The sequence below is a fragment of the Callithrix jacchus genome, chromosome 9 (genome assembly GCF_049354715.1).
Source record: "Callithrix jacchus isolate 240 chromosome 9, calJac240_pri, whole genome shotgun sequence".
Classification (NCBI taxonomy): domain Eukaryota; kingdom Metazoa; phylum Chordata; class Mammalia; order Primates; family Cebidae; genus Callithrix; species Callithrix jacchus.
Window position 1 is genome coordinate 133,153,045 of NC_133510.1, and position 72,089 is coordinate 133,225,133.

At 48.4% G+C, this 72,089-nt stretch overlaps 1 long non-coding RNA gene across 1 annotated transcript; it reads right to left on the bottom strand.

Annotated features, from left to right (window-relative positions):
* Positions 1 to 29,884: 29,884 nt before the first annotated feature.
* LOC118144393 (uncharacterized) lies at positions 29,885 to 33,915 on the bottom strand. Its single transcript, XR_004729193.3, has 3 exons — positions 33,763 to 33,915; positions 32,358 to 32,498; positions 29,885 to 30,306 (listed from the first exon to the last, which is right to left on the bottom strand). It is a non-coding gene; the product is annotated as an uncharacterized LOC118144393 (long non-coding RNA).
* Between the last annotated feature and the right edge of the window lie 38,174 nt (positions 33,916 to 72,089).

A 72,089-nucleotide genomic window follows, 5' to 3' on the forward strand; every position in this document is an offset into this window, starting at 1 on the left:
AGGGAACAGGGATACAGAAGGTGGGGGCAGAGATGGGGGAAATAATCTTCTAGACGAAGGAAGCAGCAAATGCAAGGGTCCTGAGATACAACAGATGTGTTAGTGTGCAGACTGGAGAGTGAAAGAGGCAAAATCCAGAGGTGGAGAGAAGCCAGATCTGTGTGGGGAGATACAGGGGATCGTAAGGAGTCAGATCATTCGGTTAAGTAAGATGGACTGCCCCTCAATGACGGCAGAAAGAGACATGATTTATGTTTCAAGGTTAAAATACCACTCTGTCTCTGTGTGAAAACTGGATTGTGTGGAACACTCATAGAATCGGGCAGCTGGTCAATTTGCCCAGGTGAGAGATGGGCACTTAGGGGAGAGTGGTTGTCAGTGAAGACGGAAAGAATTAGGTAGGTCAGCTTAGATTTTTGAGACCAAGCCTATGAGACTTGTAATAGTTTGGTTGTTGGTGTCAGGGAAGGGAAGGATCACAGAAAACTTCTGAGTAACACCTTAACAATGAAGAGGCTTATGTGCCACTTACCACATAGGAGAACCATGGGTGAGGGCCAGGTGATAGCATAAATCATGCCTCATCTCCCACCCAAACTCAGGTGCCGAGGCCATAATCCCCAACATGACCGCATTTGGAGACAGGTTCTGTAAGGAAGTAGTTGAGGTTAAGTGAGGTCATAGGGTTGGGGCCCTAACCTGGTAGGACAGGTACCTTGCGAAGAGAAAGAGATCCCCAGGATGGGCATGCACAATGGAAAGACGGTGTGAGGATGCCAGCCACAGACGCGCCTGGGAGAAACGAAACCTGCTGACACCTTGACCTTGGACGACCAGCCTCCGGGACTGTGAGAAAATAAAGTTACGGTGTTTACACCACCCGGTCTGTGGTATTTTGTTATGGCAGCTCTAGAAGACCCATACATTGAGTCTTGGGGGAAAAATATCTGTTTTTAATATATTTCATATAAAATATTTTCAAACAATCAAATATTGATGAGAGCCTCACTATATCTGAGATGCTGAAAGTCCTGGACTGTAAACAATAGGTGCTCAACGAATGATTGTCAAGTGAACATATGAATGAGCCGTTACTAAAAGCTACCAGAGGGACAGGACATTTTCTTGCTGGTGAGTATGACCTTATAACCAGCCAGGAGAGAAGCAAGTGAAGCAGAGACCATCCAAGTGTGTCTTTCTCTTGAGTCTGTCTGTAATGGACAAGCCTCAGTGAGAGCCAGATTTAACAACAGAAACCAGAGGGTGCTCTAGGATCCCACACTGTTAGCACCCCAGCACAGGCAGGAGTGCAGTTGGCTTGAGGGGCAGGCATGGTGACACTCAACTCGCTTTTATTCGTTCATGGTGCTATGACTGGTCAGTCAGTGCAGGGGTCTGTCTCTTCCTAAACTTCAAGCAGTTCTTGTGACTCAGACTGAAGACTGAAAGATACAATAATCCCCTAGGAAAACCTGTTGTGTCCATTCTTCAGTGGTTAACCAGAGAAACTGCTTGGGCTGACCGCAGGAAGCAGAGAACACAGAACAGTGGTCCCCAACCTTTTTGGCACCAAGGGACCAGTTTCATAGAAGACAGTTTTTGCACGGACCAGACAACAGGGGTAGTTTCAGGATAATTCAAGCACATTATACTGATTGTGCACTTTATTTCTATTGCTCTTACATTGTAACACAGAATAAAATAATTCTACAACTCACCATCATGTAGAATCAGTGGGATTCTGAGCTTGTTTGCCTGCAACTAGACAGTCCCATCTCGGGGTGACGGAGACAGGGACAGATCATTAGAGGCATTAGATTCTCACAAGGAGCCAGCAACCTCGATCTCTCACCTGCGTAGTTCACGATGAGGTTCATGCTCCTATAAGAAGTTAATGCTGTCTCTGATCTGATAGGAGGCACAGCTCGGGCAGTAATGCCAGTTCCTAACAGACCAAAACCAGTTCATGTGCTGGGGGTTGGGAACCCCTGGTGTAGAAGGTGATAACGTAGCGGAATAGTTAAAAAGCTTAAGAACACAGTTTCAAAGAGCAAGAGCTAGGGAAATGACTGGCCATCTTCTTAGGATGTGACGACTGGAATGAGTCCGTTTTCCATTCTTGCATCACTCTGCTAAAGACTCAAAGTTCGGAAAGAGCTGATAAGACTAGAATGAATTATAGACTCACTTTTGGTGAGGGAGGGCGAGGATCTCTGACCAACTGTCCCCCACACAGGACTACATGCAATAAGTAAAAGCTCATTCTTCAAAAAATAAACTGAAGTGTTACTCCCACGAGAAATCAAGTGGACGCAGGCGGGCAAAATAGCTTGTTCACGCCACCCCGGAGACGGGCAAGTGGGATGCATCCGTCATTATGTGAGCAGGTCAGTTGGCCACACAACGGCAGCTCAGTTATGAGTGAGAGACAAACACGCTCGATAGCTTTACGGGCTAGAAGGACAGTGATTGAACATGAGTCAGTGGCTTGCATAGTGTTGATGGAAGCTGTAGGAAAAGGCAGGGAGGAAAAGGGAACGGCAGAGGGACAGGGTTGTCTTACACCCTGGGCAGGAGAGGACTGCAGTGGAGCTCTTCAGGAACCCGGTTTATTGCTGATGCTGTTGCTGTTTTTCTACCCAACTATCACATGAAATAGCTGCTTTATCCCATATGTAAACTATCCATGAGTTAAAAATGGAGATAGGAATGGAATTGGGAATGAGGCTGCAGATTAAGATACAAATGAATGGGGAGGAACATACAGACATGGAGAATATGCAGTAATATAGATCAGCCAGCTCCTCCCTTCCCAGCCTCCATCTCCCCTTCCAGGAACAGGACTCACATAGCCCCAGAGGGGCAGCCTGGTTCACTGTTGAACCCCCAAACCTAGAAAAGCAGCCAGAGCTGAACAAGAATTTCTTAAATTTCCTTGATGAATACCAAGATTAACAAATCGCAAAGCACATGAATCATGAATTCGTAAATTATTCCTCTTTGGCTGTTTCTATAAATCATGAACTCCTCTTGCAGAAGGCTTTCACCTCCGGGCCTGCGGAACAAAGATTCTTACTGCTACTCTTCCTGCAGATCTACTGACAGCTCTATTAGGGCTTGATTCAGAAAACAATTACATACTGGTTTCCACTCCCCCAAAATCCAAAGGAGTCGGTTTGGCAAGCGCCACAGCCCTGCTGGGCTGGACACTCACTGTTCCCTCTCCCCTCTTGAGTTAATCCCTCAGTTGGCAAAACGCAGTGCTTCATTGTTGCAGTTATTTATTTCACAAGGCCTGGAGAAGACAGGCAACGCCGAGCTGATTTTGTCTCCAGCCAATTCTGAACGAGGCTGCATAGCTGGCCTCTGTGCCCAGACAGCCTGGTTCTGCTTCTTGGCCTCTGCTGCTACTGTGCTCCATCATGGGCACAAAGGTTGGGTCCAGCCATCAGCTGAGGGTGAAGGGGCCTATTCGTCTTCTCAGGTGAGCTGAAATTGAGGTCAGGCCTGGACACAAGGTGGCTAATTAGAAGCCCAGCTGCTGAGAAAACTAACTGCTGAAGTACTCGGTGGTTCTGAGTGTGGGCAGCTCCCCAGGGTATGTAAGGGTCCTTGCTGACCACGAACAGCTCGGTTCCGCCCCAGTCAATAGCCCGACCCACTGAGCAATGTTTTTTGCAAAGGAAGATTTTTCTTCTCACTGTGGTCATTTTGCTCAGTGGAGTGGTTCTGCTTTTGTAGTGCAAAACGGGTCTCCGCTGCCAAATCCGGTCCTGTAAACTCCTTCCAGCTCAGCCAATTTAAGAAATTAAGTGGCGGAAATCAAAATAGGAGGAAGGGAGAGAAACGTGTTGCGAAGAGGAAAAAAAAACACAAGCATCACGTTTTTTCCCTTTCTTTGAATATCCTGAAAACTGCAAAAAAAGTGTTTTTATGGGTGTGTGTGAAGTCGGTGAGACAGTCAGTAATTTGAATCTAAACAGCACATCGCTTTCAAGCCCACAATAGCTGAAATCTGAGGAGCCACTGCATATGTATGTTTTAAAAAGCTGCAAGTATTTGGAAAAATAAGTGTCTTTGTACCATATGCCACCCCTGAAGAAGAAAGAAGCTTCAAGGGCAGATGCAAAAGCCACAAGAACGTCCTGCCGAAGAGGGCAGTGGCAGGAAATGTACCTGAAGCTCAACTGCTCTAGGAACCAAGAAAAGGGAGCTGGCCCATGAATTCTGCTCGGCCAGAGCCAGCGGATGCAGACATTTCCCCTCCTGCCGGCACCCTCTGCTCTGTGGGAGATGGTAGGCAGCCGGGGTCTTCAAAGGAAGATCAGCAATTGGCCCTCAGCTCAGTATCAACTAGAAGCCAGGATGGCTCATTTGTTTGGCTCATTCTCTGAGACCCTCTAATATTCAACAAAGGAAGCCTGGGACATTTTCAAATGAAGTCCCAGAAGAGGGAATAAAGTATCTAAATCATCAAAGATTTCCAAGGAATTCCGCTTAAGAGTTTGGGGGTGGCCGGGCAAGGTCTAAAACGACTTTAAACCTTGAATGGGGAGAATCGGGAAAAAGAAAAGACCGAAAGGAAACAATCTAGTCTCACTTAAAAAGTGTTTTTTTTTGCCTTTGTGTGTGTGTCTTTTTTCTTAATCTGCATTCCCACTTTTGTTGAAGCACCATTCACAATAGCCGAAATCTGGATTCAACCTGTTTCTTTCCTTTTAAATGACTTAACACGCGATTCCATAAAATAATAATTATGAAACTGCACTGATGGCTTTATAACATGAAAGATGTTATGTTGGTGACAATGATAACACAGGATTCATCTGTCTCTCCAGTTTTGGGGCCATGAAGTTCATCCTGTGACCTAAATTCCCTGATGGATCTGAGCAAAGCTGTTGATTTTCCAGTTTGTTCACCCATTTTCCCTGTTATAAGGACAACAGTGATGACTTTCAAGCTCTTTACCTGTCAGACCAAAAAACAGAAGCCTTTGTGTTTTTAAAGAAACCATGTTCTTAGGCTGGGCGTGGTGACTCAAGCCTATAATCCCAGCACTTTGGGAGGCCGAGGCGGGTGGATCACGAGGTCAAGAGATCGAGACCATCCTGGTCAACATGGTGAAACCCCATCTCAACTAAAAATACAAGAAGTTAGCTGGGCATGGTGGCGCGTGCCTGTAATCCCAGCTACTCAGGAGGCTGAGGCAGGAGAATTGCCTGAACCCAGGAGGCGGAGGTTGAGGTGAGCCGAGATCGTGCCATTGCACTCCAGCCTGGGTAACAAGAGCAAAACTCCATCTCAAAAAAAAAACAATGTTGTGAAGAGAAGAAAGAGACAATGTCTGAGGCGGAACCTCAATTGGCATTTATATCCTCTGCAGGAGGAAGGCTGGCGTCTTAAACCCAACTTGCAACAGTGTGGGGACCTTTTCGGTAAACCCGCTAATGAAAAGAGAAACGAAGCTCACTTGCACTTGGTAGCAACCCAGATATCAGCTTAGTGGCCACCTGGCTTCTAGGTGCTGGAACCGGCCGGCATTTCCCTTCTCTCCCTGTAACTTAAAGACTGAATTCATAAATGAATAACTAAGTCCATAAAAGTGCACCTCAGCTGAACGGTACTGCCGCCTTTGCAGAGGGTCTTCTTAGTTAGGTTAATCTCATTCTGATTTCATTAACCCCATTCTCTCCCCAGTGCTCTCTACGTTTTGTCAGAGGCAGGACACAGAAAACAAACATCTTTTCTCTGTGAATTCTGCTGCATTTCTGTTTATTTTGAAAGACTTCATGAAATAATTACTTCACTTCTACCACCAAGGCCCAAACCTTCATTGTCTCTCCAGAACACCAATCACATAGCGATTTTTTTTTTTTTTTTTTGAGACGGAGTTTCGCTCTTGTTACCCAGGCTGGAGTGCAATGGCACGAACTCGGCTCACCGCACCCTCCGCCTCCTGGGTTCAGGCAATTCTCCTGCCTCAGCCTCCCGAGTAGCTGGGATTACAGGCACGCACCACCGTGCCAGCTAATTTTTTATATTTTTAGTAGAGACGGGGTTTCAGCATGTTGACCACATAGCGATTTAAAAACCATAATAATGCTCATCACTTTAGTTCCTCAGACTACTACAATGTCACTCATCTGGATAAAAGCAAAACCAAGTACATGCTCAATATCCCTAATCCCCAAACCCAAAACACTTCTGACCCCAAGCATTTTGGATGAAAGATACTCAACCTGTACTCTGCAAATTTCTCTCCACGTATGTGATCACAGTGAAATTGTGTTTTTTTTCTCCCCCTTAAAAGCCTACAGCATGTGCAAGTTAACCACAAATCCAGAGAACCCCATGAAATCAATGAGCTGAAATGCTGTCAGACAAATGGCACACAAACATTAACTACATACTCAATTATGGAGAACACAGAACGGCAGACTCCTCTCGAGGTTCTTAGCGACTGTGGCGTTACCGTCTTTAATTATGCCTCTGCTGTCTATTCCAGAACACTAACTCTTTAGAAGAGTGATGCACAGAAATTCTTTATTAATCACCAGCGGGAGATGCACTCGCCCAGATAGTTGTGTTTTGCTAATGTGTTTACTTCCAAAGCCTCGAAACCTATTAAGAAATCTGCCCACAGGAAAACTCACCGACTGCTAACACCAAATCGACTTTAATGATGGTAGAAAGTTTTGTGGTTACCAACTACCCAGGGCATAGCCTTCTAAGAAATGGTTGGGGGAGGGAAGAGAAGGCTGAATCCATGAATGTATTTAGACTGCCTGTTGGATATTTGCATGAATAAATTTTTCTGCAGTTGAGTTGCAGTTGAGAAGATTTGCAGTTGCACAGGTGGACAGAGTCACACCAGGATGCCATAGACACTATTCACACTGAAGACTCTCATCATCAGTTCAGTGGAAGCAGGTGAAGGTGGAAAGGAATCGGTGATAGCTTACCTATTCAGAACTTATAAGAGCTTTTTATAGAGATAGTGTGGATGAAAGAAGGGAGAAATAAAATGGAAGATAGGTGGACTTCATGGGAAGATGACTTTAATTCTGTCAGAGGAACAAGAAAAATGGTCCTCTCTGAAAAGGTAAGAAACTAATGGAAAATACAGGACATGACCATTTGATAATCAAAGCCCCAAGGCACCCTTGGCTCTCAGGCCCAAGTCTCAGTTTACTTAAGGCCGCCATGCTGTGGGGAAGCCCCAGGTAGGTGTTTCTGCCAGTAGTTTAGTTCTTCAAGTGTTTGCAGCTTAGGCAACAGACTGATAGTGAAGGGGCCTTCAGGTGACTCGATAATTTCATTTCCTAGTCAGAAGTCTTCCCAGCTGAGGCCATGACATTATGGCACCCCCAAGGTGCCCTGTCCAAATTTCTGACCCATACATCCCATGACCATAATAAAAAATAATTGCTGTGCTGAGTTTTGCAGTAAACTGATATGCAGAAATTGCATCTGGAAAACAGGGGTTTCAAGTCTTGATCTGAGGGAAGGAGCTGAGATTGTTCTGAAGAACTTTGCAGTGTGTCTTCAGTTCCCAGGCCGGTCATTTGTAAATTTAAATGACAAATTAAAAATGGAGAAGACAGGGAATTCGTTCAAAACAACTTTTAGCCCTCTAAAAGATTCTTTGGGGATATTCAGGGAAATTTAAATACAGACTAGATAATAGCAGATATGAAATTTCTGTTGTTCTGGTAAAGAGTGATAATAATATCATGTATTACAATCATATATGGAAAATATTACTGTTTTAGGAGATATTTCTGAATGATCAAGAGATAAGGCACCCTGTGTCTTAGTGATGACTGTCACTTTCAAGGGTCTCCATATCAGCAAAAAATTAGAGAGGAAGAGAGGAAGTAAACATGGCAAAAATGTAGCACTTATTGAATCTAGGTGGAGGATATTTGAATGGTCAGGTAGCACTATTTCTCTATTTCATAGGTATGAAAATGTGGAAGAACAAAGTGGGAGGGGAGAAGAATTGGTACATTGATCTCTCAGAATTGTGAGAAGTAGAAGAATGAAAAAGACTGAAGAATAGAAGATGGAAAACTCATAGAATTCCTGTCAGTCCTGGTCCAATACACTGATCAGTTTATCTAGAACCAAGATGACAGGCAATTAGCTATATTGATAACACCTGGAATTCAGCAAAATAAGCAATTTGTTCAATAATAGTGATTAAAACAGAGCCAGGTCTTTATCTCTAATGATTACATGACAGCAAACCTGAATGCCTACAGGGGCTAGGAAAATCCATGAATGTAGAAACTCAGAAGGTCTTAGATGATAATGAATGAAAACCATAAGGGCTTCCTGGACCCAGCTCAGCCCACTGTCACCATCCAGGGACACGAGCCAAGTGTTCTCTGATCTTCCAATGTTTTTCAAAGCCAAAAAATTGGGATTATTATGTAAGACCTTATAGTTTCTAAATGCTGACAGTGAATTTAAAAATGTGAAAATACAGTACAAGCCAATTAAAATACAACTCCACATCCCATTCAGCCCAGAAGCTTTAGTTTGAGACTTAAGCTACATTACATCGTGGCTGATTGATCGATTACACGTTTTTCCCCCTCACGGTATTTTTTGATACAGCTAAAATGCAAACTTTCAAGGCTGAAGTGGTGATTGCATTGGTGTGACACCCTGCTGTCCTCTGGTGATGACACCTATCACTCTGCAGTTACAATCTGCAGAATATAAAGTGTCTCCGCTATAGATTCAGGTCTCTCTTTCCCTCCATAACGTCTAGGATGCTGCCCTCCTTCCCTGAGAGTTTACTTACATCCTGGCACCAGCCAGGGGACGCTTCCCCCACAGTGTAACTTCAGTCGTTAGGAGACAGCTGGATGCCATTGCTGTGGAGTGGTCATTGAGCGATGGATTGGAGGAAGGAGAGCAAGGCTGATGGTTATGTGGGTGCCTAGTACAGAACAGGCTTCCTGGAGAGGCTGTGTCGAGCCCTGCCTGTGTTTCTCAAAGCCGTCTCTCCCTTGTCACGTCTCTTTGCTCTTTTCTCCTTGATGCCATTCTCTTTTGGGGAAATACTTTCTAGTCTTGATAGAAGGAACTCAGGATGTCATTTATTGTGTTTATTTCATACCTCAATTCCTCTTAGAGCCCAGCTTCTAAGGTTCAAACTTTTTTTATGCCACTACATTTCTTCTTTGAATTAATGCCAGTTGCATAGACGCCCCCCCCATCAACCAGATGAAAAATAATGCCAAGTATAAAATAGAAAATAGCACAAAAAACAGATCAATATACTAAATATGACAATATTTCATACAACATAAACAGAATAGATGAAAACAGGAAATCAGAAAAAGACAAATCAAAAGTAGGAAAATAAATTCAGGGAAAAGATTAGTCTGTTAAAAAAACTCACTTCAGTTACTTTGGAGAGGGCCATCGATTTAACTCAGAGCTTCTCAGAGTCTATATTCACCATGAGAGCCCCCCTGTACAAACATCAGACTTCATGCCAAATGCAGATACCCCTTCCGAATAAAAGTCAGGTTCCAAACAGGTTGTCTGAGGAAAACGTCTGGGAGATGGAACTATGTCACAGTTACAGCTGGCTCCCTTTGTGGCTGTTGTTCTTGTGCTGCTGTTAATCTCTGATTGGAGAGAAATGGTCAAACCAATGATCATTGTTCTCCAATTAGCACAGCAAGAGAGTCTCTTTTCTCTAGACTCTGCTAGAACAATGGTCATAGCAGAGTCCAGAGATAAGAGACGGCTCAGTCTCCAGCACCATTTGGCAGCAGGGGAGAACGGAGGAAGAGCAGCTCAACAGTCAGGGCTATGAAGCCGTTACATACCCTATACTTCGAATCTATGCATCCCTCAAAATTTCATATGCTGCAACTTAAACCCCAAGATGATGGTATCAAGAGGCTGGGCCTTTGGGGATGATTAGGTCATGAGGGTGGAGCCTTTATAAATGAAATTTATGCCCTTATAACAGGGCTGCAGGAAACTGGCGAGGCCCCGTTGCCCTTCTGCTCTTCTTCCATCGTGTAAGGATGCAGCAACCAGGCAGCATCTTGGAAGCAGAGAGCAGCCCTCACCAGACATCAATACTGCTGCCTTGATCTTGGACTTCCCAGCCTCCAGAATCATCAGAAATAAATTTCCATTGCTTATGAATTACTCAATCTGTGGTATTTAGTTGTAGCAACATGAACAGACTAAGACCGGGTATGTGTCCCTGTTGGGATGCCTCAGTTCGATGATCTAACCAGTTCAAACCTGGGCTTGTCAAGCTACACGGTGACTGACATACTATGGCTTTGCTAATGAGAGAATGTGCTGATCAGTAAATATGGTTTGTGGGATATTAGCAGATCTGATGTAACTATAGGAGTGGCACAGCTTGTTTAGAGGTGGAAATAGAAAAATTTCTGTGAAATCAGCTCTTTTCTCAAGGTGCTAGAATCAAGGAAATTTACACATATATTCACAAGCCACACAGATGGTTCCCATGTGCATTTTTAAGATCTAGAGTTGTCCTGATAGTTACAATATCTCTTTGGAAGCTGCAGATTTAGGGTAGAAAGGAATATTTTCCTGTGGCTCTTGGATGTGAAGCTTATGGTTCCATTTCCCATTGAGCATTTATAAATGAACCTTACGGGAATTATTATTTTAAAAAACAGATGCTAAGTTCCATTAAGATAAATACATAGGTATTGTTGCTTCTCTCCCATGTGCTGTATCTTTTTGCTTTGTTTTGTTTTCTGAAGCTGTTACTTAAAGATTCACTAGGACCTCACAAACTTGTCAATAATAAGCCTTTTCATTTGCTTTTACAAGCAGCATGCAACACTACCAAGATCATAAATAAGCTGCCTCCTGTCCCTGGAAGTCTCCCAGATCCTCTTCCACTTTTCCTTCTTTCCCTGCTGACCTTTTCTTTCTGGACCATGGCTGTAACCTCAAGCTCTCAGCCCTGACTCAGATGTTTGGTTGGGAACAACAGTTTGGACCCCCCCTCTATGGCCTGCCCCCAACCATGAATGCCTGCTCCTATACGTCTCCAAAGCATGTCACCTAAGGACACTAACACCAGGTGGCCCATGGGCTATCGCTGAGGTGCCCTTGAGTGCCTTAAGTGATGCAACTAAAAACATATTATTTAAATGACACAAAACAAGGAGAGGTAAGAAATCAACTTCATTCTCCAATATCCTAAACACGTGTGCACACACACACACACATGCATGATTTCTCTAGTGCAAAGTTTTTTATCAGCAGGTAGAGGTGGTAAGCCTCTTCATTCAAATACACATAAAGTCAAGATGCTGAGGGTCCACCCCACCTCAGGTTTGGGGGAGGCCAAAAAAATGCCATGTTGGCTGAGGAGAGGGCATGGGCAGCCATGCTGGGTGAGGAGAGGGCATGGGCGGCCATGCTGGGTGAGGAGAGGGCACGGGCAGCAGTGCTGGGTGAGGAGAGGGCATGGGCAGCCATGCTGGGTGAGGAGAGGGCATGGGCAGCCATGCTGGGTGAGGAGAGGGCATGGGCGGCCATGCTGGGTGAGGAGAGGGCACAGGCGGCAGTGCTGGGTGAGGAGAGGGCATGGGTGGCCATGCTGGGTGAGGAGAGGGCATGAGCAGCCATGTTGGGTGAGGAGAGGGCATGGGCAGCCATGTTGGGTGAGGAGAGGGCATGAGCAGCCATGTTGGGTGAGGAGAGGGCATGGGCGGCTGTGCTGAGGAGAGGGCATGAGCAGCCATGTTGGGTGAGGAGAGGGCATGGGCGGCCATGCTGGGTGAAGGGAGAGTATGGACAGCCATGCTGAGTGAGGGGAGGCTATGGACAACTTGTTAGGTGAGAAGAGGGTATGGGCTGCCGTGTTGAGTGAAGGGAGGGGATGGGCAGCCATGTTGGATGAGGAGATAATTTTGGTTACCGTTTACAACATCCTAAGCACACTGGGCTCATCATTCCACCGCATTGTCTGCCCACTTCCCCTTCTCCCACTGAAGGAATAGCTGCTGATATAATCATCTGTGTGTAAGCACAATCCTTTTGCTTTAATCATCATTGTGATTAAAACATATTAGGAGAAGCCTTATAGTAACCTAGGAAAGGACATCCAGGTAATGCTAGAAAGCTTCACAGACATCATCAAGCTGCTGAGAGAATGGAAAGTTCCAAATGCTTCCTTCCTCAAGGGCTTAATAAACCAATAAATGGCTGGCCCTGGCCTCGTCTTTCCAGCCTATTTGTCGCACAGATGATGGAGAAGTTTCGATACTTGCAGTGACAGGTGGCAACTCACAAGCTAATGGGGGCTGGCTGATTGGAGGGCAGAGACTGTGCGGTGTATCATGTCCTGTGACACTCAGTGGCTACAGGCTGCCGCAAACAGAGAACACCAGCCAGTCAAGTTTCTTCTGAGGCAGGAGTCAGCAAACCTTTCCTGTAAAGAGCCAGAAAGTCAATGATTAGGTTTCACGGCCATATGGACTCTCTCACATGGATTCAATCTGGCTGTTGTGGCAGCAGAGCAGTCATAGACGTTAGGCAAACAAATGGGCATGGCTGAGTGCCAATAAAGCTTTATTCACACAAACAGGCAACAGATCAAATCTGGTCTGTTCATGGTTTCCTGAGTCCTGTTCTGGATCACCATTAACTTCAAGATATTTAGGGAGACAGAAATATATACGCTATTTCCAGGTAACGTTCACCTGAGGTGTATTGTAAAAAGAGTAGAAGCATAGCTGGTAGATGTTTCTGATGGAGGATATTTTGATTTTTACCCCTGTTTATCCTGAGACCCTCATGTTTTCAGAGAGTGAAAATAAGTCATCTATCACCTTAGGCAGGGTGAAGTATTACAACAGAAATAAATAAGAGACACATGGCTAGCTTTTGTTTTCTTCTTCAAGAGCTTATTTTTTTCTGAGCATTGTGAACGACAGAAGTGATTCTTGCTCTGTCCTCAGGTTCAGCATCTGTGGCGGAAGCTGCTGAGAGAAAGAAAGAGAGCTCCTCATCCTCCTCTAGCAGTTTGGCCAGACCACTAAGATGCCAGAGAAAAAGCTTCCAGGAGACTTGTGCTTCTCGGAGGAAGATGAGTTCAAGCACTTTCCTCTGAAGACTGGGCTGGTGAGGATAGGAAGAAGATGCCCATGACTGGGAGCCTAATGAGCATGATGATTGCATAAAATGTGTGTATTTTTATCAGTTAGAGCTGAATCAGAGAAACACATCACAAGACTGGAACCCCATGGCGTCCAGCAGAAGCACCGAAACAATACAGACTCCAGCTCTCTGTCAGTGCTAAGACAAAGAACCCAGGATGGGACAATTAAGCGAATCTGTTGCCCACCCACTCTGCTGGGATTTATTACCTTATAACACGAAACTAAAATTTGGTCCAGAAACTAATTATAGAAATAATACACATGTATTTCTGGCATGTACATATATGCATATGTGTGTATATATATGTATATACATGCATACATATCTACATTCTTACTTTTTGAGTTTCAAACTAAGAGCTAGTTGCTGAAGAAAAGGCTTGTAGACCACATTGAAGAGTTCATCTCACCTCTCTTCCCAAACTATATGCAGGTTCTATAAACTGAAGGGAAAAAGAAAATAATGAGGTAAATGATAAGTCAACCTCTCACCTGTGAGTCATAGCCAGTGATTGGGAAGAGAAGCCATTACCTGTATCACACATCTGGTTATTTTTGTGGTCAGGAAGCACAACTGCAGATCTATGGGGCTTTGTATCAGTCAGCTAAAGCTAGGTTATGCTGCACTAACAAATAGCACCAAACCATGATTAACAGATATGAGTTTCTCTTTCATAGGACATACCCCTCAAGAGTCAGCAACAAACCTTTCTCAGTGTTCTTCACTCTGGGGCTCAGACCAAAAAAGCAGCCTTTTGAAGGGAGCAGGATAGAGCCACAACATGGTTCTCAATACCTTCTTGGATGTGGTACACTGATCTGCTCAGGTTTCATTGGCCAAAGAAATTCACATGTCCATGCTTGTCATCACTCGGGCAGGGATGGATCTTCCCAAAGGGAAGGCAGAAAATATTTAGAAAAAAATAATTATATAATTCTCTTTTTTATACCAATTTGTGGCCACAAAACTCCCATTTCAAATTGATTCCTGCTCTGAATGTCTCCAAGGACTAAATCTAAATCATTGATTTTCTTCTGACAAAGCCAAATGATGTTCTTAGAATCCCAGACTAGAAGACTTGCGTCTACATCCTGGTTAGAGAGTACGAAGCTCAGGCTCTCAAAACCTTGGTTGTCCACCCCTTTGTGCACCAGGTACAAGCTGCCCTCCAAGCACAAATGCCTCTGTCCTCCCAACCAGGACTTCAACCAGACTGGCCACATAAATTAATCTCACTTTGACAAACTGCAAATCCTCAGAGGAGGGCAGCCTAGAAAGTAGCAGTGCAGCTTTTCTCATATGATTTGCTTATTTTATAAAATTAGCCATGTGGCTATGTGTGTCACGCCATAAGATGACAATTCATGAGAGAGAAATTGTCATTTTTCATAATTCAGAGGCTAGAATGATTGCACTGTTCCTCCAAAAGATGAATATTCCCAGCCATTACAAAAGCATAATGGCACTTGACAGATGCACTGGAAACACCATGGAACCCAGGCACCATTTGTCACTGCTGGCATTTAGATTGTCAGTCTGTGTGTTCTGTCGGACTTTAACATTTTGCTTCTGATTAGAAACAAAATGAAAAGTGCTGTGTTAAAAGAAGTACAGGTAACCATAGAGATGTGTAAGTTTCCTACTTTTTCAAAAACCTACAATGAAAACCAACATGTGCATGTCAGAAAAGCTCTTCCTATATGTGGGATGGCCCCAGTTCGAAGTCTGAATCCTGAGGCCATTGAAAGCACAGTTCTTGGTGAGTACCCAGCCCTTCAACCGGGGTTAGATCAGACATGCTTTAGACAGTGACCACCAATGAGCCCAGAAAACTGCCTTCATAGGGAGGAAATTTCTTCTAGGATCCAGGGCTGGAAAGAGCCCTATTATATCCATGCAGATATTCAGAAAATGGGTTTGAAGGATGGTGGCAAAGAGGATAAGTAAGTAGTATGGTATCACAAAAAGGGACTTGGACTAAGATTATGAAGGACGGGGCTCTAGAACTATTTGTGCTATTTACTATTTCTCTGACCCTAAGAATTCACCAATCCTCCACTTCTTCATCTTGGAAGCAGAAAACATAAAAGTGCTTGCAAATTTGTAATTTACAAAATTTGTAACCATTTTCTGAGTATCTGCATGGACATAGTAGGGGCTCTTTCCAACCCTGGATCCTGAAAGCAAATTCTTGCCTGCAAAGGGGGTTTTCTGGGCTCATTGGTGGTCACAGTCTAAAATGTATCTGATCTAACCCCAAGCAAGGCTGGACACTCACCAAGAACTGTGATTTCAATGGCTTCAGGATTCAAACTTTGACCTATGGGTGGATCTATAGGATCAGAATTATCTTCATTGTCCTGAGGATCTGAGGAATGTATATGGAGGGACAAGAGTAGGTGTCTGAAGCATTTGGTGATGGTCAGTGCAGCCACCAGCAAAAGGCTGGGAGGTGAGGTTCATCATTATCTCCCTCATCATCATCACTGTCATCATCATTATCATCACCATTATCATCATCATCATCATCATCTGTCATCATCACCATTACCATCTTCATCACCATGACCATCATCACCACCATCACCATCGCAATCTTTATCAACATGACCATCCCATCATCATCTCCATCATCATCACCACCATCACCACCATCACCATCATCATCTCCATCATCATCACCACCATCACCATCATCTTCACCATCATCATCACAATCTTTATCAACATGACCATCACCATCATCATCTCCATCATCATCACCACCATCACCATCATCATCACCATCATCATCACAATCTTTATCAACATGACCATCACCATCATCATCTCCATCATCACCCCCATCACCATCATCACCATCACCATCTTCACCATGACCATCATCACTATCATCACCATCTTTATCAATATGACCATCACCATCATCTCCATCATCATCACCACCATCATCACCATCACCACCATCACCATCACCATCTTCACCATGACCATCATCACCATCACATCATCATCACTATCATCACCATCTTTATCAATATGACCATCACCATCAACTCCATCATCATCACCACCATCACCATCATCACCATCTTTATCACCATCACCTTCTTTACCATGACCATCATCACCACCATCACCATCATCATCACCATCATGATCACCATCTTTATCTCCATCATCATCACCCCCATCACCATCATCACCATCACCATCTTCACCATGACCATCATCACCATCACATCATCATCACTATCATCACCATCTTTATCAATATGACCATCTCCATCATCACCATCATCACCATCACCATCATGATCACCATCATGATCACCATCTTGATCAACATGACCATCACCATCATCATCTCCATCATCATCACCACCATCACCATCATCATCACCATCATGATCACCATCATCATGTCCACCATCATCACCAGCATCACCATTATCACTGTCTTCATCACCATGACCGTAATCATCACCATCATTATCCTCAACATAATCATAACCATCACTATCTTTACCATCATCATCATCACTGAAGCAGAGAAGGGGGAAAACACTGAAGCTTCATTTTCCCCATAAATATCATTCCCTTCATAAATAAGTTTAAGCCCTCGCCATCCACAAACAAGTACCAGAAGACCAATCCCAGCTCACAAACATATTTTATTTGCTCCGCAGAATGTGGCCACCTTGTTGTTGTTGTTTTAAAATCACTGCAACAGTTTTAAAATGGGAGATTTCATGTAAATGTCCTAATTTTTCTTGAAAATTGGCATATCGAACCACCCTGGGCTTGTCCACTTGGCAACCCTTGGCTGCAACTGAGAAATCCTTGCCTCCTTCAGAGAACATCATCTTTGGAATTCACCAGTTATCACCGCACGCTACTGACTGAGGACGAACAGCCAAAATAATCTGCATTTCCCGATCCGTTCTTGTCAGTGTGTGGATGTTCTACCACTACATTGTAAAATATTTGATTTAAATTCTAATTTGACACTTTCTCCTTAAACAGTGTCACCAGCATAAATAAAAATAACATTTAAGATATTTATGTTTTCAACTCGACCAGCCCAAGTACTTAGTATAATTTTCATTGAATGGCATTCAGGATTCAAGGTTCCTGTTGTCTTCCCTGACACACAAAGGCACAAATCTTTATTCCTAGAAGCTAAATCAGCAATGATACTAAAGGAATATATTATTCAATAAGAAAGGTGTCTCCACATGGCAAATAAAACCACGAGAAAGGGTTATTCTATATTCTCAAGATAGAAATGGCCTTTCTGGGTTGGGCAGATGCATTTGATGACATAAGCAATATCAAAAGGCAAAGGAAAAAATTGGAGAAATTTTCCAGTTCAAAAATACAGAAACAAGTGTAAGCATTCCATATATAAAGATTCCCTACAAATCAATATGACCAAAAGTTCAGAAACCCAATGACACTGTCTCACAGGGATGATTGGAGCAGAGAACATGTATGCCCTTCAGGCAGGTATCTGTATTACATACACACAGGGAGACTTCACGCTGCCTTCCTTCGGATTCACAGGTCTCTATGTAGGCTAATGTGTGCTGGAGAAAATCAAGTTATTGTTCCTGTGAGGATGTGTGTGCTGCCCCATGTGACCCCTGATCTCACAGATGGAAACATTTCATCCTGGGACCGCTGAGAAATCCAGGTGCCAGAGCTGGAGTCTGGAATTAAAAGCTTTAACCAAACTGTTGATTATCCGTAATGCACACCAGCTGACTTAAGTTATCTCTTGGCTGAAAGTATTGGCGGGTTTTAGATGCTATAAATGCAGACTGGGTCTGCACTCACTGGGCAGAGATTAAGCAGAAAGCTAGAGCTGGGGAAGATGGCAGGCGGCTCTCAAAGACAAAGCCAGTACTTGATGAAGGTGACAGGAAGCTGATGTGGGCCTCAGGACACACATGCCCGCCTGACTGTCTTCCACAGTAATTCATGCTTCTAATGCACAAATGCAAGCCAGTCTCCCTGGAAGGCATCAGGCTTTCCCTCACCTTGCTACCTTTTACATACGACAGCTTCTTTACCCAGAACACAGCTCCCTCCCTTCTCTCACAGCCTGAATCCAACTCATCCAGCATTCAGGGGGCAGAGACTGCTGGCTATTTCCCAGACATACTGGTCCTTTCTTCTGTTAGCAGAAGAAGCCTAAAGTGTAGCTGGGAACATGGCTGTTCTGCTCAAGAATATTTATTTCCACCCCCTTTGCAATTATGAAAAATGGCCCTATGCAAAGTCCAGTGATATTCAAGAGCAAGCCTATGGGCAAACTGCTGGGTCTTGTCATGAGAGAGAGGGCTGTGGCGTGCCACCAGAATCTCCTCTTCTGGGCTGAAGTATTTGTCTTCCTGGCTGCTTGAAGACAGTGAACAGCAGATTCCCTCCCTGGAAATTACTTTTCTTTTTCTTTTTTTTGTTTTTTTTTGAGACGGAGTTTCGCTCTTGTTACCCAGGCTGGAGTGCAATGGCGCGATCTCGGCTCACCGCAACCTCCGCCTCCTGGGTTCAGGCAATTCTCCTGCCTCAGCCTCCTGGGTAGCTGGGATTACAGCACTTGCCACCATGCCCAGCTAATTTTTTGCATCTTCAGTAGAGATGGGGTTTCACCATGTTGACCAGGATGGTCTCGATCTCTTGACCTCGTGATCCACCCGCCTCAGCCTCCCAAAGTGCTGGGACTACAGGCTTGAGCCACCGCGCCCGGCCGGAAATCACTTTTCACTTAGGCAAGCAGTCTCACTCCACAGCCACAGACCCAGCCCACATCCAACAGCTGGCCAGTGTACAAAGACCTGGCCTACTTGTCCAACCTGGGACATCCCTGGATCAGCTTAGGTCTTCCTGCACCTGTATCTTAGTTCGTTTTCATTTCTGTGAATCCTCGCTTCCTTCACTGTCTTGCAGGCGCTGTTCCCATGAATACCCCCAGTGAATGTCCTATGCTGGAATCCCTAACCTGGTGTCTGTTTCCAGGAAACCCCATCCAAGAAGGGAGCTGCAAGCTGTGACAGGTGAGGTGAGCCGCCGTTACTGTGCAGAGGAGGGTGATGTGCAGAGGTAGCAGAGGAGGGAAGGATCCTGCCTCCCCATCACCATAATGCCGCCTGCCAACTGCAGGCCAGGTGCCAAGTACTACCGTGAGAGAAATAAGTGACTCAGGTTTAGTTTCTCCACTTGGGGATCTCTGCTTGCAGCAGAACTCACTGATAAAACCAACCTCAAAAATAACCTCCCAGCCCCCGCCCATGTGCACATACAGACCAAAGCAGTCTTCGCAGGAATTTACATAACACTTGGGCACACTCTTTGCCATACTGGGTCGGGAATGATGGTGTCTTGTTTGCTTTCCTAAGCAAAAGGTCAACTCATTTTGGCCAGAACTGTGTTTTGTCCAGCTCCTGTAACCCTAGCTTCTGCTAGTCCACAATGAATACTCCATAACTGTTTATGAATGAACGTATGACTTTCTCTCATTCAGCGTCCTCTATTGCCTAAGAATCCCCATCCAAACTGCTGTACCTAAACAGAGGTGTAAATTGATCAGCAAATTGACTCCTTGCCACACTGAAGAATAATCAATAAAGTCAATAGCTCAACATTTGCTAAGGGTACTTCATGCGAACCTGCCTCAGTTTCTTCCAATAGAAATTCTGTGAGATGGGCGTGTGTATTATCCCCACGGATGGATAGGAAACAGGCTCAGAGAGAAGGTAACTAAGACGAACTAACAAGTTGAGAGGCAGGACTGGAACTCATGTCTGCCTGATTGCAGAGCCCACGAGTGCACTACTGTGTAAGATCTGACAAGCTCATTCACCACCTTCTGCGATCGTGCCATCTGCAATGCCTCCCAAGACACAACAAAGAAACCCACACAAGGAAGTTACCGTGGTGACATTTCAAACGTGAGGACCAGTGTTTAAACAGAGAACATCTCTCTAATCTCACCAGCCCAGACCTGCCCTTACGCAGAGAGGAGAACTTCACAAATCATAGTCCTTCAACACACTCACCATCCAATCCCCGTAGTGTACTTAACACTAGCCACCACAACAGATGAGCCCCAAATCTCAGTGACTTAACACAATAAATGTTTATGTTGTGCTCACATCAGAATCAAATGCAAGCCAGGAGTTCACAAGGGCAGATGTTCTCCAGGTTGTGACTCAAGGATCCAAGCTGTTCCCTGCGGAACACAGAGCTCCTACGTTTTCAGTAGCAATGCGAGAAATAATTGGGAAAAACGTGTAAAATGTTTAAAGCACGACAATCAATCGCCCTGCAATGACCAGCATCGATTTCTGTTACTGCAGAGAGGACACGTTAGTGTTGCTCTCAGAATCATGCGCACTGCCGTATTCTCTAAGCGAACTTCTACACTTGTAAAATAGTTCAGTCCATAGACAGCCAACACAGAGGCACACCGAGTAGTTTGGTTTTGCCTATTAAGTGTTCAATATCAAGTTTGATAACAGATATAACATTGAATTCATAGTGAGGTTTTGTTTTGTTTTGAGACGGAGTCTTGCTCTGTGGCCCAGGCTGGAGTGCAGTGGTGTGATCTCGGCTCACTGCAACCTCTACCTCCTGGGTTCAAGTGATTCTCCTGCCTCAGCGTCCCGAGTAGCTGGGATTACAGGCACTCGCCACCACGCCCAGCTGATTTTTGAATTTTTAGTAGAGACGGGGTTTCACCAGATTGTCCAGGCTGGTCCCCAACTCCTGAACTCAGGTGATCCACCTGCCCCAGCAGCATCTCAGAGTACTGGAATTATAGGCATGAGCCACTGCGCCCGGCCTAGTTGTTCACTTTTTTTTTTTTTTTTTTTTTTGAGACGGAATTTCGCTCTTGTTACCCAGGCTGGAGTGCAATGGTGCGATCTCGGCTCACCGCAACCTCCGCCTCCTGGGTTCAGGCAATTCTCCTGCCTCAGCCTCCTGAGTAGCTGGGATTACAGGCATGCGCCACCGTGCCCAGCTAATTTTTTGTATCTTTAGTAGAGACGGGGTTTCAACATGTTGACCTGAATGGTCTCGATCTCGTGACCTCGTGATCCACCCACCTCGGCCTTCCAAAGTGCTGGGATTACAGTTGTTCACTTTTTAAATGCCTTTCTATTCTAATAATTAAGTCAACAAGGAAGTGTCCTTTGGGAACTTGGGAAAAGTAAGGGCCAGACCTGGAATAGATCACATCATTTCTGCCCACATCTCATTGAACAGGATGTGACCTCACCCAGGCCAGGTCTAGAGATCACCCAGGACTAGAGATGGGAGTTGCTGTCTCCACAATGAAACTCAGAGAAATATAGGTCAAAGCACTTGTAGAAGGTCTCTGCTTCTTTACTTGTAAAGTGGAGGGAGAGAATGGCTTCATCAAAGATTCTTATTTGGGAAAATGCATCAAAATGACCTAGAGAGTTTTTTTGAAACCCAATTTCCAGGATGCTGCTGTAAAAGTCCTGACTTAAAATAATCAGGAATGGGCCAGGCACGGTGGCTCACGCCTGTAATCCCAGCACTTTGGGAGGCCGAGGCGGGTGGATCACGAGGTCAACAGATCGAGACCATCCTGGTCAACATGGTGAAACCCCATCTCTACTAAAAATACAAAAAATTAGCTGGGCATGGTGGCGCGTGCCTGTAATCCCAGCTACTCAGGAGGCTGAGGCAGGAGAATTGCCTGAACCCAGGAGGCGGAGGTTGCGGTGAGCCGAGATCGCGCCATTGCACTCCAACCTGGAGTGCAAAAAAAACTCCGTCTCAAAATAATAATAATAATAATCAGGAATGGAGTTTTGCGTTTCTGATTTCAACACCCCTCCCTTCCCCTTCTCAGGCATGACTGGGGTTGAGAACAATTAAACTAGGTGAGTTCTAAACCTTCTTCCATTTTTTATCTTCTTCAATTCTGGGGTGCCCTTTCTGATCGATAGGTAGAAAAACACAGAGAGGACACACACCTAGAGATATTAAAGAGCCACTTCTTTGTCACCAGGTTCCCAGAGGCTGAGGTGGGTCTCAGGACTCTCTATTTCCATCTAGCAGAACCTCACTGAGATTTTTTCATGTGCTTTCTCTACTGATCATTCTCTGGACCTCGTCTTGTTTCTATATTTTCCCAATTCACCAAAACTCTATGCAGTGTCTTGGTGCAAGCATGCTACCTGGAAAACCCCTCCTATCCCTCACCCACAGTGTTTCAGAGGACCTCAAATCAATGTGCATCCCTCTATGCTTTCCAACGGCTCCACAGTCATCAATATGCATCCATCCTCTACATACAAAGTACTGAAATGTCAATAACACTTTGTTCTAGAAAACACAGGAGTGCCTTCACATTACGTCAAGGTTCATACAACTTCACTTGAATTGATAGATGACTGGCATAAAATGGGTAACAGCAGTGGGGCTGAATCAGAAGAAAATGGTCATTTTTTTAAATATTGACCTGAAATGTGCTTCCTTATCTTAGAGAAGTTAGCCTGTTCTCTTTGACATTTTCTTTCATTAAATTAAACCACAGGAAATAGGTTGTCCCAGGACCGGGAAAGTCAAGACCTCCAAGCTTCTTCAGCACCCTGGATGCAGCACGCCCATTTCGTCACCTGCCTCTGCCCACGGCATATGACAGCAAGGCAGGGGCTTCTCTCTTTTATGTGTCTGTTTCCTGTCAATCCCTATCCCCCCCACCCCCACACCTATCTTTCTCCCTACTCCCCAGAGGCCATGATTCTACTGTGTTGGGTGTGTACTTCAGCTGTTTTTAATTTCATGATAGTGCTTTGCCTTAGGACCCATTCTCAATTTTTTTTTTTTTTTTTTGAGACAGAGTCTCACTCTGCTGGCCGGGCTGAAGTACAATGCTGTGATCTTAGCTCACTGCAACCTCTGCCTCCTGGGCTCAAGCAATTCTCCTGCCTCGGCCTCCTAAAATGTGCTACGATGCCTGGCTAATTTTTGTATTTTTAGTAGAGACAGGGTTTTGCCATTTGGTCAGGCTGGTCTTGAACTTCTGACCTCAGGTAATCTGCCTGCCTCAGCCTCCCAAAGTGCTGTGATTACAGGCGTGAGCCACTGCTCCCAGCCCATCTTCATGTTTATTTACCCCTACTGATATCTTAATCTCATGGCATTTATCAGTTCCCTCTGATGAGGCATGTGCTTTAGCCCACCAGCAGGTCTCCGGCCTCCCTGGCCACATTGTTATTGTCTACTGATGCTGCTGTCTTCCCTCCACCACTTCCTGCAAGTGACAGGAATCGATTGTCCCTCAGTTCTGGAGGCTGGAAGTCCAAGGCCACGAGGTCAGCCGGCCTGGTTCTTTCTGAGGCTCTGGGAGCGTGTGCTCCAGGCTCTCCAGGCTCCTGCCAGCCGGAGGCATTTCTTGGCTTGTGCATCATGTTCTCCGCATGTCTTCACATCATCTTACCTTTCTGCGTGTCTGTTTGTGTTCAAACATCCCTTTTTCCGAAGACACCAGTCACATTTGATTAAGGCACATCCTAACCTCCTCATCTTAACTTGATTACCTCTGCAAAGTCCCTATTTCCTATTAAGGTCGTATTCACAGATACTGGGGCTTAAAAAGTCTGCATCTTTTTGGGGGGACACAATTTAACCCATTACAGATGGGTAAGAGGCTTAATCATATAGAAATATAGATGGGAAGAAGTCAGTAGAACAGAGGTTAAAGACAGGTGAGAGATGGCCCATAGTGACTGGTTTCTGAAAAGTCTGGATTGGATGGGACCCTGAACATGGGCACGGGCTCTGTCTGCCAGGGAGGAAGGACATACACCCCTGGGGAAATGGGGGCTTGGCATGCAGAGCATTCAGATTTGCCGAGCTTGCGGTGGGCAGCACACGCCGTGCTGCTGACGCCACACCCACGCTGCAGCTTCGCTTCCCTGCGATGGAGAAAGGAAAGCTATCCTCTGAGATTCTCACGGGAGAATTGCATCAACATGACCCTGGGAGCTTTTTCAAAATTCAGGCTCCAGGATGCCACCCTGAACGTATGTAATTAGAATCACCAGGGATGGGGTCAAAGAGTGTCATAGGTTTGTCTGGAGTGAACAGAAATGTAGAAAAAAAATTTTTAGGAGGGCTCCCTCCTCACCCTCATAATGATAAGGAGAAATTGTCTGGGTTCCACTCAGCTCTTGCATGTGGGAGACATGAAGCCCACCTCCCGTGAGCTCCCTTTCCAAACTGTGATGGTGCTGGTTCTCCAGAATGGGCGAGGGACCAGAACAGACTGCTGGCGTTTCCCATCCATAAAAACTGGGGTTTCATCAATGACAGACTGGATAAAGACAACCTGGTACATATACGCCATGGAATATCACGTAGCCATAAAATGGAAAGAGATCATGTCCTTTGCAGGGACACGGATGGACCTGGAAGCCATTATCCTCAGCAAGGTAACTCAGGAACAGAAATCCAAACACTGCATGTTCTCACTTAAAAGTGGGAACTGAATGATGAGAACATATGGACACATTGGGGGGAGGTGGGTGGCAGGGGGAGAGAGCATCAGGAAGAACAGCTAACGGATGCTAGACTTCATTCCAAGGTGTGATGGACTGATCTGTGCAGCAAACCACCATGGCACACGGTCACCTATGCAACAGACCTGTGCACCCTGCACAGGTACCCCAGAACGCAAAATAGAAGTTGAAGAAAAAAAATACCTGGGAAGTATCTCTCAACTGGGTCAGCAACTGCTCTAGAGGTAGAGTCATCTTTTCACAGCCGACGCCCTCAGAGGCACCCTTCTCTTAGGGGGCTCCCCCTGGAAGAGCACAGACCATTTGATCAGGACCTGTGTCCATGTGTTTATGAACTTCAGAAATCACGTGGGAGGCACGTCACAGACCCAGGAATGACCTGTCTCAAAGTCAACTTTGGCTTAACTTGCCACTGAGATTACTGTCTGCCTCTTCCAGAGGACTCAGAAATGCTCAAGACCAGTGTAGAGAGACCAGAAGTCACAGAGCCCCACTCTTGCGCTCATCACCCCTGAAGAAGACAATTCTTCAGCATGATCTGGAAATGTAGACATGCTAAGGGGAGCGATGCATGTCGGCAAGAAGAGGCTGATCTACGTGGGATGACTTTGGCTGCAAGCAACAGCCCAGATGACCACGGTTGGGGGATAAAAAGAAAATGTATGGTCTTATATCTTAAGAAGCCCCCTACGAGTGCAGGCTCCATGCTTGGTTCACTCACAGCCCGGCAGCATCGTCGAGGACTCCTGTTCTTTCCATTGTCCCACCCACCATCCTGACGCCCCCTTTAGGGGTGTCCCCCATGGTCACAGCAGAGTGGCTGCAGTTCCAGGTTACGCCCAGAAATAACACCAGCAGCGGCAGAAGACGACGCAGCTATGTGTCGTTGTCCCTTTTGCGAGAGAGGCTGCCTCTCCCACACGCATCCCCTCATGTCTCATTGCTTGAGATATGAACCTGGTCGAATATCCTTCCTGACAGGACCAAGATTGGCTTAGCCGAGTGACTGGCACACAGGACACTACAGCCACCTTCCATCATGGAAATTTTCTTTGAATGAAGATTTTTTCGTCTTTTAGCAGAGTTGGCCCAAAGCACTTGAATATTAAATATGACTAAATGTTAAAATCCTTATTATTTACTACATTTCTTTCTTTTTTTTTTTTTTTTTTTGAGATGGAGTTTCGCTCTTGTTACCCAGGCTGGAGTGCAATGGCGCGATCTCGGCTCACCGCAACCTCCGCCTCCTGGGTTCAGGCAATTCTCCTGCCTCAGCCACCCGAGTAGCTGGGATTACAGGCACGCACCACCGTGCCCAGCTAATTTTTTTGTATTGTTAGTAGAGACAGGGTTTCACCATGTTGACCAGGATGGTCTCGATCTCTTGACCTCGTGATCCACCCGCCTCAGCCTCCCAAAGTGCTGGGATTACAGGCGTGAGCCACCGCGCCCGGCCTATTTACTACATTTCTTAGAGAGTTCAAGAATTACACTGATTTTTTTGAAAATTGTGTGCATACAAATAAGGTTGAAAGAGAGACATCAGCGAATCCATCTACGTCTATCGTTATAAACTAAAAGGATACGTTATGCAGAGAAGTTTTGGTCTCTTATCTGGACTCCAAGACCGTAAACAGTTACGGTGAGGTCATGCTTTGAGGTGGCAGGTGTCACCATCGTATTCTTCCAGACGTAAGAGACTGTGGTGACAGACGACACCGACGCAGATGTCAACTCAGCTTCTCAGCCTCCCTTTACCCCTCCAGGTGCATTCTTTACCCCCTCTGTTTACTGCAGGTCCCAGGAAGCTGCGTTCGGTGGAAGTTTAGCCAGTGGATGTACCTGGCATGAGGCTGATAGATCAGAGGAAAGAGAGTTGGATATTTCCCTCCCGCCCTTCTGCCGGCCACATTCTCTCAGATCACCATCTCCTGCAGTTCACGGTCACTAGGCTCCAGAAATAGGCTCCCTCCCAGCCCCTTCAGCCTGGGGGATGGTCACTCCCTCCTACTCTGTGGGTACCTGCTTGTCCTTCTGGGATTCGTTAACTCCACTTGCGTTTCTGGACACAGTCCCTTCATGCAACTCACACCAATGAACTGAGAGCGGGGTCTGTTTCCCTGCAGGCCCCAGATGACACATACAGTATTCTCCCTTGGGAGGCGTGAGGCTGGGAGATTCCTCTTAGCTCCGTGTACTGCCTCATTTTCCTGCTGGGCTTCGGTATTTTCTGTTCAATGGAAGCATAGTAATGAACCTGGGCAGAGATTCGTGGAAAAGAAGAGAATGCTGCTTGGAAAACCAGTGCCCAGCAACGCAAGGCTTGGAGGGTGGCAGCCAGTGAAAATCACCTTTCAGCTGGAACCAGAATCCTCAGGATGCAATGACAGGCCTTGCTTTACTCGGCTGCGAGAATCTGGTTCCTCCCGAGTCCCCAGCATCACGCTGGTTTACAGGAACAATCAGAAGAAGTTCCACAGTTTCCCCTACAGTCCCACAAAGATTTCCCCCAGGTCCCTGCTTTGCCGCTGCTCTGAGTTTTATTATCATGCTTCAACACTGATAGGGATCGACGAGCAGTGCCCAAATCCCGTCCTTGGAAAACTGTTTTACACGAATATGTGGAATGATAACATGTCAACGCGTATCTTCACGTCAATGCTTGGAGAAAGCTCCACGCTTACCACCAACTCCCCCACAACACCCACATGCATATTTTGTCCCTCTATGCCTGGGTCATTCTGCATAGTATAAAGGAGACAGTTCTGGAAAGATATCTCAAAATGAAGGAGAAAAATTAGGACTTACATGGACTGGAAATAGCAGCCCTGCATGCTACAGCAGTGTGGATGGGGGAAAATGGGAGACTGAGGACACGGGGAAACCTGACCTGTAAACCCCACTCCCGCTCCTGTTTAAAAAATCAAGCGACACAGGCTGCAGGATGATCACATGAATGCTGTGTGATAACGTGTGTGCAGAGCCAGGCATGCAGCAGGTGCTCAATAATGGAAGCTGAATTATAAACGTCTGTCTGTAACTGAAGCATTATCAGAATTATTTTAGTTATAATGGCTAAAAATAGCTCAAACTTATTTAGGAGTCAATTATTTAAAACTCAAGGGATAGATGGATTTCAGGAGCTGCTTGATCCAGGCACACCCACAGTGTCTCAGGACTCAGTGCTCCTGTCCCCACATGAGATTCACCCCCAGATGCCACATGGTGGCCAGATGGGAGTCAACAGCTCCAAACCAGATGCCATTCAGGTCAGGTCTGGGGGAAGTGTGGGGGAGTGAAAAGTAGAAGGCTGTTTCTTTTACAATTGGGGAAAAAAACAACAGAATCAACTTAGCTTCATTCAATACCAGAGGTTCTAATTGATTCCATACTTATCCCTGAACCAATATCCTTATGGGCATGTGATACTCTGAGTGATCAGAACTGAGTCACGTGACCACTCCTGAACCAATAACCTTAAGGGAACATGAAGCTCTGATTGAGCAGGCTGGAGTCACATGACCACTCCTGAACCAATACCCTCAGGGGAATGACATCCTCTGATTGATCAGGCCTCAGTCATATGACCACTCCTGAACCAATATCTTCAGGGGAACGTGATCCTCTGATTGAGTAGGCCCCAGTCACATGACAGCTCCTGAACCAATACCCTCAGGGGAATGACATCCTCTGATTGGTCAGGCCGCAGTCACATGACCACTCCTGAACCAATACCTTCAGGGGAATGATATCCTCTGGATTGATCAGGCCTGAATCATGTGACCACTTCTGGAAGAGGAGCTGGGTACAGCTTCACCTGACGCACATGAGCTGAGTGAGAGAAGAAGGGGTGACCTTTGCCAAGGCAAATCGATCCCTCCTACCTAGAGAAGAGCAAACAGATGTCAGAAAACCAGACGACTGTTTTCCACTATAATCCACCATTCACCAAACAGTCCACTGTTACCCAACAGCACTTTCTGACAAGTGGAGGGTTTATCTTCATCTCCTTAACAATCCCCTTTGCCTAAGAACAGCAATCCCTTCCTTCTAGAAACCGGCCTTCCCCTCCCTGTCCTTGAATCTGACTTATGTGTAAACTATACTGTTTTTATTTTTGGGGTTTTTTTTTTTTTTTTTGAGACAGAGTTTCACTCTTGTTGCCCAGTATGGAGTGCAATGGTATGATCTCGGCTCACCACAACCTCTGCCTCCCAGGTTCAAGTGATTCTCCTGCCTCAGCCTCCTGAGTAGCTGGGATTATAGGCATGCACCACCATGCCTAATTTTGTATTTTTAGTAAAGACAGGGTTTCTGTGTGTTGGTTGGGCTGGTCTCAAACTCCCGACCTCAGGTGATCCACCCCCTTTAGTCTCCCAAAGTGCTGGGATTGCAGGCATGAGCCACCACACCCAGCCGCTATACTGCTCTTACTTGAAGGGAAAAGGCTTGACAGAGAACCATTTCCTAAGCCTCAGTTTCCTCATTTGTAACAGGAGATAAGAATAATCCTTGCCTCATGGAGCCATTGGGAGGATTAAATGAGATCACCTGTGTAGACCACTCAGCATGCGTCTGAAATATTGGAAGGGCTTCATCAAATTTAGATGTTTTTATTATGAGCAGACGGATGGCATTTGGAAAGAGTGGAACACAAAGATGATTCCAGGTGAGTTTTAAACTGATTTCAAGAAACAAGGCAATTCTCAGACTTAGCTCCCATGTTCCAGCTTCCAATATTTTGGTGCACCCCGATACTGCAATCCGTCTTAGACTCCTAAATAGCTGACATAAAATCATTCTCTTTCCCTTTAGTCAACTGGTCTCATGGCACCGTCAAGAACTTGTCTTTGTAGTGTTCCATGCTCTATGCAAAACCCTCCTGAGGAAGAATTGATGACTTGAAATGTTTTCAGGGACTGTCATGGATCTGGAAATGCACAGGTGACTCAGGGATGTGTCATCCGTCTGCCATGATAGTCTCAATGTCCATGTAAAGAATGTCTCAATCTGAACTGCAGGGCCCCTGGCAACCTGTTGCAAAGAGGGCTTGCTGCCCACAGTCTTGAGGCTCTACAGTCTTGTATGATGCACCTGCCTGCTCTGTTAGGAACACATTTATTTCCATTATCTGCACAGCGACAGGTCTCCCTATACCAAGGGACACTCACCTTAGAAGATGTGATGCTTTCCATTTCAAATGACAAAACCCAACCCAGCCTCACCTAATCCAAAAGCTAAGTTATTAATTCAGATAACTGTGGAGCCCAGATGATGTCTAGATTACAGTGGCTGGGTCCAGATTTCACATAATTATCACCAGGATGTGGTATCTTTCAGTCATGCGGTACTATGGATCGCTTTGGCTGTTCCAGGCTCAAACTCCACTCGGTGGTGGGATGCCTCACCCGCCTTTGTGCTCCCGTCCTCATCCTCAAAGCCTGGCCACCCCCGAGGGTCCTCAGATCTGCTGCTCTGGACAGCGGTGGCTCCGGTCGCAATTGCCTTGAGTTGTTAGTGTCCTCCGAGTGTCCATGACCTTCAGAGACAGCCAGACCTGTCAGAAACAGCAGGGAGCCTACAGCTAGATGCAGGGGGCAGGGGACCGATAGCGGAAGGCCACCAAAGAGACCTTTGTAACCTCAGTTAAAACAAAAGGAGGAACACAGTGGCCTCCTCAAAGCTCCTGGCACGAAGCAGTTAGAATGTTGGAAAGTCATGTGGGATGCAGAGCACGTGCTGGGTATTTCAGATTTCCGTGTCTTTTGCACAGAAAGAAAAGATGGAAGCTTTTAATACCAGAAACTTAGCTGTACCCATGGTGCTAAGGAATGCTCTTCTGCAATCTCACCCTCTAAGGCTCACCTCTAACAGCTCATCAAACACCATGATCAGGGCTGGCGCTGGGCCTTCCTGTCTCCTGTCTGCCGCGGGAGCGCACACAGTGGCAGCTCTCTGCTGCCTTGAGGCTGGGAGGGGGAGGCCTTCCCCACGCGCTCTCCCAGAACTATTCCTGGAAGTGCTTTCTCTCCACTCATCCCCCAAAGCCAGCCCCTCCCTCCAGTCTTCCTGTCCCTCCCTTCTTCAGGACGGCCACGGTGATAGACACGGCGGAACTGTGGCGCACGGTTTTATGCAGAGGGTGGTGGCCATTTTCAGTGGATGCCCCAGCAGCCTCTTCAGCAGCACGACAAAGTCTCTGCTCCTCCCTGCGCATTTCCCCCATGCGGCTTTGTGGGGCTACCCACCTCCAGCACCAGCACTGAGCCACAGCTGGCCTAAGAGAAGCAGTGGGTTCATCTGACTGGCCGCAGTTGACACAGGAGCAAACACTACACAATATAAACCTAACACAAGTTTTGCTGGATACGGGGGAAGGGCCTTTGTGAAGTGACCTGCTTCCTCTCTCTACTTGGACCTCTTCCTGGAAGTCTGGCGGCCCAGGGGCTGCTGGCAGCCACCTTGGGTTATGGAGTGGGGGTAGCACCTCCCCGAGAAGGGTCTCACCCCCAAGGGAAGCCCAGCCAGGGGATGGAGAGTGAAACCTGGACCCCTGAATTCCTAGATGCAGGCATGAATCCCATTTGTGGGGCTCACATTCACAGCCTCGCACCTCTCAAAGTTCCTACCTGCTGACACCATCACCTGGGAAGGCAGGATTTCAACACATGAGCTTAGAGAGACACAGACACTCAGGTCTGAGCAGTGCTCTGAGCGACAGGACTTGATCCTGCCAGGGCCTCTCAGGAGCATGCGGGATGCCTGCTGGTATGCCTGTGTGAAGGGCTGTGTACCACAGCATCTCCCTGCAGCTCCTGTCCCCGCTGGCTGTGAGTGGCCACCAGAGGTGCCTTGCCCTCACTCCAAAGAGGCACCCCACAAATGCACGTGGGTGCAGCAGGCTGAGTACCCTGCACAGGGCAAAGGCCTCAGCAGGTGCCCAGTGGGAGGCTTGCAGCTCCGAGCCAGGCTGTGCTCACACACAACCACCCCCCAAACCTATGGCTGCAGAGCAGACCCAGGACGGAATATGGCACCAGAAGGCAGACCTGAAGCAGGAGGCAGGAGGAATGAATGTGTCCGGGGAAGGCAGTGTTTCCTACTCAATAACCATCACCCCACACTTCTTCCTGCCTGTCAGAGCCTGAGGAGACCCAATGGCTGACTCAAAGTCTACTTGGTGAGTAGAACAAGTGCTTGATTCAGAGTATTTTCTGCTCCCACTTCCCCCAACGCTTTCTCTATTGGGATTCCTTCCTGGCCGTATGCACAGCCTTGGTCTCTCTATTGGGAGGATTCCTTCCTGGCAGTATGCACAGCCTTGGTCCTGTGTATTGATAAGGCCCATTTTCCCCTCACTCATTCAACAGCTATTTAAGCTGAGATATGGACCAGGAAGGGCTGGGCCCTGCCTCTCAGAACACACAGCCTGGAGGAGGAGACCCAGCAAGCAATTGTAGTAGAAGACCCTGGGAAACACAGGGGAACTCCCAGGGCCACCCCTCCAGCTGCCAGGGAGGGATGGGGGTAGGCAAGTCGGGCAGGAGGGAGTGAGGTTTAGGCTGAGAGCTTCTGGCGGGGGAGAGCATGGCCTTGGGAACCACCTACCTGGTGCCTCCAACGTGAACTCTGTTTCCCAAGATGGAGAAGTTAGGTGTCTTTGAGGACCGTGTTCTGGGAAGCCAGGCAGCCTTGTTTTCTCTGCCTTTGAAGAGCTGAGGAAGCGCGTTTTATTTCTGCTCCAGTGGTCTGACAATAAACAAGCAGTGAAACGGTCACTTTTTCTTAAAAACGTCCTAAAGGAACCAAGCTCCACCAGCACCAGCACCCAGAGCTGCACCTTGTCTCCTGCCTCAGGACAGGAGTCCAGAGCAACCCTTGTCCCTTTGCCCAGTTCCCGTCATGAGAGGGGCTGGGGCGGGCAGGCAGTGGCTGTAGCAGCAGGTGCAGCTACCCTCAGTCATGCCTGGAGGGGCCCAGCTGTCCGGAGACCAGCACCTCTGGGTCCCGATTCTGCCTGGAAGGTTGAGTCCTCCACATTCAAACCTGGGCAGTCCTCTGGGGCCATTCCCCTCCCCTAACCGCAACTCAGTCAGCTGGAGGGGGAGACACTAAGACATGGCAAAATGAGCCTTCTCTGGAACATTCCAGGTCCATGGCCACATAGCCAGACCAGGGGGTCACTCTCAGACAGCTGGAAACTGAAAACCAAGTAGCGACATGGGAGTGTTGTTTCTACAGATGCCTCAGACCTGAAAACACCCTCAGGTGTTTAAGAATCCCTGAAGATTTAAGGGACCCATGGTCTGCCCTGGGATCACCTTTCTGGTACCCACCACCCACCTCCAGGCTCGGTTCTAAAGAACACTAGTCAAAAGGCTCTTTGCATCCCTCTCTCCATTTCTCGAGTCTGCTAAGCCCCCTCTTTGGACCCCTGTCCTCAGCTTCGCAGCCTCTGGTGGACCAGGTGCTGTTGCCGTCAGGGTGGCCAGACCCCCGTTTGCCACCGCACACCTGTGGTCTCCCTGTGACCAATGGGAACACTCCCTTGGCCTCTCAGGAGTGGTGTCCTGCTCAGGATAAGTCCCATGTTGTCACCCTCACTACCGCCCCCATTTCATACAGGTGAACACACAGCCTAGTTTTCCTTTAGGAAGCCACATCCCGCAAGCCCAGGGTGTGATTTGGGTGCGGATGTCTGGGCTCCAGGAATGTGTGCATGAGACAGACTGGTCCAGTCACCCTTTCCACCTGCTCGGGCACAAGCATGGCACAGAAAAGCCCGGCACTTCCCTGAACCCAACAGATGCAAAGGGGGCCAGGAGGATCGCAGAGACATCTGCCCCAGAGGCAGCGTTGCCTCGTCACCAACCCCTGACCTTTGCAGCTGTGCATCATTTAATCCAGCTGTGCATTTTTCCCAAATCAGTTTCGTTGAATTTCTCCATTTGAAAAGGAAAGAGCGATGAATACTGCCATGGCAGATCCAGAGATGGACTCAGGGGTTGCATACCTCTCCCTGGAGGTGCTCACCACGGGCTCCCCCCGCATCACCACCAGGCATCACCTGTGCCGGGGGTGCCCACCCTGCAAAGCCTCGCCTTTCCGTCTTGTGTCTGCTCAGCCCCTGCCCTGCACCCACACGCCCCTGAAGCCGGGGCGGGCTGCTGCCTGTTGGATTTGTTTCCGAGGTGCCAGGGAGCTGGGGCGGGAGCAGCTCAGCCTCGCCCCCCTCTCTCCTGCGCACCAGGTTTTCTGTAAGTTGGCAGCAGCATCTGACTTCCAAAGGCAGCCCAATCAGAGCCCTTTCTTGAGGTAATAATGCTTCATTTTCTCCTTTTTCGTGGTGTGGGGATCATCTCCCACACCCTCCCTCATAGCTACACGCATCATCAAAATTTAACTTCCTGCATCTGTGCGGGATAAATAGGGCTCTGCAGAAATGGGCTGCAAACCAGTATTCATCTCCTCCTCCAGAAAAGCTGGGCTGCCAGCCAGTGGCTTTCTTCCTAAAGGAAAGGAGAGGAGAGGCCAACCTGTCTCACGGCTGATCCGCGCTGCTTCCGGGCCAAGGCCAAGTGAGGGGACGAGGGAGAGAGCAGGGGACACGGAGGCAGGCCAGCAAGAGCTGAGGCAGGAGGAACTGAGCGCCTCCTTCCCTTTCCTCAGCATTGTTAGAAAGCAGCAGCACATTTTATTTATTTATTCATTTAGAGATGAGACCGTGTCTCACTGTCTCCCAGGCTGCAGTGCAGTGGCGCGATCTCGGCTCACCACAACCCCCGCCTCCCAGGTTCAAGCAATTCTCCTGCCTCAGCCTCCCGCGTAGCTAGGATTACAGGCACGTGCCACCACGCCCAGCTAATTTTGTATTTTTAGTAGAGATGGGGGTTTACCGTGTTGGCCAGGCTGGTTTCAAACTCCTGGCCTCAGGTGATCCGCCCACCTCGGCCTCCCACAGTGCTGGGACTCCAGGCGTGAGCCAGTGGCACCTGGCTGTGGCAGAACGTTCCTATCCATGTCATACACTGACTCAAGGAGCTCCCGGTGCTGCACAAAGGCCCCCTCAGCAGCACCTCCTTAGGAATACGACACACCTGATTCTCTTGCTTATTAGACAGGGTGATTTATTCTACAGGACTTATATCCACAAAGTCTTGATCCCAAGTATGGGAGACACCCCCAAATGATTCCGAACTGGCACCTTGTCGTTACTGAAGAAACACTGGTAACATGTTCAAACTATCCAGAAGCATAAAAAAGAAAAAGATGAAAGCCCCCCCTCCCACCCTCCCCGCACACACACTCAGGTTAAGCACTGGACCTCTAAGGACCAGTCTGTTTGGAAAGCTGGCTCCCGTTACAGTAAGGGCAGCAACGAAGGCGGAATCCCCCTCGTATGAGTCCGTTCTCACGCTGCTATAAAGAACTACCTGAGACCAGGTCATTTCCAAAGGAAGGAGGTTTCAGTGACACAGTTCCGCATGGCTGGAGAGGCCTCAGGAAACTTACAATCACGGCGGAAGGGGAGGCAAACACGCCCTACGCGTTTGGAGCAGGAGGAAGAGAGAGGGAGGAGGTACCACACACACTTTTAAACAATCGGCTCTCCCATGAGACCTCATTCACTATTGAGAACAGCAGGGGAGAGACATCTGCCCCTTTAATTCAATCACCTGCCACCAGGCCCCTCCACCAACGCAGGGAGTTACAGTTCAACGGGAGATCTGGGTGGACACGCAGAGCCAACCCATATCACCCTTGCCGGAATTTTGTGGTAGAGGTGTAAGGAGAACCCATTAAAGAAAAGAAATTGCGTGGAGGCGTAGGCAGAAATGCTGACGTCTAACAAATCTGTCCTGCCCCATCCACCGTGAGCCCAGCGGGCAGTGCCTCTTCCCGGCCCCTGCTAGTGTTTCCCTATTTCTGGGAAATGTGCTGAGGTGTCTAGGAATCTCTGCCTCTCCTCCGCTTTCTCTGCTCTTGCCAGCTCTGCCATCCAGGGGCCCTTGTGTGAGCTGCTGACGTGACTGTGACGAGGCACCTTTGAAACGTAGGGGCCTGTTTGTTACAGCAGCTGGTCCCTCCGCGCTGCTCTCTCCAGGGCTGCTCTGTGTCCCCCAGTACACACAAAGGGCCCCTGCATGGGTGAGTTTTCCAGCAGTCTCTAACAGGACACACACAATTGGTTTCCAAAAATCCTAAACTTCTACAAACACCTGTCTCGTCCCCATGCATTTAAAGTGATATGTCCTGTTTCACAGTACTCTTCCAAGAGATGAGAGCAGTTTTGTAGGAAGTGAACCATGTGGCAGAGGGCTCAAAGCTCAGGGTCCTCCAGCCTCCGGACGCCTCCTGGGAACATGGCCTGACTCCTGTATCAGGCAGGGTTTTCCAGAGAAATGGAACCCATAGGAGGCAAATGTGTGTGTGTGAGTGTGTTTGTGTTTGGGGGAAGAAAGACATGATGATGATAGATACATATATACATACATACATAAATAAATACATAAACAGAGGTACAGGTAGGTAGGTAGATGATGGATGGAGAGACATATGATAGATGGATAGATAAAGAGAGAAAGAGATGATAGATGGATAGATGATAGATAAATGGATAGATAGGATAGGATAGATACATAGATCAACAGATAGAAGTATAGGCAGAAGGTGATTGATAGATAGTTGATGAATAGATGATAGAGGGAGAGAGGGAGATAAATGGCCAGGTGGAGAGAGATTTTAAGGAACTGGCTCCTGACTGTGGAGGCAGACACTAGCAAGGGAAACCAGCAGGCTAGAAACCCAGGCAGGATTTCTATGCTACAATCTCGAGGCAGAACTTCTTCTTCTTTAAAACACAGGGGCCTGTTTGTTACAGCAGCTGGTCCTTCCACACCCGCTCAAGGGGCTGACTCTGCGTCCCACAATAGACACAAAGGGCCCGTGCACAGGTGAATTTTCCAGCAGTCTCTAACAAACAGTGTATGCACAATTTATTTTTAAAAATCCCAAACTTCCACAAAAATCCCTTTCATTCCCGCGTGTTTAAAGTGGTCCATCCTCTGATTCTTCTCCTAAGAGGCTGGGGAGTCTCGCCCTTTAATTAAAGTCAACTCATGGCAAACATGATCACATCAACACAGCATCTTCACGTCTAAATAGTACTGGAGCAACAACTGGGCGCCACAGATTAGCAAAGTTAACGTGCAAAATTCACGACCCTAACGCACTCCACAGCATCGTCGGTTCCTGAAATTGGCTGTGCTGCAAAGTATGCAGAAATCAATAAGCATCAACACTCGACATTTTCTCCACTCTGCTTCAAGGGGGAGCCACGCCGGACGAGGACATGCTTTACAGCCTAGGAAGTCTTCCCTGGAAACACTGGGCTTTCTCTGCACGAGGTCAGGGCCTGGAGGGTCACTGGGGCGGAAGGTCACCTTGCAAGTGTGAGACCCCGACAGAGAGTCCTTGCTGTCCTTGGCTCTTCCGATCCTGAAAAAAACTGCTTGGGACTGGGGCTGGGAGTGTCAGAATTAGGGGAGAGGAAATTAAAGAGAGAAGGGAGAGGGTGGTATTTTGAAGTACAGGACAGGTCAAGGTCAAGCCAAAGCAGAGAAGCTCCGGAAAGAGGGCAAGGGGAATGGCAGGTGTGAGCAGGGTGCGGTGTAGGAGGCGGCCGCAGGTGGTGCGGGCAGGAGCCCAGCTGCGATGCAATGCTGCCTCCTTGTGTCATTCCACGGCATTGCGGCGGAAAGCCTTCGGTGTTCAAGACGTCTTCCATCCCCCCATCCGTTCAGAACTCCCCTGCGACTAGCTCTCCGGGTAGTAAAGACATGCATCACATTTAAAACGTCGAGACATCCTAGATTCATTTAGAAAGACGGGAAGAGGCTCATGCCTGAAATTGCAGCACTTTGGGAAGCTGAGGGGGGAAGACTGCTTGAGGCCAGGAGTTCAAGAAAAACGGGAAGATCCCACAAAACTGGGTCCTCCCATCCCACACGTGGAGATAGAGAGGCTGCCTGTTTAGAGGGGGCACCGCTTCCTGTTCGCCCCCGGACTCCTGTTCCCCAGGAGTACTGGAGGGTAAGCCCTGGGGTCTACCGGGCTAAGGGGAACACACAATTCAGATTAGTTTCACCTGTCGGAAATTAGGAATTCAGTCACAACCCAAGCCAAGGAGAAGGACGATGCCAGGTGGCAATGCTACGCCCTTCTCGTGCCACGAATTCAGCCACCCTTAGACTGAGCTGGTGTTGACACAGCTCCAGGCTCTTAGAATCAAAGTCATTTCCTCAGCACCGCAGTCCTGCGAGGTGTGCCCGTCATAGGGAGCCCTTTCCTCAGGTGTCAACAGTAGAGCTCAGACACAACCCCTCACATGGCCTAGACCATGCACCCCAACAACCTAAGCTGACTCCAGCCTGTCTGCTGGAGACGTGTCCGACAGGAATGCAATGCAAGCCACATGCGCGACGTTAAATTTTCCAGCAGACACATTTTAAAAAGTAAAGAGAGACAGACGAAAAGAACCTGAATCGTATGTTGCCCCTAGCCCGGTAGACCCCAGAGCTGGGGCAACACACAGTTCAGGGGAATTGCCTGCCTGGCTGGGGAGCAGGGAGGCCGAGGGCAGACGGGAACTGCTGCATCTAAGAAGGCAGCCGCTTCACCGTCGCAGCGAGGGCCCAGTTTTGTGGACTGTTCCTATTTTCCTTGCACTCCTAGCCTCAAGGAATCTTCCCATCTCAGCCTCCCAAAGTGCTGGGATTACAAGTCTGAGCCTCTTCCCACCTTTCTAAATGAATCCAGGACATCACAGTCTTAAGTGTTATGAACAAATTCCAGCTTCTCTCAAATCTAGGCAGACGGAACAAGCTGTGTGTGTGTTCCTGCCAATTTGGAGTCCCTGTAGTGTGGTCATGTCCCTGGAAAGGAAGACCGGCCACCCCTCGGGAGCCTTCAGGGGACACCCAAGTTTTAAACTGAGACATAACTTTGAGGGAGGTTGGCTCGTATGGTGCCTCCACGGCACTGGCAATACATCAGGCTCCATTCTAAAAGTTTTACTCATCTGTGCAAACACACAGATGCTGTTATCATCCCCACCTTACAGACAAAGACACTGAGGCTCAGAGAGGCCCAATCACTTGCTCAAGGCCACCCAGATACCTGGGATTTGAACCCAGGACCCGGCATTGATACACTTTAGCGCCTGTCTAGTGAAAGGCGCCTACACAGGCTCAGGGTGCCCTGGCACCATAGCCATGGCCAAGAAGAGGTGTGAAGAGAGAGGGGGGGGGCTGGAGGGCGGGCAGAGCGGTGTCTGTCCCCCAGGGCACGGAGCTGATCCTCTCTTCCTCTCTGATTCCTACCTTGAAAGGGTGTGTGGTGGGTTGTGTAACTGGATCCCATCTCCCCCATCCCTCCCTCCCCTCTCTGGCTTGTCCATTAGTAGAATGAACCTCCTACTCCATTGCCTCTGGACTGCCCAGGTAAGGCACTTGGTGGATGGGATGTGCTGCGCTGAACGATCTGGGCTGGTTTCAGCCCGATAAGCCCCTTGGGGTCGGGAACCAAGCCAGCTCAAGGGCAAGCAACCCACAGAACCGCGAGCAAGACATAAAGCATTCTCGGTGATTTGTTTTGTTTTGTTTTCAGACAGTCTCGCTCTGTCACCCAGGCTGGAGGGCATGGCATGATCTCAGATCACTGAGACCTCCGCATCCCGGGTTCAAGTGATTCTCCTGGCTCAGCCTCCGAGTAGCTGGGATTACAGGGGCGTGCCACCACACCCTGCTGATTTTTGTATTTTTAGTGGAGACGGGGCTTCACCATGTTGGTCAGGCTGGTCTCAAACTCCTGACCTCAAATGATCCCCCTGCCTGGGCCTCCCAAACTGCTGGGATTACAGGCGTGAGCACCAAGGCCAGCCATAAACTCTTCTGGTTTTAAGCTCCTGATAGTCGTGGGTCACTGCTGTGAAGCGGAGTTGCAGGATAAACCTGCTGAGTCCAGAGAGGCCACACATCAGCTTGCATCACGGGACGTGTGGGAAAGAACTTCAGCCTCAAACCGACTGCTGTGAGTTAGAACCTGTTTGGTTTTTCTGACCAAAGCAGGCAGTACCTGATATGATCTCCACGCCAAGACTCACCCAGAGCTCATGGGGGCTAACAAGTGAACGACACTGTGAAGACACCAAGGATGGCCGAGGGCTGGTCACAGAGTTTCTATAAAATCTTCCCCACCGCCGTCACCATCCAGGAGGATCTCCCCTCACTACGCCCCGTCTCAGTGGTGCCAGCTTCAGTGTTTACCAGTGGGCTCTGACGGGCTCGCGCCTTTGCCATAGCAGCTGTGCGGTGTTTGAGTATCAATAGGACATCGGTTCTCATATTCTGATCCGTTGTAAGGTGCCTCTCCCACCCTTTCCCTTTTGCAAAGCCCCCGCCTCTCTCCGTCAGGAATTAATTTAAAGGGTTCACAGCGAGAGGAAGAACCTTACATGCCCGAGGGGGCAGGCGAGTGATGTAAACAGACGAAGGATCCTGAGGGTTCTTTCATCACAGACCACCCTGGCTGCCTCTGCAGCACACGGGACTACTCCTCCCTTCCGCAGAGAAAGAACTCTTCGCCCGCCATTTTTCTGATGACACCTAGCTCTCCGGGACTGCGTCTCTTTTTCTCGTTGTGCATAGAAACCTGGACATAAAGAAAGCTTCTTCTCTTCTAAGCGGAGCTCCGGCCGAAGCACCAGGGCAAACAGCTGCGGACACTCGGCCTTGGTGCCAGGAAGACCGTGGGGCACGGCGCGGCGGGGACGGACCCTGCGCAAGGAGCAGCTGAAACTCAGCTCCTTGGAAGGACACGAGCCTGGGGCTGCCAGCTCTTCCCATTTTTCAAAAGAAGCTGGAAATGGGTTTTAGCTTGAAATACCCTGATTCTCAAATCTTGGCATGAAATTTTTTTAAACACTGTGTGAGCAAAACACATCTGCAGTTTTATTCAGTGCCACAAGCCACCGATTCGGGATCTCTTCTGGGGAGTCTCACAAAGGCAGTTTCCGTCCCAGCGCTGTCACTTCCTGGCTAAAGGACCTTGGGCCACAGACAAAGGCTCCTGGCTTCTGTATCACCCCGTAGAGAGGGACGGTGCCTGCCTCGCGCAGACCCTGTAAGAATTAAGTGAGAAGGGACACACAGAGTATCTAAAACTCTGCTTTTCTACTGGGGCACTTTCAGGTCTATTCAAATGACAGAGAACACCAGGCGTGATTCTCCAGCTGATTCTACAAAAAAAAAAAAAACAGGAAAAGAAAAGCTTAGCACACCTTAATGTGTGCAGAGCCAGACACGATGACATGCGTGATGCTTTCACAGTGAGGGAGTGATGAGTCGTCCCTCAACTGACAAGTGAATCTGTTGAGATGGAAAAACGAAAGATGAGTGATCGGCAGTGAAAATAAAGCAACACTGGAGGTCCGCCTGGCCGTGGAGCTAACGGTGACAGCGGTGATCCTGATGATAATGACAACCAGAATCGTAAAATGTGCTGAAGGCTAACGATGTGCCAGACACATTCTAAATATTTTACCAGTGTCATAACAATGACTGTACAATGCTTACCGTGTGCTGGGCAGGTTGGGTGCATATTAATTCATGTAATTCTCATGGCTACCTTAGAAGGCAGGTACCATGATTATTCCCATTTTCCAGATGAGAAAACTGAGGAAAAGAGAAGCAATGTGACTTTTCTAAACTCCCTTGGCTGGTAAGTGGCGGAGCTGGGATGTGAGCCTGGGCATCTTCCTCGGAAGCCCGTGGTGGTCCTTACACCTCCCCAGGAAAGGGATGCTGCTGGCTGGTGCCCTTTCCTGGCAAGGAGAGCGGCCAGTCAGAGGCCCCACAGAAAGCGCAGGTGATCTGAACGTGCGCCCATCTTCAGGCCCACTCTGCTTTCCCTCTCTCGTGGCCTCCTCACTGTCTTCTGATCACGAGCCCATAAACACTGTCCCTCCACTGCAGATGGGGGCAAGCCGCAGACCTGACTCTGAGGGGGCAGCTGGAGGCCACCAGGAAGGATTTGGAGGCCACGGAATTGACAAGACAGGAAAGGACTAAGGGAGGTTCAAGATGCCGACGAGCAGCCCCGTACACGTGGCAGCATCTTTTAATACCTGCATAGGGCACTGCCACCTGCACACAGGTGCCTTCCTGGCCATCAGCAGCCTCCCCATTCCCCCATATCCTGTGCTATTAATTCAAGAGCCACAGTGAGATGGGGTCTTCACCAGCATCCTCCTGGGTCTTTCGGGGAGAAGGAGAATCCAGTTTCTTCAAGGACCAGAGAGGGAAGGTGGCAGCAGGGATGACCTGGCCACAGAGCCATATACTATGGTGGAGCCGTTGGTCCCCCAAAAGAAACTAGGGGGGCTGTTTCTAAGAGGAAATAGATGCTGACCAACCAAGAATAACAAACGTCCCCTTGGCCATCATACTGAGGGAATAAAGCCTTTGGGGTCAATGGGGAACTTTGTGGAAGACTTAGCATGGGAAAAGGTCAACCCGGGCACTTCCACCATATCAGGAGGCCGCGTTCAGAGTATCAGCAGCTGTTCAGCCACATTCCCATGCTGCTTGCAAGATCAATAGAAACTAGGAAGCAACCACCAGAAAGAGAAAATGAGGTGACTCGTGGTCACAAGCCCTCTCCCTCACAGGACGAGGGGGAAACACTCAGCGACTCAGAGGTACTTGGGGAGATCAGCCCAGACAGCCTGGCCGGCGAGGCAGCCCTCCCGGGCCCCTTCTGCCCTTCCACGCTGTGGAGCTCGGACCTTTGCTTGCTCAGGAAACTGCACTGCTGCTCACCCTCTCGGTCCGTGAATGCTTCTTTGCCCCTGGAACTCTCACCATGGGGATAAGGCTCGCTGCTCGATTCTTCGAGCAAGGGAAGCCAAGAACCTGAGCCCGGAGCCCAAGCTGAGCACGGAAAAAGGCCCTCCTCGGGCCATCCGTGACTCCTACAACAGCTCATGTGGTTACAGTATCGAAAAGGTTAGACAGCTTTATTCATGGCGTTTCTGGTTCTGTATTAAGAGCCCTCGCTGAACTCCACATGCGAATCCATCACCAAGTCCTTGTCGGGAATAGAGGAGGGTAAAGTCCACACTGAGGACCTGCAGGGCAGCCCAGCCCCCCGGGGCACTGACACGAGGACCGACGGGAGACCAGGCTCCCAGAAAAATACACTGAAGGAGTTTTTAGCAAGAACTTATTCATATACGTGCAGGTAGGAGAGGAGATTGCTGAAACAGCCCTCAGCTCTTTGGTTAAATTATCATGATCAATCTTGTACATGATAAACATAACTTTTCTTTGTCACTTAAAAATAAGTAAATACTGCCGGGCGCGGTGCCTCACACCTGTAAGCCCAGCACTTCGGGAGGCCGAGGTGGGTGGATCACCAGGTCAAGAGATCGAGACCATCCTGGTCAACATGGAGAAACCCCGTCTCCACTAAAAATACAAAAAATTAGCTGGGCACGGTGGCGCGTGCCTGTAATCCCAGCAACTCAGGAGGCTGAGGCAGGAGAATTGCCTGAACCCAGGAGGCGGAGGTTGCGGTGAGCCGAGATCGCGCCATTGCACTCCAGCCTGGGTAACAAGAGCGAAACTCCGTCTAAAAAAAAAAAAAAGTATATATTTTTCTTAAAGTACAGTAATCAATCTCATTAAATTACAGAGAACGTTAGCTCCTTGGAAATGAAAACCTTTGAAATTAATTTGTGAAGAACAAAATTTTATAAAATGTAATTTCACCAAGGTTATAAAATGTAATTTCACCAAGGTTATAAAATGTAATTTCAAATGACTGTGATCAGCCACCTTTGGCGTAGAGAGCAGGTGTCTGGAGAGAGGGTTTCTTTTTAAAACGATGTCGTGCTGGGTATGGTGGCTCACACCTGTAATCCCAGCTATGCAGAGACTGCGGCGGGAGGACTGCTCCAGCACAGGAGTTTGTGATCAGCCTGGACAACATAGTGAGATCCCATCTCTACAAAAACTTTTTGTTTTTGAGATGGAGTCTTGCTGTGTCCCCCTGGCTGAAGTGCAGTGGCACAATCTTGGCTCGCTACAACCTCTGCCTTCTGGGATCAGGCGATTCTTCTGCCTCCATCTCCTGCCTTAGCCTGGGATTATAGGCGCCCACCAATACACCCACTAACTTTTATATTTTTAGTAGAGAAGGGGTTTCTCCATGTTGGCCAGGTTGGCCTCAAACTCCTGCCCTTGGTGATCCATCCACCTCAGCCTCCCAAAGTGCTGGGATTATAGGCATGAGCCACCACACCCGGCCTGCAAAAACTTTAAAAATAAAACTTAGCTGATCATGGTGGCACATTCCTATAGTCCCAGCTACTCAGTAGGCTGAGGTGGGAGGATCGCTTGAGCCCAGGAGGTCGAGGCTGCAGTGAGCTGTGATCTCATCATCACTACTACATTCTAGCCTGGGTGACGGAGGGAGACCCTGACTCAAGGAAAAAAAAAACAAGCCCATGGTATAAGAGCAGTTGATTTATACAAAGAGCAGACAGTGAAAAGAAGGTGACTCTCCAAAGTTCCGTCCCTGTTTCTCCTCCCGGAGCTACCAGATCCTCACATAGATCTGTGGGGATATTCCAAACATGGCCGCACGTTTTCATACAGCGCTCCCTCTTGTTCACCATAAGTGCATTGCATATTAGTTTGTAACCGCTCTATTGTTTTATTACATGTTGATTCATTTATTTTGCACCTGCTATGTTGATTGATTTGTTATTTATTGATTGATTGGTTTTTGAGGCAGAGTCTCACTCTGTCACCCAGCCTAGAGTGCAGTGGCATGATCCTAGCTCACTGAAGCCTGTACTTCCTAAGCTCAAGTGACCCTCTCATCTCAGCCTCTCTGGGACTACGGGTACACACCACCACACTCAGTTAGGGACGAGGTCTCACTGTATTGCTTAGGCTGGTCTTGAACTCCTGGTCTCAAACGATCCTCCCACCTCGGCCTCCCAAAGTGCTGGAATTACAGGCCTACTGACTTAGCAGCCAATACGTCAGTGGTTCCGGACTACGGGCAACCAACTCCCACTCTCTCTGGGACAGTGAGCAATGTCTGAAGACAGTTTTGGTCATCACAGCTTGGGGGAGGGGGTGCTACGGCATCTAACGGGCAAAGGACAGGGATTCTGTTAATGTCCATTAATGCAGGAGACGCGCCCCCCCCGCCGACCACCCAGCCTACATGTCCATAGTGCTGAGGTTGGGAAACCCTAGCTTCGACCAATGACATCGTGGGGGCTGTGTTGGGGGCGTTGGATAGGACACTGCCCTTATCAGGTCTCCTTTCCGGGATAGTCACTCTGGCAAGGAGAGAGTTGGATGAATTGAAGAGGTTAGGGAGGACGCACACACAAACACACACACACATGCATGCACACACACATGCGCACATACACACACTTACACTTAAATTGTGTAATTTAAGAGGGAGGGAGGAGAGAGGAGGGAGGAGAAGGAAGGAGGAGGAAGGAAGAGGGATGGAGGGAGGGAGGGAGAGACAGAAGGATTCTTGAGTGACTGTCTTGGGCAGGACCCCCTCACGCATTTGCAAATTCTAACTCACCTGTTGCCCTCCTATTTTACAACTCCTTACTCCTGAATTCTTTACAAGAACCTGCCACCACAGAGTGCCATTTTTAACCCTGCCTATGCCACCAGGAAATTTCAAAGCAGGTGTCAGGAAGACCTGGTTAGGCTGAGTGACAGCGCATGGGTCAGGACCAAGGCTTACACAGCAGCCCAGCAACCTGCTCCAGGCTCCAAATCTGAATCCTGGATTCAGAATATTCAGCTGTGTGTGTAAAGAAGGAAAGACAGTGACTGTAATTGAGATACACAAAATGGAAAAAGGAAGTTTCCCTCAACATGGAAGCAGCTCTCCGATATGCTGGAAAAGAAAACCAAATCCTATCTTGAACTGAAACTGATCAGATTGGAGTTTCCTCTTTCGGCACGTGAGGGCTTGGCCTTGCAGACGAAGGTGGAGGAGAGAGAAGGAAAAGGGTGCCCTCCATGCTTTTCTTTTCCCACTGGTAGGCTGAGCTTCCAGAATCACCCACACCCACCTGTCATGGGCACCACCTAGAAGCTGCCGCTATGGGGCTGAGCAAAGCCTGGGGGACGTGTGGGATTCATTCGGCTTTCATTAAGGACCTCTAAGCATCCTGACCCAACCAGACAGGAAGATGCAGAAAAAGAAACTCCGAGGACGACGAAGCAGTGAGTGAACAGAACGCAGTAATCTAGGGAAGACGCCGCCTGCATGGGGCTGGTGGCGCATCCTCCCCACCTCAGGCAGAACTGGGTGACGCAGAGGCCTGAGTCACAGGGAGAGGGTCAAGACGCCCTTCGGAGGGCACGGCCCTGGGTTCTCATGGGCAGCTGGTTGCGTGGAGCCCCCAGTCATCCCTCCCAGGCGCGGAAAAGGCTCCCGGAATATCTGCAGCTCCAAATGCCACGACTTTAACCTCTGGCGAGAAGACAACTCCGCCTCCATTTTGAGCGTTATTGTTGTCTCCTTGTCGTGGAAGTTATTTTTTAACCTTAGGAAAGTTCAGAATTCTATGTGGAACAGACGAAACTACTGAAACCATAGTATTATCTGCTGTTGCCTCTAAGAACAGCTCCATGGCCAGGCGTGGTGACTCATATCTGTAATCCCAACACTCTGGAGGCCGAGATGGAAGCAGAGCTTAAGCCCAGGAGTTTGAGACCAGCCTGGGCAACATAGTGAGACCCCGTCTATAAAAAATAAAATGCAAAATACAAAACTTAGCCCGGCATGGTGGTACACGCCTGTGGTTTCAGCTCCTCAGAAGGCTGACGTGGGAGAGTCACCTGAGCCCAGGAATTTGAGGCTGCAGTGAACCATTACTGTACCACTGCAGTCCAGCCTGAGTGACAGAGCAGGACCCTGTCTCCTAAAAGAAAAAATGGTATAGAGTTTCTGACAATAGTCTTGTGACTCCAGTTGAAAACGTGTGACTGAGCGTTTGATTTAGGGTTAGTGTTTTTAAGCTGAAAAGTTTAAGAAAATGTGAAGTTTAAACCTGGTTACATGATTTGAAATGTTTAATAGAATTTAAGGTTTATTAGACTTTTAAGAGTTGTTTAAATATGTTAAGTAGTCAGAAAAACGGAAGTATTTTTGAAAGACTATATTATTCCTTTAACATATGCTGTTGAAAACATTTGATTTAATTAACAAAGTTGCAAATGTTTACTTCAAGCATCATGTGGAAGCTGGCTAGAGTCACGTGTAGACTAACGAGGTCTGTGAAATGAACATGCAAGATTAGAGGAGAAGTTGCTTTTTGTATGTTTTTTGGTTTTGTTTTTAATTTACAATTTAAAAAGAATTCAAAAGCTGATCTCAAAGACACCACCTTGAGATCAGGCTTTGAGCTTTATCATATCCTCAATCCCCGAACCCACCTACTTCCCGAGAGCTCAAAACCAGTTCCAGAATGATCCACAAGGACGTGGTGTTTTAAGGGCAATTTGAGGGAGAAATGAGAAAGCTGTCTGTGTTGAATGGCAGGGCGATATTTTAATATTGCATCTTAGACCGCTAATGTCTTCCCCTCACTGTGTCTCTCCTTTTAAACCCCTCTCCTCACCCTGTTTACTCTTTTTTGGTTATCTGTGAACGTATAACTTCCACGCAATTTTTTTGAGACGGGGTCTTGCTCTGTTGCCCAGGCTGGAGCACAGTGATACGATCATGGCTCACGACAGCCTTGGCCTCCCAGGCTCAGGCGATCCACCTGCCTCAGCCTCCTGAGTAGCTGGGACTACACGCACATGGCGCCACACCTGGCTAATGTTTTCTTGTTTGTTTGTTTGTACAAATAGGGTTTCCCTATGCTGCCCAGGTTGGTTTCAAACTCCTGGTTCAAGCCACACAAGTGTTTCACTGGGATTCTATTGAACCCATAGAATAAGTTGAGGTGATGGCTTGTACTTTCTGTCACTTGGAAACCACAGCTTCCGATCAAGATGCATCTCATCTCATTTGTAAAGATAAAGGTGTCTGGCTGCCTTTGTAGCCCTGCATGAGCAATGCATCTTTAGAGGTTGAGCATTTCCTTCAGCGCCCTGGGTATAATTGGTGCTGGATAAATATTTGTCATATAAGTTTATTTCATGTCTAAACTCGTGCTACAGGAAGGCTTCAGAGTGACTCATCTCGTCTTTGTGTAACTTACCTGGAGCAGTTTAGCGTCTGGTGTTATCATTGCACAGCCAGAGACCTGAGTCTACAGCCCTCATTAAATAAGGGCTCGGGGCCGGGCGCGGTGGCTCACGCCTGTAATCCCAGCACTTTGGGAGGCCGAGGCAGGTGGATCACGAGGTCGAGAGATCGAGACTGTCCTGGTCAATATGGTGAAACCCCATCTCCACTAAAAATACAAAAAATTAGCTGGGCATGGTGGCGCATGCCTGTAATCCCAGCTCCTCAGGAGGCTGAGGCAGGAGAATTGCTTGAACCCAGGAGGCGGAGGTTGCGGTGAGCCGAGATCACGCCATTGCACTCCAGCCTGGGTAACAAAAGCGAAACTCCGTCTCAAAAAAAAAAAAAATAAGGGCTCAAAGAAGAGTGAATAGGGAATAACCTGGGGAGGCTAAATGGCCTGGGCTGGGACTCCTCTCATTGCTCTCTCAATGCTTCGTCTCTGGAGCTGGGGGGAACGTCTCAGTTCAGAAATTCCGGAACCATTCATCAGCCCTTGGCGTTGACGTGAAATGAAATAAGGTCGTTAGCGTGTAAAAGATAAGATTCTGTTTTCCCTATATCTGTCAATCTGTTTCATGGCTGGCTCAGCCCTGCCATAAACTGTGAAGGACTTAGAATAAATGCTGGATTCACTGCTCCTTGAAGACACTTTCTGAAATAATACAGCGTGTGATACGGACAGTCAGAACCAGACAAGCACTTCTCTGTGCAGGCGGCAAGCGCCAGTCCCTCCCGAGTCCGTGAGCTTGGCCAAGAGGAGCTTCCTGCAGCGTGTCTGCAAACAAACTTAACATGCCCCCCAGTCAGCCAAGCTTCAGGTGACTTCATAAATGGCAGATAAGACCGTGCCAAAGTTGTCTACCTCGGGCAGCGTAAGCCAAGAAGTCACAGGCACCAACACTGATTGGGTCCAAAATGTTTTTCTGAGCAAAAGATGCCAGACCGAAAAATGGGTGTATATTCTATGATGTCATGTATTTAAAATCCTGTAAAAGACAAATCTAATCTCTAATGGCAGAAAAGACACAAGGGGTTATCTGCAGTTGGCAGTGGGGGTGAAGGAGGGGCACGGAGAACTTTGGGGGTGGTGGTGTTCTTCTATGTCTTTATTAGGATGGTTACCTGAGGGCATCTGTTAATCAAAACTCATGAAATGATTGTAATTAATGATTTCAGGAGAGACTTATGTGAAATAGGTGAGATTTATTGTATATAAGCAATATATCAATAAAGTTCATTTAAAAACATTCAGTATGTCTGAGCTGGCACAGAAACTCCAGAGCCACATTGTCATGTGGATAGTAACGAATAGTGAATATACTTGGAAACTTTTAAAAAACTTGTTCACTTCCTTATTCGATAAAGTATTATTAGTAGACACCAGCAATGCAGGCCGAGGGGCCTTGGGCAGCAGCCCACAGTGTTCATTAGTCTTAACCATCTCCAACCTATTTTTAGTAAATCCACAGTGTATCGTTCCTCTGCATCCCTAGGCTCTGTCTGTACGAAATGCTCCTTGTCCTCTTGGAGATGGCCTCGCTCGTCTTAACAACTAATTGGTCATCTGGAAGTCAGCATGGGCTGGACAGGAAGTGAAGGATGGTCATCATTCATTTATGCATTTATCTGTTTGTTAATTCATTATTTCCTGAGTACCTATGAGACCAGCTCTGTGTTCAGAAATTTTATTACAGAAAAAAGAGTTCAGATCTGTCTTAGGAAGTTCACATGGATGAATTTAGTATTTATTAAATGCTGGCTGGCTGTTGTATGTAGAAAGAAAGTTTGGCTTCAATGGAAAAACTGTTTTGTGTGTCTCAGAGGACAACCATCTAAGGTATCCCATCAGTCTTGCACTGTCTTTGGGTATATTACAAATCTCTAAGTTGAAGATAAGGCAGAAGTGCGAAAATCATTCTTATAGAAATGCAAATCCTGTAAAGGATAGCGATCCTCTAGAGGAGAATAGTCGATACAGGTCCCGCTGACCTCCATCCCTCTGAGGGAATCAAGTTCGCCTCCATTTGAGCAGACATTTCAGCCTTCCTGATCTCTAAATGTCTGTTCTTAGGGTTCTCCTTTGAACTGCTGGTAACACCTGTCAGGCATCATCACTGACTGGTGAGCAGAATAGAACGCGATCATTAGAGTGTATTCATTTGTGCCTCTGCGTGCCAGTCATGATTTTACCTTTCTGAGAATTATCTTTCAACACACGGTCATTATGGAACACCAACAGCGCAGTGGGGAGGTTACTGACATCCCAAATTACCGGGACTGGGGCACTGGCTCCATTTGGTACCACCCCAAATTCTGGAAGAAGGACTCTCTCCCTCACTGTCCCCACACCTCCAGTCCTTGAATCTGGCTCTCTGGGGCTTATGTCTGTCTCGTGATATTAAAGCACCCAGGCTAGTGTGGTCTGCACTGTCTGAAACTCCTAGAGGCTGGGATGTTGCCCCGGTAGACGGTCCACAAGCAAAATCCTGGCTGCTGTCGACCGGAAATCTTCATTGGACCCCAGTGGGGACAGCTTACACGGCGTCTCTGTGACAATGGGCAGGTGGGCCGCTGGCTGAGGGGCCCACACTCATGGGTGTTAGGGACGACAAGGCTCACACAGGAGGCAGAGGCCCCAGAGCCCCACAGTTCCTAAACCTGAGTCAGGAGGCGAGCCCCATGTGAGGCCAGCCCGCATTTCAAAGGCGAAGGTGCCAATAGTACCGAAGGAGGACCAGTTTCTCCACAGATCCGAGATCGTGGAAAACGACAAGTCAGCCCACCTGCCGTCCACTCACCCCCAGGCATCTCCACGCCCGTGGTGGACCCTACGGCCAAGGCAGGCCTGTGTCCATCTGGCTGTGTGGACACAAAGGAGACAGGGCCTCCCCATGGTCAGCTCCCCACCCCACCCCTCCCCTCTCCAGCCACCCTTTCCAACAGCGCTCCCTTTGTTGGGAAAGGCCGGGTGGGGGTGGGAACTGACGATGGGGGAGGCCCTTTCAAAGAGGAAATAGGTGCGCAGCCCAGCAGCACCCCATGCTTGACCCACACCACTCTGTGAGTCTGCAAACGCCCGGCCGAAGGCTTAGGCTGCAGATCACTCCCTCTCCAACACCTGTCTGTCCAAGCCTCCAGTGTACCATGCACTTTCTTGCGGCTGCTGGAGGGGGACCCATAAGCCATAAGCCATCAAACGACAGTGTTTTCACTTCTGCTCGTTGGCTGCAGAATTTGGGAAGCTGTCGTGGCCCTTCACCACCAGAAAGGACCACCCTGACTGATTAATCTGGGTGAGTTTCCACCGCAGGGAGCCTAAGGTGGCTAAACACACAGATGAAAGAGTAAACGACAGAGCCCCTGAGAAGATACTTGTTTGTGGATTTTAAATTTCCTGTTGGCTAGTCTGGAATCGCCTGGGGGCAGAGCTAGTCAAAGTCTGCGTATGGAAACGTGGTAGCAACAGCACGTCGATTTTAGAACATGAAGCACTCAGTATTCTATGCAACGAGTTGGCAGACTACAACCTGTGGGCCAGGTGCGTGCTTTTGTAAATAAAGTTTTATTGGAAACCAGCAGTGCCTGCTCATTTAATGTGCTATAGTGGGAGAATTAACTTGCTGGGACAGAGATTGGAAGTCCCCCAAAACCTAAAGTATTTACTCTCTGGCTCTGTACAGGAAAAGTTTGCCAACCCTCGATCTACGCTAAATACCTATTACTGTCATTGTTTAATGACTGGGAACAGAAGCCACCTTAGTTATTTTAGGTAGAAAGGGAATAAATGCAGGGAACCGGCCGTTTATAAAAGCAGTGGGAGGCCTCTAGGTGAGGACAGCACCCAGGACCTCCAGAAATTGCTCCCAGAACAGCCCTAGGGAACCAGCCAAGACAGAGTGCCTCTCCTTAGGGGCGAGGGAACCGGGACACACCACAGTCTGGGAGCAGGAAGCCACGCCTGTGGCCCCCGTAACTGCCTCTGGGCACGCATGGGGTTAGAGACTGTGCACTGGCCCCAAACGCAAGAAAAGTTCCCATCCCCTCTCTAATGATGTTGCCGGTGGAAACATGACAGTGGGTAGCTAGTCAGGCGTGAGCAGGGCAGGAGAGGGCTCCCCGCCACACACCACACACACACACACACACAGGAGTGGCGGGGGTCAGGTGGTTAACTGTCTCTCTAAAGAAATAACTGGTCACAGCTGGCATCAGGGAAGGGCAGATAGAAAACACCTGAAACTGATCAGCTTCTTCCCAATAAGATCCCGGGAGTTGGGGAAAGAGACACCAGACCCTGGACGTTTGCCAACGTAGAAACCCCCAAGTCAAAAGGTCAAGCGGCGCACTGGTCTTTCGAGTCACCTACTTGGCTCTCTTCCAAGTGTCCTTTCCTTCCTGCAGTAAAGTGTGTTGACTAACTTTCACTCTTCTTCTAAAGCTTGCCTGGGTCTCTCCTGCCTTGTGCCCTTCAGTCAAACTCTTTCTTCTGGGGAGGTGAGAGTTGAGGCTGCCGCAGACTCAGATCCCTTCCACGGCGAACAGAAGCCTCACAGGGACGGCTCTTTCTCCCACACAAAGCCCTCAGAACGAGGTTTCAGCTGTTGCTCAGGACGGCTCACTGGGATCACGGGGAGTCCTGAGAGTGCATCCGGAGCACAGATCACAATGGCCGTGAAGCCAAGCGGGGAGCGGGAGCTGTTGGGAGAAGACATCCAGGTTAACATAGGGGGTCAGCAGCAGCACCTTCCCCTCCCACATCTCCCCACAAAAAACCATCCCAAAACTTCTCTGTGCCCACTTTGCAACAGAAAGTTGAGTGCCAAAACCAAAACATAACGGATCATAGTGTCTTCTCAGACTGCTGCTGGCCACACCAGGGATTGCAGCAGAAGGGCAGGTTTTGCATCCTTTCCTATTTTTCTTAACAGAACTGACAAACTGTAGCCCACACACCAACCGGAGGTGGGGATGAAGTCACACTCCTGATATTTTGGATTTAAATGTATCGCCACCTTATAGTAGAAGGATTTATAGTCCTTTGGATATATACCCAGTAATGGGATTGCTGGGTCAAATGGAATTTCTATTTCTAAGGCCTTGAGGAATCGCCACACTGTCTTCCACAATGGTTGAACTAATTTACACTCCCACCAGCAGTGTAAAAGTGTTCCTATTTCTCCACATCCTCTCCAGCATCATTCTCCGCAAACTGACACAAGAACAGAAAATGAAATACCGCATATTCTCACTCATAGGCGGGTGATGAAAAATGAGAACACATGGACACAGGGAGAGGAGTACTAAACACTGGGGTCTATTGGGGGGAAAAGGGGAGGGCCAGCGGCGGGGGGAGCAGGGGAGGGATAGCCTGGGGAGAAATGCCAGACGTGGGTGAAGGGGAGAAAGGAAGCAAAAACACACTGCCATGTGTGTACCTACGCAACTGTCTTGCATGTTCGGCACATGTACCCCAAAAACCTAAAATGCAATAAAAAATTTTTTTAAAAAATCATAAAAAAAAATAAATAAATGTATCACCACCATAATGCATGGCTTGCAAGCACCAAAGTGCTATGCTAATAAGGGTAATAACAGGTTGGCGCTGAGGGTCACGGGCTGTGAGAGAGCAGGGTCGCAGAACCAAACCTCTGTGCACCTGCAGGCTGGAACGCAAGGGGCTTTTCCCATCAGGGTTTCTGCGTCCCGGTGCGGGTCTTGCACAGACTTTCAGAAACAACTGCTGCTGCTGCCCCCTCGTGGCAATCGTTAGAACAGGCACTAGGAGAGCAAACGCTCTTTACCTATCTCACCGGTAATGGGAAAACGGATGATCAAAAACGCCACAAATGGCCGAGTGCCGTGGCTCACGCTTGGAATCCCAGCACTTTGGGAGGGCGAAGCGGTGGATCACGAGGTCAGGAGTTCAAGACCAGCCTGATTAACACAGTGAAACCCTGTCTCTACTAAAAATACAAAAATGAGCTGAGCCTGGTGGCAGGGTCCTGTAACCCCAGCTACTTGGGAGGCTGAGGCAGGAGAATTGCTTGAACCTGGGAGGTGGAGGTTGCAGTGAGCCGAGTTTGTGCCACTGCACTCCAGCGTGGGCGACATAGCCAGACTGTCTCAAAAACAACGCCACAAATATCTTTGGCTTAACCTTGATTCAAATTAAGGTTAAAACTCCTGCCCATAGTTACAAATGACTTGAGAGAATAAAAAGCAATCGATGTAGGTTTTTTGTCAGTTGTCATGGGCTTTGAAAACGCAAATCCCTTTTTGTAAGATTAGAAGGAAGGTTAGCAAATGTCTGCGTGTCAGTTAAGGTAACATTCAAGGTCAGTATGTACCTTTTCTGGGTTTTGGCATCAAATGTTACTTAAGAGACAAAGAACTTCCCCCTTCTCTTGAAAGATGTCATTCACTTGTAACCTTCCGTCTCACTGCCGTGATTTTGCAAGAGGAGGAAATAAACAAATGAGCTTCCTAGACATAATTTTGTGTTTTTTTAATGGTTATTTTTGCCAGAACATTAAAGTAGTGAAAAATATTGTAAACTTGATAGCAGATATCTGAACACTTACAGAATAGTTGTAAGCATAGTTTTGGGGTTTTTTTGTTTTTTGGTTTTTTTTTGAGACAGAGTTTCGCTCTTGTTTCCCAGGCTGGAGTGCAATGGCGCGATCTCGGCTCACCGCAACCTCCGCCTCCTGGGCTCAGGCAATTCTCCTGCCTCAGCTTCCTGAGTAGCTGGGATTACAGGCATGCACCACCATGCCCAGCTAATTTTTTGTATTTTTAGTAGAGACAGGGTTTCTCCATGTTGACCAGGATGGTCTCGATCTCTTGACCTCGTGATCCACCCGCCTCAGCTTCCCAAAGTGCTGGGATTACAGGCTTGAGCCACCGCGCCCGGCCAATTATAGTTTTATACCAAGAAAGAATTCATTACCATTTTACTTAGGTTAATTTAAAACCATTGAAGATCATGCCCTCTGGTGACGAGAAATTGCCAAACCTGACCACTCTCCCCTTTGAAAGTGAAACAAGCAGAGACGTCGATTCTGAAGGTATTCATGGTGGGTTTGCCTCCCCGTCTTTCTTGCTGCCTGAGGTCCGGCCTGGCACAGCTGCCAGTCAGCCGTTATTCAAAATTGTAGATGTTGAGCATCTTATATTTTTGCATTCATTTTAAATTTTGCCCCTGAGGCAAGTGCCTTACTCACTTCCCCCAGGGGCTCTGAATTCGGAATCTTCGAGCAATGTGCTCCATCATAAAGGGTGTAACATATTTTTCACGAGAGATCAATTTTTCCCCAACCCTGTGGTCATTAGCTTATGAGCTATGACCTCAATGATCTAACACTGTGAATATCCATCAGCCTAGGGGCCGGGCGCAGTGGCTCACACCTGTAACCCAGAACTTTGGGAGGCTGAGGCGGGTGGATCACGAGGTCAAGAGATCGAGACCATCCTGGTCAACATGGTGAAACCCCGTCTCTACTAAAAATACAAAAAATTAGCTGGGCACAGTGGCACGTGCCTGTAATCCCAGCTACTCAGGAGGCTGAGGCAGGAGAATTGCCTGAACCCAGGAGGTGGAGGTTTCAGTGAGCCGAGATCGCGCCATTGCACTCCAGCCTGGGTAACAAGAGCAAAACTTTGTCAAAAAATAAAATAAAATAAAAACCATCAGCCTAAAAATGATGTTAATATGGTTAGAAGTAGGGACACATTCAAGGCATTCTTCCTTAAAAACCACTTTATTTTCCAGGGAAAGTTGACAAGGGACTCTAACAAAATGCTTGGCAACACGGTAAGCCATTTGGATGTTTCCGTGATGGCATTTCCGTGCTTGGTTGGTACAATAATAGAGAACAAACAGGTTAATAAAACAGGCCACTCAGAAGACGAAGGATCGATTCAGCGTTATTTTGCTAACATTTTAGATTTAATCTTCACATAATCTGGCTTTAGCAGAAGTCACTGAACCAATATGTTTCTTTTTAGCTATGTAGTTTGTAACCTTTTCTTGATTCATATATTAACTAGCAGATATAGCATGCAAGATTTCCTACAATGTATTCAGTTCACAAAAATAATGTTTCCCAGTTCACCCACGTCAACATGACCTTAAACTCCTGCATAGGAAAGATGGACTGCTTTCTTCTGGCAGACCTGGGAGCTGCCTAAGAGGGTCTTGGATGGATTCTACAGCCGTATTGCACTCCTAAGAAGCGTGGGTTTAGACATCAGCCTCTGCCTGAACCACATTCTCTGTTGAACTTCCTCACCATCGACGTTTTGAATTTGAGGGTCAAGCTTTCTATTATATTCAGTATATTTTTATCTCACTAGTTCTAACCTACTCCAGGCAGTTGGAAACTTCCATATTGTAAATGTATTCTCTGGATGTCTACTTTCGGGGGTCATCTCTAAATCAGATCCGTATGCTCCGAGTCCTTGCTGAAATGAAGGGAGCAAGACCAAGGTTAGATCTGGGTGCTGCTGCCTCCAGGTGAATCTCCTTTTAGAAATAGAGCGGCCAAGAACACACTGGAGTCATGCCGTTGCCTGGCCTAAATGCATTCTATCGCCTGCAAAAATTCAGATACAGGGGACTGAGCCATTCTCGGATCAAGAAATTCGTCTCCGAAAGAAAACAAGATTGGCTTCATTTTCGGGCTTCCTCTCAGGAAGTGAGAGCAAATGTATGCTTCTTTTGCATGATGGCGTCTTCCTTCTGAGGGCTCTCGAGTGGGGTAACTATGCTCCTCTGACAGTAAAGGACATTTCCGTGATCAATGGCAGAAACCACGTAAAATGCACTTAAGAACAAAGAGAAGTGATAGGATTGCATGACTGAAAAGTTAACAGGTAGTCTGGCTTCAGGGATAGCTGGATCAAGGGGTTCAGAAATAGTCACCAGGCGTCAGTCTCTCTCAAGCTCCTGTTTCTGCTTTCCCAGATGCTGACTTCATTTTGATTTGTAGGCGGTTTACCCAGCATATACAGGCTTCATTGTATTCGCTACAGTTCCAATGGAAAGAGAGTTTAAGAAATACCAAGAATCAGTTCCCTTGGCCTGAGCACCCAGTTTGTTTCAGTGATCAACTCCTACATCAATCACCGTTGCTGCCTGCGGCAATGCTCGGACCGGTCCAGGCCTGGGTCCCCTGCCACTGCTATAGCAGGGAGGTGGGGCTGGACCCACACAGGTCAAATGGGACGCTGACTCCAGGAAAGGGGAACTAGGTTCCAGGGGCACAAAAACACAGATGTTCCCTCCGCAGTACAGGCAGAGCTCTGCCACGACCCGACAGCCAGTGCGCAGATCTGAAGATTTCCGAGGCCCACGCCGTCTCCCTGCTGAGAGTGGAGTTAACATTCCCTCCCCTGCCATTTCCTGGTACCGTAGTGCCCTTCTGACAGTCCCTCAGTCACCCGCCTTCCGGCTCTTCAGCGGCCATGGCCACTGGCACGGCTGGCACTGCTCTTGGTCTCAGCTTCCACCGAGTCATTCCCTCGGTGTCTTCTGCGACTGTGTTCATATCCTCTTTTTGTAGACACGCATATATTATAACTCACGGCTCGGTCAGGTTCCTTTATGGAGGAGTTCCTTTTAAAAGAAATGGAGATAACGCTTAGAAAAGTGTACTTAAAATAACGTTTCCCCTGTTTCTATCCCTTTCGGTGGCATTTCAAAAGAAAATCTAGGAGAGTCCACTCATGTCTGAATCCCTCCAGCAGGACCAATTTCCAAATACAAGGTTCACACTTCCGCAGCATTTCTCCCTCTCCTTCACGTGGGAATTATTTGCTAGTGTATGTGTGTGGCGTTGGCCGCCTTCTGTGGACCGGGAGCCCTGGGGGTCTGTCCCTTGCGGTGAAGCCTGCTCAGCACCTGACGCCACGGCTTCGCACATCGTAGGCACAAGCGCCTCGTCGTCGGATGAATTGGTTGGGCGTCCTGTCTGACACCAGCAGGGGTTGCGCTAATGACTCTCAGCTCCATCAGAGTGCAGCTCCAAGCCAATCACCGTCTTTCAGAACTCCTAAACATGTCTTTCTTTCCTCATTAGAAAGACAGTAGCAATGCCTGATGCAGAAGAAGTGTAGAGATGCTGATTTGTGTTTAGAGCACGCTTGGAGGTGCTCTGTTGATGAGCGTGCCTGGGAGAAGTGGGGAGATGATGTGAATTGCCCCCTGACTGATGAACTTAGAGCGAAATCATCTCCCTTCCACAAGGCCCCACGTGACGTGGGCCCCGTCCACCTCTTCAGCCCACTGTGTGTGACAATACAGCCCTCTCAGCTGCAGCCTCAATCATCAGACTCGCTCCTGCTTCTGGATCTGTGCACTGGCTGTTCCATCCGCCCAGGAATCCCTCTCCCGTATCCCACCGTGGCTGGCCTCCTGGGGTGATTTTGGTGCCTGTTCTCACATCTCCTCCTCCAGGAGGCCTCCCCAGTGTCTCCGTCGAATGGAGGCCCTCTGTGTTCCTCTGTCATGGGCCCTGTTCCATGTTGACTCATGGCGCTCATCACTACCACCTTTTACACACGTCCTCACATGTCTCCTCCCTCTAGGTCATGAGCTGTCGGAGAACACGGCCCACATTTGCCATCACTGCTGCTGGCCCCAGGGCTGACCCATAGCAGGTTTTTAATCATATTTTTTAAACTGGGCCTTAACTAGTTTCCACCTCAAATATATATGCAGAGAAGATGGTTATTACACCCATAAGCTCACTTATGCAATCAACAGACTAGTATATATGCTTTGCTAAAGTCCACAAAGAGAAGGTTATCAGGAGAATCCAAACAAAGCCAGCCCCGGTGAGGAGTGGTTGTGAGGTCTCCATAAAGACCCTGCCCTAAGACGTAGGTTGATCTGGAGCCCCAAGGGCAGGAGTCTGGGCTCCCAGTGGCTGAGGGACCCCCCCGTCTGTTTTCACATAAACTGGACATGATCTCAGCTTCTCAGTCTGTTTTCACATAAACTGGTGCATGGCCTCAGCTTCTCAGACCTCCTCAACCCTGCTGGGGAGCTTTGACGGTTTGGATTAGGGGGAAAAAAAGACTTTCTAGATGAGAACCAAAGAGACAGCCTTCAAACTGGGCATCTCCCCATATCTGTCCCCCCTGTGTGGAAAAAAACGAGACAGTGTCCTCCCTCGGGAAGTTATAATCCAGATAATGACATGCTTGCCTGACACCATTCCTTTCATCTTAGCATCTCAGAGCACTTAGAAATATTACGGATTTAATGGGTGTCCCTGGGACGCGAAGCCATTCCAAAGCAGCCCTTATCTCAGGTTCCCCTTCTGCAAATGGGCTTACTCTGGTCCATTGTAATGACAACCCTGCAATCCAGGTGCCATTATCCTGTTTCACAGGTCTGGGGGCGTGAGAGCCAGGAAAGGCTGATAACATTGCCACCTACTCCCTGCCCCAGGAGTGCCATAGAGGCCAGTGACATCATGGGTGCTTCGGGTTGGCAGGGACTCAGGAGGTTGGAGTCACAACTGGATGAAGAGGAATCAGAGCCTGGGAGTTCACATGCATACCCAGGGCAAAGGCAGTCCATTCACTGCAAGAGAATGCCCTGCGCAAAAACACAACACCCAGTGAAGAAACAGTGAGCAAATGACTTGAACAGGCATTTCTCCAAAGAAGATACACAATGGCCAACAATCACAGGCAAAGATGGCTATATTTGTTCATTCTCACACTGCTAATAAAAACATACCTGATACCAGATAATTTATAAAGGAAAGAGGCTTAATGGACTCACAGGTCCCGGGCTGGAGAGGCCTCAGGACACATACAAAGCTAAGACATCCTTCTTCACATGGCAGCAGCAAGGAGAAGTGCCGAGCAAAAGGGGAAAAAGCCTCTTACAAAACCATCGTATCTCGTGAGAACTCGCTCACTGTCAGGAGAATAGCAGCATGGGGGTAACCGTCCCCACGATCCAATTACCCCCCAGTGGGTCCCTCCCATGACACATGGAGGGACTGTGGGATTGCAGGTCACGATGATATTTGGGTGGGGACACAGACAAACCCTATCAATGCTCAACACCATTAAGTCGCAAGGGAAATACAAATCAACAGCATCGTGAGATACCACTTCACACCTCCTAGAATGACTCGAGTCAAAAGATGGAGGATAACAAGTGCTGAGAAGGATGTGGAGAAGTGGAGCCCTCTGCATCACTGGTAGAGCTGGACAGTGGTGCAGCCACTGTGAACAACGGTCTGGTGCTTCCTCAAGAAGTGATGTGTAGAATTACCACAGGACCCAGCAGTTCCAATCCTAGGCTTAGATCAAACAGAACGGAAAACAGATGCTCAAACACAACGTAGTCACAACACATTCATAGCAACACTATTCACAACTTTGAAATGATGGGTTGCTGGGTACGAATACACAGTTTGACAGAAGAAATGGGACCCAGTGTTCGATACTTCAGTAGCATGACTCTCATTTCCAATAGTGTCTTGTATATTTCAAAATAGCCAGAAGAGAAGAAACAGAATGATAGAGATTTCAAGAACATACATTTGATCTTTACAAATTATTTGAATGTATTAAATTATCACATGTCTCAAAACTGTGTGCACCTATTATGCATCAATTAAACTGTCAGAAAAAAGAAACAGTGGAGGAACGAATAAACAAATTGTGATATATCCATAAATGGAAGACTATCCAGCTCTATACAGGAGTGAGGCAAGATGAATGAGCCTTGAAAGCACAATGCTAAGGGAAAGAAGCCAGACAACAGAGGCCACATGGTATATAATTCCACGTATGTGAAATGTCCTGAATTAAATAAAGCCAAAGTGGCTGGAAGTGGATTTGTGGTTGCCAGGAACAGAGAACAGGGAGAAACGCAGCAGGACCATGAGGGGATAAATGCAGCAGGACCACGAGTGGAGAAACGCGGAAGGACCACGAGTGGATAAACGCAGAAGGACCACGAGTGGTTAAACGCGGAAGGATCACGAGTGGATAAACGCGGAAGGACCACGAGTGGATACACGCGGAAGGACCACGAGTGGTTACACAGTCTCCTTTTGGGGTAATGATGATGTTTCAGAACCAGATCAAGGAGGGGGTCGCACAACATCGTGAACGTGCTAAATTCCTCTGGGTTGTTCACTTTGAAATGATTAACTGTATATTATATGAATTTCAATTTCATTTTTTTAAATGCAGAGTTTCTTTGCAGTAAAATGACAATCACTGACACTTACGGAGCACTTCTGTGTGCTAGCCTCCATTATCATCACTGCTCTCACATTAGCTCAGCTGATCCGCACAGCAGCCCTGCCAGATAGGGGCTATTAGTCTCACTTGCAGATGAGAAAATTGAGACACAGAAAGTTAATAAATTGCCCAAGTGTCCAAATATAATGAGGGGCAGAGCCAGAACAGACCCAGACATCTAAACAACCAGGGGCCCTGCACCAGTAACCTCTGAGCACTGGAAACTCACGATGACCACTGGGTGCCTGCTTCTGGGGTGCTTCTGTTCTGAAGGTGGGTGCAGATGATGAACTAATTGCCAACAAAAGGCTCCTTCAGGCTGTGAAAGCCCGCTGATGAAATGGAAATACTAACCAAAGTTCACGTTGGAAGCACACTCTTGCATCGATTGCAACCTGAGATTGACTAAAGATTCAAGAGTTTGGCAAAAATAACCAAAAGCATTCCATGAAGATGAACTGTCTCTCATGGAATGTATCATAAATATGATTGTATGCTTTTTATTCTTTGAAATTTGTGTACTATACTACCTTTATATTAGTAAAATTTATTATATATGTGTATATAGAGATAGGCATGCAACACACAGATGTATATATCATATGCACATCCCACCCCCAGCCTAGAACTTGTTATTAAACATTTTCTAGCAAAACTATGGGACAAGACAACCTACTCATGGAATTTTTATTCTGTCAATCTCCAGGGTGAGCAATGTAGGGATCACGGAACAAATTCAACCTAAAGAAGAAAACTGTCTGAATATAAGCCCAAGGAAGGAAGTCGGAGATATCGTTCTTTGAGGAAAAAAAGGCATTTTGTGTTGGGGACCATCCTGAACTTTCCAACAGTGTGAGTTTAGGCGATCTATTACGTAGATGTATTATCCATTATCTCGGGAAGACTCAGTTTGCTTATCTTAAAGTAGGGGACACAAGAGGAATGACTCAGAGTTGTCATGAAGATGAACAGTCGCTAAAAGTGTTGGTTCTAAGCGCTGACCCTGAGCTGGGCGTGTGTTCTCTCTGGTCCTCACAATGCCCCTAACATCTATCAATCCATCTGAAGTGGGGCAGCAGCGGCAGAGGGAGGTGAGCACAGTCTGACCCCAGGGCGCAGAGCTGCCCAGAACGCGTCCACGCTGTGGCCACAGAATCCGCTTCCGGCTCCTGGTCCCCGCTCCTGGTCTCCACGCCCACCTGCTGCACATCCCTCCACCCAGAGGCTCACACAGGCAAGCCTGATAAGCGCCGTTACTCTGGAGGCAAGGCTGCTCACTGGCTCTGGCTCGGTCGCCTGCCTCCGGAACCCGAAGTCCACAAAGGTGCACACAGTTGTGGGTCGCTGCCGCCCCAGGAGGTGCTCGCCCCGGCCACCTCGGGAAGCGCAGGGCGGAGAACACAGGATTCTCCCATCAGACACCGCGAGAGCATCTCCGCGGCGGCCTGCAGGGCCCGCCGTCTCCACCAGGGGGCGGCGTGCGCGCGTCTCTCGGAGCCGGTACCCGCGCAGGGAGGCTGCACCGGCTGGAAGGGCTCCGGGCTTGGCTCCAGCCGCAGCGAGGCCCCCAGGTGCCCCACGCCCGCCGCGCTCCTCTAGGGCTTGTGTGGATCCTTTTGTCCCCACACCAAGGAGCTCCTGTGACCCAAATTCCTGCTGAGGTCACTCCACCCAGCCCACGTGCTTCCCCAGGGAGGATCCCGGGCCCCTCCAGGACAGCCTCAGCCAAGGAGCGCCCGCTGGGCTGAAGGAGGCCCAGAAAATACGACCTGCCAGGAGCGGATACACACAAACACACGTTTGCACATGCACACACACACACGTGCACACACGCATACACGTGTTCATGCACGCCCGTGTGCAAACATGCATAGTTCAGGCATACACACACACATGCATACATTTACCCATACCCACACACACATAAATCAACACACACACACATGCATTCACCCATACCTACACGCAGATAAACACACGCGCACACACGTGTGCATGGATGTGCACACACATATATAGACTTACACAGGGATACACATAGGTATCATACATATGCATATGCTACATACATGCACACACATGCAGCTACATACATATATACACATGATGCACCCACAAACATATACTCATGCACATGCATACATATAAACACCTGCACATATATGCACACACATGCCCCTGAATACATACACACATGCACACACATCCACAAACATATGCACACATATGCATATGTACACCTGCATACATATACATACACTATATACATGTGTACATATAAATACATGCATGTATATACATACATAAACCCCTGAATATATATAGACACATGCACACAATACACCCACAAACATATACACACATGCACACATATGCATATGTACATATGCATACATATACCTGCATGCACACGCACCGTATACATGCATGCATACAAACGCATGCACATATATGCACCCATATACCCCTGAATACATATACACACATGTATACATGCATAATACACCTGCAGATGTAGACATACATTCAAATGTGTAGCACATGCATCCGTCCAAAGGCACACACACACACACACACACACACACACACGCATGCACACGCACCTCCCAAACAGTGGCTGGCATCTAGGGAGGATAAATTAATCCTTGCCAAATTAAGTGAAAGAGCTCATGGAGCTCACCGGGGAGGCCCTCTCCTCCCCAGGGCCTTTGGACCTGCACGTCCTCTGCCTGAATCCTGTTTTCTCGCCTGGCTGAATTCCCCTTAGCCCAGATGCTGCAGCGTGGCCTGCAGGACACACTCGGCCTAGAGTTGTCTTGTGTGGTCCATTGACTATTCAGAAACTTTATGAGCTGGCAACATTTAAGAACGGAGAGATCTCATACCCAGTCACAAAACCCTGTGATGTTGAAAGATCATGTATCTGGCAAGATAAACGCCTATTCACATCCCAAGGAGTACCAAAGGCTGGCAGGTGCCACCTCCCTCCCATGGCGACGTTCCCTTTGCCACAGGCCATGGCTTCATGTTCTGTTGTGCCTCATCGCTCAGGCATCTATGCTACTTGCTCCACGCCTGCAAATGTGTGAAATTTTAGCCTCTGACTTCACCTTGCCTCCTCTTCCAGGAAGCCCTCCGTGAACCCAAGGACTGGGGCTTCTCCTCGGTGCTCCCACATCTCCCTGAATGGCAGTTATCTCTACCAGCAGGCCAGGGGATCCCTGAGGGTACAGGTTCTGCTCCCAGACATGCCCCAACTCTGAGTGCTGTCGGTGTCGGGCACACAATAGGTACTTAAAAATGTTGTGGAATCGGCGAATGGTCACAAAGCACTTCACCGTGGACATCTGGGCTGAGCTTTAAGAGGAGCTTGAATCTAGGAGCCGAGAAGAGCATGAAAGAATCTGAGGCAGGAGAAGTTCAGGGCTGCCAGATGGGAGTGGGACATTCACCTGTTTTCGGAAACAGCAGCCTGGTGTGGGGGTCTGGGTGGGTGCTAGAAACCACGAGGGCAGCGAGGGTGTGCAGGCTCTAGGGACGGGGGATGTGGAGAGCCATGTCCCGGGGGGTTTGCAGGTTGGGTCTGAGGTGGGTCCTGAGAAAGTGCCCCACTGTTGCAGGCTGAATCGAGTCCCCCAGATCCCTGTGTGGAAGCCCGAGCCCCAGACTGGGACTGCATTTGGAGATGCAGCCTTTGAAGAAGCGGGTCGGGTACGATGTGGCCACTGGGATGGAACCCAGTCCAACATGACCGATGATTCCTGAGAGGAGGAAAAGGCACCCGGACACGTGTGTGGAAGAAAGGGCAGGTGAAGACTCAGGGAGAAGACCGTGTCTGCAAGCCCAGCGGAGGGGCCGTGGGAGGAGCCGCCCTGCCGATGCCTTGACTTCAGACTCTCAGCCTCAGACCAGAGAACCCAAGTCAACCTTTGTTGTTTAAGCCCCAGTCTTTGCTACTAAAGATGAAGCAACTAGAATCCTTGGGACAAAAGGGAGGTTTAAGAGTGTCCTTTGAAGGAACCATTAAGAAATTCACATTAGCATTTCCAGGAGCAGTGTGGCCCGGGGACCTGGGTGTGTGTGGCACCTGCCTTCCCCCACAGCCACCCGACTCGGGCGGTAGAAGAAGCAGAAACATCCAGGGCCTGGTGCCCTCAGATTGGCCACAGAATGGCCTGGACCCTGGATAAGACGATGAGGCCGGAGAGGAGAGTGGCCCAGTGACTCGGGAACAGTCAGGGGCATGATCTGCAGGCAGCGGGGCTGGGGGAGCTGCCTCCAACCCTCCCCACTCCTGCTCCCCCGGGGGCTGGTGGGGAAGCTTCCAAGGGCTGTGCAAAGGCAGGAAGTCCAAGATCCTTTTAATGAGTTTACTCAGCCTTCGGAATATCAAGTATTTGTTTTCCTAAGACTGGAAAGAAAGGGTCAACAGCCGGCCCCCTCCTGAGCAGCCCAGCTGCTTTGTCCTCAATTTGTTTGGGCCTCTAAAGAGCTCACGTTTATCAAAGGCCGTTCGCACCTGAGGCCCCGAGTTACTGCTGCCTGGAACACAGGCCTTTAGTAATCCGCTCAAATCCCCAGGCCAAACACTGGCACCAAACAGATCCCCTCCGAATCGCTTTGAACTTCAGTCCCAGGAGGCGTTTTGGCTTAGGCAGGATGGTCTTTGAAGAGGAAGTTGCTCTCTGTCCTCTGTCGGCGGCGGGACAGAGGACGGATCCAGGCGTGACTGTGGTGCAGGTTTGCCAGCCTGCCCTCCGTGGGTGCCGGGGCAGCCTGTCCGCCGGGGCTGCCCTCTGGGCCCCTTCAAAGGCTCCACTTCCCCGGGTTCGCAGGCTTCGGGAGGGGAGCTGACCTGGACCACAGGCGGTTGGCAACCCCCCCTCATTTATTCCTTTGAGTTTTGAGGGTTGTTTTTTGGGTAATTTCTTCTGACACACTTACAGAAAAGTTGTAAGCCTGGCAGAGAGCAATCCTGGATGCCTTTCATTCAAATGCCCCAAAAAGGAACACCTAACTACATTTAACTACAGGTACTCTCCCCCCTCCCTGTTTCACACCCTCTCTCTTATACACACACACACACACGCCTACACACACACACACATAAAATTTTTCCTTAAGTGCTTTAAAATTTAACCTCTAATAACATAATTAAACTCATTCTCCTTGTAAAACATTAAACCCTTCCAGACAAGGAGAGCATCCCACGGACTGCACACCCCCCACACCTAAAGAACCTTTTGCTTTTCATTTCCACGCATGGGTGTGTGCCCCACGGAGTGAAGCACACGGTGGAATTCAGAGCTGGACTCTGCCCCGTCTCCTGTGACTTGTTTTCTGCCCATCTGCCAACCTGTTTTTATATATCCTCAACTTAGATCTCTCCCTCAGCAACCACCTCGGAGATCTCAGCAAACTGGAATGTAGAGTCTCTGCCATTCTTTTTTAGCTGGTGCCATTAAAAATGTTTTGACTCATCAGATTGGCAAAAATATAAAAATTTGCTATTATCACCTGCGGGGGAAGGTGTTGGGGAAATGTTCTCATTGGTGGGGGTGTAAATTAGTAGAGCCGCTTTAGGGCAATTCGGTACATCTATTAAAATTCACGTCTCGCCCACTACGACCCTCCAGTCGCAGGCCCGGGCAGATGGAGGCATACAGCGAGCTTGCCCAGCTTGCCCATGGCGGGGCTGGAGCCGTGTTGGAAGCTGCAGTGCGCCTCAGTAGGGGGTGACAGAGTGAGTCTGCAGTCAGGGGATACCATCAGCCGTAATTCTCAGCCCGAGATTGCCATGAAGATTTCTTAAACAAAAAACAAAACAGCCAGGCGTGGTGGCTCATGCCTGTAATCCTAGCACTTTGGGAGGCTGAGGTGGGTGGATCACTTGAAGTCAGGAGTTCAAGACCAGCCTGGCCAACACGGTAAAACCCAGTAAAACCCCGTCTCTACTAAAATAAAATAAAATAAATTTAGCTGGGTGTGGTGGCACGTGCCTGTAATCCTAGCACTTTGGGAGGCTGAGGTGGGTGGATCACTTGAAGTCAGGAGTTCAAGACCAGCCTGGCCAACACGGTAAAACCCAGTAAAACCCCGTCTCTACTAAAATAAAATAAAATAAATTTAGCTGGGTGTGGTGGCACGTGCCTGTAATCCCAGCTACTCGGGAGGCTGGAGCAGGAGAACCTCTTGAACCTGGGAGGCGGAGGTTGCAGCGAGCCAAGATTGTGCCACTGCACTCCAGCCTGGGCGACCGAGCAAGACTTTGTCTCAAAAAAACAAAACCAAACCAAAAAAGCAACAACAAAAACCGAGACACCAAGGCCACATTCTCAGACTGTGCTTCTTACTCATTCGGCCTGGGGTAGGATTTAGGCATCAGGATTTTTTTTTTAAAGTTCCGTAATGATTTTAATTATCAGCCAGAACAAAACCACGGAAGTCCCCTGGCAGAAATAGCTCCAATATGATGTCAACGTGAGTTTTCCCCACTGGCCTGCAGGTGGCGAAAGTGAGCAAGACTTGGGTTAATCAAAAAAAAGGAAAACCTCACTGGATCATTTCACTGCCCGTCACGGCTACTATCTTAGGGGTTGTTCTTTGGGTGTGTGGGGGACTTTGCAGAGCTCCTTGATGAAGCCCAAGTCCCCACTGGGCACAAGCCAACAGAGGGCCTCCAAACACCCCCCCACACCGCCATGAGCAGGTCCTGCTGCACCCAGGCCCCTGATGATGGAGATGACCGCAGTGCTCTCTGCTCAGCGCTCTAAATGCACCATTTCACTAATTCCACCTTAGAACCCGGGAGGTCGGGACTCGTACCCACCCCCCGGCAGGGATGCAGTTTTCCTGTATGCAAATTACCAAAGGGGAAACTGAGGCAGCAGTGTGGTGACTGAGCCACAACTCAAGGCTAGATGGCCTCTTTGTCCCCAGAGTGTGTTCCTAAGGTACCACGGGCACGCAGCACACTCACCATAGCACATGCAGATGTTTTGTTTTGTTTTAAAAAATCAGGAACATCTGGCAGACACCTTGCAAATGACTTGTGTTAAGAGGACTTCACAAATGAACCAGGGGCTTCCTTCTGCTAGGGCACCAGGAAAACATCACGAAGAAGACACTAGGGTGCTGGTGGACTGGGGAGGTTTTGGGGAATGCCTGTCTCAGATCTCATGATCACACTACACCACAGTGCTGGGGCCGCCCTGCTCAGTACCTTTCCTGGTTCCCTACCGCTGAGAGCATAAAGCCCCAACTCCACATCCTGGCAGTGGGCACCCCCATGGATGACCATCCAGCATTCCACAGCCGAGACCCTGCCACGGCAGACAGCTGGACGTCCCCTCCTCTGCCGAGACCATCCCACGCCAGACCACCGGACCGTCCCTCCTCTGCTCTGCCTCTGCTCCCTCCTCCTGAAACAATATATCACCGTCTTGAGGTATCAGGATCTGTACTTGCCCCTGGAGGCTAGCTCAATGCCCACCCTGGCCAAGTAACTTCCCAAGAACCTGCCTCTGGGCTCCAAGGGAATGTGCTTGCTCTTTCACCTGGCTGTTGAGGACCCAAAGGGCAAGGACCAGGCCCTGTTACCTTGGTATCCCTGCATGTGCTGTGTATTTGTTATTAAAATACGAGCTCCTCGGTTCAAGGCCTCAGTACAGTTGAGCGGGTCGTGTACTACACAAATCACCTGTCCAAGCAGAAAGTGGGGACCGAAGCATTGAGTCTGTCTGCAGGGACACCTCTTATGACAAACCCACAGAGGTGCGTGGCAGACTGCAGTGGCCGACGTGTCAGGTGTCTTCATCACCACCCTCCCATATTTTGGGCCCCCAGCAGCACAGATTCTCACAACCAGTCACTAAGTAAACAATAAAGACACATGTGAGTGCTATTCCGTTAAGAACGCTGAAGTCTTCCACAAAACGCAGGCTCTTCCGATGACAGCTAAGTAACACTTATGGGTTGGGAACGTAACTTGCTTCATCACAAAAAAAAATCCATAAAGCAATAGATTAAGCAGCATTCTCTTCATTTCACTTTTAAATCAAGGAAATAGATTCAGAGAGGTTACATACGTTTTCAAAGACCACACAGCTCCTAAGCGGTGGAGCCATGAGGACATCCAGCCAGGGTGTGTGTGTTTGCACACACCATGAATTTAGGGCTGATCTTTATGAGGTGGAGGTGGATTCTCCCTGACCCTCGGGTCACAGGCCAAGCGGTGCCTTCTTCATATAAGCAGACCCTGACTGTCGGGGAGGTGGCAGTTCCCCTCAGGGGCTGGTTCTGCAGGATTCAGGGGCCCTGTGCGGCCAGACCTTCAGCGAGTGTGAGCGCCCAGTCCCTGCGTTCAGTCCCTTCCTGCTTCAGCTGGCTGGAGCGGTTTCTCTTCATGTGACTGAGTCTTGACTCCTCTCGTGCCTCCAGAATGTCCGTCTTTCTGACACACATCTTCACTTCACCCTTCCTGTTGGAAGGTCTCTGCCCTCGATCAGGCCAGAGTGGCTCGGCACTGCAAACCTCAGGGCAACTCTCTTTCATCTGCTGTGGCTCCGAGTTTTTCCCACCTCCAATCCCACCTCGCAAACGCTGTCACATCCCTCCCCTGGGTGGGTTCAATCGTGCTGGGGAAGAGGACCCAGTTCACAAAGACTTCACCCTATAGAGGCCAGCATTACCTCCCGAACCTGACAGCTGACACGTTGGTCATTGGCTGTCAGGCTTTTTCTGAAAGGTTTGACGGGTCTTTTCCCAGGAACCTCCTGAGGAGGTACAAGTTGATCACTCCTCTGCTGAGGAGTCGGGGTTGGAGAGGGGCATGTGGCTGGATCTTGAATATGTTTGGTAAGAGGGGCGCCTGAGAGTCAGGACTCAGCAGTTTCACGGTACCAAAGCACTTTGAGCTGCTCCTCAGAGAAAGGAATTCAGTTTCTATCATAGTCTGCACACATCCAATGACACAGTGTCACAGCCCTATGCACCTGCCATGCATTGAACTCCATGATACTTCCCATTCCATTTCATTCTAGTTTGTGCAATTGTGTTCCGTGTCATCCTAGCTCATTCTGTTCTATTCTATTCTATTCTAGCAATCACTCTGGTCAGTTTCACTCTGTCCCATCCCAGATGCTAACTTACCTTGCTCCCTACTTGTCTTTCCATCTTAGCTTTGCTTTTCTAGACTTTTCTTCTCAACTGGGATCCCAAGAGAATCAAGCTGGAAGATCCTCAGTCATTAATTGCATATCAATAATCAACCTTTATCCTAGACACCGAGAGGGGAACTACTTATAATCAATCCATTCTTGCGAGAATTGAGAAAGTATTAGCTTAGACCCTTTTCTGTGTTTTATGGTTCAGGTAAGAAACTCTGGTTTGAAGTCTAAGGTGACTCACAGCCACGAGTGGGTCACTCCCTCTATCTGCCTGGCTGCCTCTCTTTGACATTTGTGACTGAGCCACACCCAGGCAGGGTCAACATTTCAATACACCCCAGATACCCTGGCTTGGCATTTGTTTATTTTATTAATAGACTAGGAGTTCCCCAAATTGAATTGGCCTCACCCTCTCAACCTCCAAGATGCTCGTCCTTGCCAAAACAAATTTATAACTCCCTCCTCTCAAAATATAGAGGCCGGTCTCCATACTTTGATGTTTAGGCTCGTCCGTGGCTCAGCCTCAACCTGCCCTCCTAGCCCCGGGGCTGCTGTGCCCCCACCCCTGCCCCTCCTCTCTCTCCTGAGCACAGTTGTTTCCTCGGTGGACTCTGGCCAGCCTTCCTCCTACAGCCCTGGTGGCCCCTCCCCTCTGTACCCCCTTCACCCCGGGTCACTCCCTAGAGGAAGGGGCAGCTGTCCCTCTGTCCCTCCAAAGCCGTCGATGCCATCGTCCCAGCGCCATGTGTGCGGAGACTGTCCTGGGCAGTGGGAGATGCGGTGGTGAGAAAGTGAGAGCAGAGCTCAGAGTCTCATTAAAGAGTAATCACGGTAGATAGCATCTTCCTATGCCGCTGATGACGCTTCAGATACTGTTCAAAGCGCTTTACACAGATGTGCTTCCAGAACCCTGCAGGCAAGCCATTATTCTTCCCAGTTTGCAGATGAAGACAGAGGCACAGAGAGGGTGAGTCACTTGCCCAAAGCCACCACTTTTTCGTCATACGCTGAGATTCGAATCCAGGCCGTCAAGCTACAGAACCCATGCTCTGAAACAATCAAACACCAGAGTCCGTTCCTCAGAGAAGCACAGAAAACACCTCTGCATCTTCCAGGGGATCTTGGCTTGGGCTCTGAGATCAGGAAAGGAGCTCCTCCTGTCACACTCACGCCCCAGGCCAAGACCATCTATAAACTAATGCCTCCAGGTTGATTCCTTCAGAAGCACCTGCCTCGTCAGTATCCCCGTGGACGTGCCTAAGACGCCTCTCAAACTGTCCACGTCCCCAAACAAATTCACAGGCTTTCCCCACACACTGTCTCCCTCCACACTTGTCCCGTCAGAAGAGTTAGTGCCCATCCTCCCGATAGCTCAGCCCCACGCTTCTGCAGCATCTGACCCGCGCCTCTGTCTCTCTCTCTCTCTCTCTCTCTCTCACACACACACACACACACGCACACACACACACACACACACACACACACCCTGTCTCTTTTCCCACCCAAATATTGCTTCTGTGAGACCAATGATTTTTGTCTGGGTTTT